This window comes from Lepisma saccharinum, chromosome 29 (genome assembly GCF_977018435.1).
Source record: "Lepisma saccharinum chromosome 29, izLepSacc3.1, whole genome shotgun sequence".
NCBI lineage: Eukaryota > Metazoa > Arthropoda > Insecta > Zygentoma > Lepismatidae > Lepisma > Lepisma saccharinum.
The window spans coordinates 43,677,454-43,749,542 of record NC_139257.1 but is presented as its reverse complement, the minus strand read 5'-3'; positions in this window follow the sequence as shown (position 1 = coordinate 43,749,542).

Genomic DNA, 72,089 nt, shown 5'->3' with positions numbered 1-72,089 from the left:
GAGAGAGAAACAGAAACAAAAGATGTATGCAGCATTCACACACAGGCAGACATCATTCTTTGTTATTCCTTCTTTGTATGTGTTTATGATGTTATTCTTAGTAAAGTGTCTTTGAGGTCCAAACTAATTGCTTATCTTTGTTGTTATAACACAAACTCTTACCCTCGGAAAATTTTAATAGAACAAGGGTGGGAAGATGGGAGATCCCCCCTTCCGCCATGGGAATTCATACCCGGAATGTGACCACCAACGCTATGGAATTAACTTTATAATGAAGAACATGTCTGAATGTAAATTAGCCACAAAGAGAGGATAATTTCCTCATCAAGACTGCAGTTCGAAAAAAGCCAAAACAGTGAGTAAATATGGTGAACTGTCCTGACCAAATTGGAAAATTTAGTAGGTTCGCATAAATGGTTATAAAACTAAAATTACTAAATATAGTAGACTGCAGACTTCTGTCTCTCTCAAAATTCTTGCAAAATCTTAAAAATTTATCCATGTTATACGACGCACGGTTTTAGAAGTGATATCTGGCGGAGTTACGGAGAGCGTGTCCTTGGCGACCAGCCAATAGAAACAGTGCAACGTTGTACAGTTAGGAAACTGAGGCGAGCAACTTAAGCGCCGTGTTCTGTAATTTGTTTTGCGCGCAAGAGGTTCTTTATAAAACTCGCCACTTTAAGGTTCATCATTGCATGGGACACGACATTATGAACCTGACTGTCCAAGTCCCATGCATTTCCGTCGCCTACAGCCGGAGATATCGTTTCTCGAAGAAACAAGGGAAACATCGCGTCTCTACACACACACACAATGACCCTTCGTTTTCCTTCAGTGTTCCGTCTGTTTTTGTTTTTTTTATTTGCCACCTTGTTAACCCCGCTGGGTTGTGTCTTGGTAAAGCTATGGGTGTCAAATTCGGCTGAATATGAAAAATGGCCCTTCATTGTCGTGGGCGTTTACGAAAATTGCGAGTCTGAGTTCAGTTCAGCGTTTTCGTAACAAGGGCGGTGTAAGATAATTGTACGAAGAACAGTTGTGAGACGATTCAATATGGCCCTTATTGATTGATTAAATGTTGGTTTATTTTACTTCGCTTTTCTGCTACCTTTGGCTAATCGCAAAGATGGGGATGGATGATGATATGATGAAATTGATGAAGGGACACTTACAAACACCTATTCCCGGGCTGGGATTCGAACCCGGGACCCCTGGCGTCGTAGCGCGCTGTGAAGTCCAGTCCTTATGTTCGATAGTTATGCAATAGTGTGTGTTCCGCGAGTGTTACTTAATAATTTCGCGCCGGCCCCCATGGTGGAGTGGTTAGCATATCGCGCTACGACGCCAGGGATCCCAGGTTCAAATCCCGGCCTGGACATGGATTTTGTGAATGTCCATCCATCAATTTCATCATATCATCGCTCATTCCCATCTTCGCAATTAGCCAAAAGTGACAGAAAAGTTAAATAAAATAAAGTAAATCAAATCAAATTAATAAAGTCGCTCTCGAAACCTGTTACAAGTAGTACAGGCACCAAGGGTAAAATATTACGTTCACAAGACAGAAATCTAGTGTATTCTTGCTTCAAGGAATTGGCGTCGGAAGAAGTGCGTGCTGAAACAGTGTTTTCTCCGAGTCGAGAACTTAGGCTAAAGCGTGTTGTGTCTGTGGGCATACTGTGTTGCGTATTATAAAACAGGGTAACGTATCTACCACAGAAATCGGTGAACCCCTATTCATATTTCCTGGGAAACATGCCAGAAAACAGAGACGAGAGTGATGATGATGGTCTAGAAGTTCCTCTATAATCATAGGCGCCGACTCCATGGGGTGGGGGGGGGCTTGAGCCCCCCCAATGTTAACGATGTGGGGGCAGAGCCCCCAATAATTTTGCTTAAGAGGATCTAATGTATTACTTTGCTTCTCTTGTGAAGTTTACTCTGAATTGTGCCACTTGAACTTAACTTTAAATACTCATTTGAAATGTTCTAGACCATCAACTTTGGGGGTCTGAGACCGCTAAACCATCAATTTTGGGGAGGCTATGACCAGTGACAGCAAAACACATGACCTATTACTGTAATTATGAGTATTGTTTACATTTTTACTAAAAAGAGTTTCAAAAGACGATGTGCATGAACTAGGGTAGTGGATGGGACGTCATGGCTCTCACATGACATTCAGAACGAGATCATTGATATATTAGGGAGATCTGTTTTGCAGATATTAAAAGTCGGGAATATTTTGCTATTATGTTTGACAAAACTTGTGACATATCCATCCGTGGACAATTAATATTCTGCATTAAAACTGTGAATAAAATTTTTGATACTTTTGAGGAATTCGTGGGCTTTTATGAGAGGGAGAGAATGAGTCATTCATTTATTTATTTCAGTGATCAGAGCCCCCCCCAATAATTTTGTCTATAATAAATACCTTCAAACTTCTTTCAGGTGCGAGTTTATCTTATATGCTGCAGTGATATGATATAATCCTGTGTAGAATTATTTACTATATATTTCATTGTACTCAAATATCACGTGCATGCATTATATATAATAAGCTGAATATTGGACACGGCGAATCTCTGCGTTTCCTTTCCGCTAGCAGTTGGTTTGGCAGCAGCGCGACAGCCCTGGCTGCGTATTGGCTAAACTCATGTTCCTTCTAAAAGCGTACGCCGTATAATTTTGTAGGTTTGCATTAAAATATTTCATGGCTCGAGAAGGGGGGGGGGGGCTAGGTACGGGCCTGGATTTCGGTAAGATTTCATCCACGAGGTTACAGCCGTACTGAGGCTCTTTAAACGTGCCTAACGTCAGTTTATAGAACGCTACAATTGCCTATTGTGCTCTTAATAAATAAATAAATATACTATCATGGTATGTTGCAATGTACGGGGAGAGGGGAGCTTTATCTTTACTGTTAAAGCTTGTGCATCTTCTATTTCGCCATCCGCTATTATCTCCTTCCAAAATGATCCGAGTTACTCAACAACTGTCTGCAATGTTTCCGCAGGGTGAAAAGGTATTACTCATAATATTGGACTTTTACGAACTCAATTGACCCTCGGGAGGTCAATTTGATTGACACGTCCTGCAATTTTTTTCTCTGCTCCTTGATCCGAATAATAAGGTCCTAATGGTCAATCGTTGGCTCTATGGAGGTCGCCTGGGCTAACGTGACCAGAATGGAACTAAGAATGCAGTCCCGACTGCACAGGAGAAAAATGACTCAATTGTTTTTTTTAGCTCTCACGTTATATTTTTTATTGCACTTGAACCTTTAATACGTAATAATAGGGAAAGGATTTTAAGTTGCAAAATTATAGTAGGGAAAGAGAAAAAAAAGGTTCCGTTAAATGTCTTTATTAAATGCTCTCTTTTTCTGTGCCTTCTATATATAATGCGCGCGGACCGCAGAGAGAACTGTGGTTCTGCCGAATAAGTTTTGTTGAAGTTTGTGTTTTCTCTCACGGGTTTTGCTACATTATCTTGGGAACTATTGGGGCTGCAATGAATATATTACACTATTTTATAGCTCTCGTTCTGCTCTACAAAATCAGACTATAGGATTTTATATAGCTGCTCAAGAAAAGTGAAAATGGTTCATTTTTCTGTCCAATCTTAGTTATTTATTGAGATAATTCCAGATACAGCACAAATAGCCATTTTACGCTAAAATTGTCGACAATGAGAAAAAATATAAATAACAAAATAACACAAGAATATTAATAAAAGTAAGTCAAGATGGCACTATTATACATTATACAGTACCTTTCACGGTCGAGTCGTCCGTACATTGACAGTTACAATGAAAATGAACACGTACGTTGTTACAAGAGGCAAATTTTCACTAACACGTATAAGTTTTTCTTCCGAAATTGCTTCAGTTTCTCTCCTGACATTCTCTTTGAATTCTTCCCATGTATGGCTTCAGGTTTAAGGCCGTACTAAAGGCAATTTTGTGGTAAATTTTCGATAACATATGGCAGCAACGTTTGCCATGGCAACCGAGGGCCATGTTGCCAGATCTCCGCGTAATCAAGGTAGATACATACAGGTTGGTCGATTAGGGTACTCCTTGATGGGATATGACGTCACGTTGGTTAGCAAATTATTATTGAAAAATCCAAGTAGATGTGGAGCAACGTAATTGTTTATCATGAGATTTTAGTTGTATGTTCTTATTGAAGAAAGAATACAACAATTTACCAGCAATGGAAGATAGTAATAGTCCTAATAGTAATATAAAATCCCTTGTATTGTATTATGGATTTCGCGCGGGGTATTTTTTAGGAGTATGTTCCAATCGTGCTCTAACGTCGTCTACTTTCTCCTCAGTAAGCACACGCCGTTTCACCATTCGCTTCTTATCAAGTTTTCGAACACTGTCTGTGTGTGGAACAGGAAAATCTGGGAATTATGCTGCGAAACTTCCTTCCCTACAAGATTTCGTAATAAAGTAAAGAGTCGTACATAGAAATTCGTTGTTTTAAATTGTACGGATAGCATGGCATTATTAGACTGCAGAAAATCACCCGCAATACTTAAATTAAAACAAAACAATCTAAAACACTTATCACCTAACACTTCAAAAACACGTGCAAAGTGGACACCAGTTATCTGGATACTGAAGCATTGACGCGTCCAGTGCCAAGGCAGACGTGCTCCCACCTACCCAGCGCGCTGCCGCCGCTCCGCGGACGGTGGAGTGGGTTAAATGGAGCGCGGCGTTGCCAGATCAACAAACGGAGTCGCATCGAGTGGCTGTTAATCGCTAATGATTGCGACAAATTTACTTCCTTAATATCGTATAGGAATTCTTCAAAATCTATGTATTTGATGCATTTTGGAAAAACAAAAACAAAGGATAGTTACCTCAAGATTTGCATGTAAATGTTTATATTTCGACGTAACTATTTACCATTTTACATTTGCATTATATGTGTAATACACGCAACTATTGTTACATCTCTCGCGCAGTAGTAGCGTCATTGCCTTGCAATCAAGGGGTCCCGGGTTCGATACCCGGTGGAGGCACAAGTGGTTCGGATCCCACTTTAAACTGTAGGTCCAGTCCCGATTAGCCTTACTGTGCATAAAGTGGACTTAAAACACCAACTCAAACAAACAAACATCTCTCATTGAATATTGTATCCTTTACATAAACAGAATGAAATAAATGCAAAAACAAACATTAAGATACATTTTTTACGGAAAACAAAGCACACTGCACTTCCTAATGAACCGGGGCACCTGCCTCCAACTGAATTGTAACATTGGTGGCGCGCAATGAATTTGATACGCGAGACAGCTCGCAAAAAGAAACTACGATTGCGGAATAAATAACGGTGCTGTGGAGTAACAATGCATTCTAAAAATAACTTCAAACAATGGTCAACACTTTTCTCGCTTGGTCTGCACGTGTAACGCGACAAACAGAAAAGTTTCTCGCTAACCAACTTTTTCGTGTTACGTTCTGATGATTTATACAAAATATCCAATGTATATATATATATATATATAACTCTTGTCGTAAGCAAATTATTTCACTCTGGCAAAGAATATCATATCTACAAACACGATAGATCCCATAGAAAAAAAACTGACGAAGTTGTTCAAGCGGTTTCATATTTATAGCTTTTGAAGTATTTACTAGAAAAAAATTAAGCGTTTTGCAAAATTGCATAATTATGAAAAATTCAGATCACATGAATTTATGACAGGTTATATAATGCCGTCATTAAATAGAGCATAAAAAACTCTACAGGATAATGATTTCACTGTTTGAAATTTTTGACTTTTACATTTTGTAAATTTTGTAACATCTGGCGACGCAGCGGTGGTAGAGAAGGACAGAGCTATTGGCAAAACTCATGTATTAGAGAGAGAGGGAAGTACTCCATTTACTTCCATACTGACTTTTAAGGTTGAGAGACACTTATAGAAACAAATCATGGAAGGAGAAAGGACCTGAAGCATCAAAGAGGGAGTAAAGAGGAGATAAATGCGCTAATCTCACGAAAAGTGCAACAAAGTGTGTTCATTTTACTTGATTTCATGTCCTAAAATACATATCTCAAACAATCGGTGTGAAAACAGCTATATTTTCGACAAGGTGCTGCACCTTCTCACGGAACTAGGCAACGCCGCACGTCTGTGATTCGCTGGTGCTGTTCAGCCGTTCAAGGCCATATGCAGGAGATTTGTCTCGCACTCTAGTGTCCTTTGTAGAACAGACAGAACATTATTGCAAGTTAAGATATCTTGCCATTGATTTCGTAAATTTTGAGTTTGAAATTCTTATACAGTTAAGGATTTTTCCTAGATTAGATTATCCCGTAACATTTGTGACCTGCGTTTTGCAGGTGTCTGAGTGTGTAAACGCCGCCCCTTGAATTAAATATTCCTTTGAATTGAATTGAATTAGCATTTTTGGATTCATTGGAATCACACAAACTTTTTATATTGTTAATATGTACGTGTGTGTGAGTGGTGAGAGACGTTAATCCGTAAGGTTGAAATAGAGAAAACATATTCTTGTATAGTCGACATTAACAACCGGCTGCCTTTGAAGTCCACGGAGCGCGCCCACCAGCTGCAACAATCACATCCAACGCACAGTGTTGCCACACATCTACTCTACGCCACCTTGTCCCTCCGCGCACAAGCACCTTCCCACGGTCTCCACATTGAAGCTGATACGTCCTTTCCCATTGCACTAATATTTATTGTTATTAATTATCTTTTCTCTTGTACAAATGTTTATTGTTCTTTAATCTTAGTGAGAATTCACACCGAAGAAACACGCAACACGCGACATGCAACACGAAATACGTGTCGCTTGGAAGCCAACACTCAGTAATCAATGCAACCTTTCGAACCGAAGAGACACGGCAAGATTCACGTGTCGCGTGTCGCTTAAGAGCCCGTATCACCGCTGGTGACGATACCTAAAAAATAGGTTCTTGCGTCGACGTTCTGTGCTCGAACAGTCAAGTGTGTGGCATTTAAATTTTACTGAGTTAAAGATCAAATATGAAGTTAGTTATGTCGCGCAGTCTTTTTTTAAATATATTATTTATTACGTAGTTTTCCTGATCTCAATTTCGTAAAATTCACTTGCTCGCCAATTGTATGTAATAACTTAAATCAACATTTTAAAGCGCAAGAAAGCTTCAACTGTTCTTCTACAGCAAAGAAATGAAACTGATCTTACATAATATTCTTTAGAATGTCTGTAGTTTGTCGACGTACAGAGCAATGTATGTAAATTTTAACTTTGACGTTTCTAAGCTGGTCGCGCTAGCCGTTTCCCCCTCTGTACCGCTCGCGCTCAACCCCCCCCCCCCCACCCACCCACAATCCTCCACGGCCCTTTTTTCTTTCACAATCGGCCGTCTTCCAAGAAAACCGCATGCTGAGAGCTAGGAAAAGAAAAAAGAATGCAGGGAAAGGTTTTGGGGGAGAATCAATGGTTTGGGCGATGCTTGTAAACAGTTCTTCACTACGCTATATCCTAATACTAAATCACGATGGGGTTGTAGTGCAATGACAACAGTGAAGAACGGGGGATTTCTCCAGTATATTGTTCACAAATGGGAAGGGCTGGTTGCACAGACTCAAGTACACCTTTACAAAAGGTTTGCCTGCAAAAGAAAAATTGTGCCAAATTATAACTTTTTTTTTTGTGAGAACACGAAAGTCCATTACCAAGGGATTTTTTTTAGGGGGAAGGTGACTTTACTCAAAGTTTTTAGGCAAATATTGTGTAAATTCTATCTGGTGGTGGATTATCAACCAGCCACGCAAATGAATGACTTTTTAGGTGTCGATCATAAATAAGTTCAATGAACGTTCATTGTCAGTTTGAGATATTTCTGAGGGTCAATGGTAAAAAATACTTGATGATCTGTTATGGAAATAGTGCTATTTTTAAACATTTTGAACGTCCGTTCAACTTAATTTCGAATTTGGCTCCTTTCATGATTTGTAAGTAGGGGGATAAAATATATTTACTTAATATTTTACTGCGTTATTTTATCACCAATTACATATATATATATATTACAGTCAGACCCAAAGAAGTCACAACATAAGATAGTTCTGTGTCATCATATACAAAAATACTTTTAGGCATAGGTCTTATGTAAAATAAAATACATTAATTATATGTTGTTTTTTCTTTTCCAAAGACATTATTTAGTTGAATAATATGACAGACTTACTATTGATAATGACCATACAAAACACACCATAGAAATTTCATTCACTTTCAACTTTCTGGGGCCGGCCACCGTGGGGGAGTGGTTAGCACATCGCGCTACGACGCCAGGGGTCCCGGGTTCGAATTACGGCTTGGCCGCGGATGTTTGTGAGTGTCCATTCATCAATTTCATCATATCATCACTTATTCCCTTCTTCGCAAATTGGTCAAAAGTGGCACAAAAAGCGAAGTAAAATAAAGCAAATCAATCAACTTTCTGGATATACGACAAATAACACTATTTCTGTATAAGGAATTTTAGGCGTGCTCAGATCCTCCGATTATGGGGAACAAGGGCCTTGATAAGAGTTCAGCTGACGAAATAAAGCCTTCATTCCATCTCACTGTTTTTATTACATTGATGGGAACAAAACAGGGTCGTGTGTGTCCCGACGCATCTAAAATCACTTTATTAGATGAATTTCAACTTCAGTGGCGCCATTGTTCTCTGCTGGCGCTTTATTTTCCATCTCTGCCGTTCAAAGACTATTGTACGTATAAACGTGGTTTAGTACCGCAAATTCAAAAGAACTACACATAATTTATTCATGTGCAATATATGGGCAATTTATTCTGCACACATACAGATAATACAACTAAAGAATAAAATATGTGGAGGTGTTAATAAGAAATTTGCTAGTGGGAGAGTCCAATTATATAGGAAGTAATACACTACCCTTTCCTTACGTAGTTACTTGGAACTTTCGTAGGTTTGAAAATAGTATTTACTTTTATTTCTATAAAAGCATAATGTTGTTTAAGAACTGTTATTAGATTCTTCTGCACTAAATTTCTAAGTGAGGCTATTAAGGGGCAACTTCTCCCTCCCCCCCCCCCCCCATTTACTCACCGTATGCAAAGAGTGTGAATACTTTTTTGCTGAAATGGGAAAATGAACCACAGCAAGAAACTAATAATATACGTCTGTTTTTATGAACAGCTGCAGAATTACCTACAAACTTGTTGAAATTCACAGTTTTGCTAGCTTGTACTCATTGGACAAAATACATACAGCCAGGGACTGCGCTACAAAGAGGTTAGGGGGGATGAAACCCCAACAACATATCTAAGCTCCCTGTAGCCCCCAGATTTTTATAGTACGGTAGACGCCTTTCGATCGAAAATTAAAGAAGTAGAAGCTATCTTACGTAATATTTTCCATTATAAAACTTCCCTTAGGGCAAGGCCATTGCAATGTTCAAGTATATTTCCATTTTCTGCTTTTATAAGATCGCAAGATTAATACAACGTGTTGTACGTAAAATCGTGGTTGGAGGTGGCAGCTGCAGATTTGCATGGATCAACAACGGACATTGATTATTTAATACGTACTAAGTAATTGTTAAATCACAAGTCTCCAAACTTGCCAAAAAAATTTACAGATACTCTGCTGCCTATCTGGTAGGTGGATGTGTTCAGAGGCTGTGGGATTGCTGTTTGGTTGTTGGAGGGTCAAACGATGATAATACGATGCCTACGAAGTTAAATGATAACAATTATTATCCTATGTAAATCATGTCACTATTTTTGGAACGAGTGTTAAAAATTAATTTTTATAAGTTGGAGGATGTTACCAATTGTATTGTGAAGGTAACACTGAGAGAACAAACATATTTTCAGTGCAAATTCACCTACACTAGGAGACAAAAGCATTGACTATCAATATCATTGACATAAATCAATGGATACAGTTGCAGCTCTCGCACTGAGCAGTTGTGATTAGTAGTGAAAATAACTACCAATAGTTTTATATATGTTTCACATCTGATTCTTCTCCATGGAATAGAAATTGGCCACTCGGCATAAATTATTTTCCAACGTCATAAATAATAATTTATTAACATGAAGACCTAGGCTTACAAGGAATAAAACTGCCCAAGCTTGCTGATTTTTGCACTAAATTGCAATGTTTAGTTGCACAAAGGCTAATCGGGACAAAACCTACAGCCTATAGTGAAATCCGAGCCACTTAATTAAATGTCCCTAACCGTGGATCGAACTCGTGACCCGTCGATTACAAAGCATCATTATTACCGCTAACCGAGGCGGGAAGGTTCACTTATAATCTTTCTAATTATTAACATTTAAGAGTTAGTTAGTTTCTTTAGTCTTTTAATTCCTTAATGTCGTATTTTTGCCTCTCGGATGTTTTCAAGAACGATGTAACGTTGAAAGAATTGAGAAAACATCGCTGACAATTATGTTCATTGCAAATACTCGAATGAGAAACTACAATCAGAAAAGCTGCACCCCGTGGCGGAGTGATTCAGTTCTTTTTCACATGCTTGCTCGGATCCGGAGAGATAGTTCGCAACTATGAATAAGAGGAGTGTACAGTTAACAGAATCAAGCATATCTGGAAACTAGTAAGCTGCGTGAAAACTGACATACGTGTATTTCAGGATAACTATGATAGATATGAACAAGAAACTGTATTAGCCTTATCTGCGGATGTTTGAAAAGTCCTGTAGTAAATTCACAAATTCGTCGTTCCGGTTCTATACGAGTAATATGCATTGGCTGTAAATAGTTTTAATTGTATCAAAAATGCTAAAAGTACACATTTTACTAACTACACGACTTTCCCAATGATTCCAAATGGCTAACTTGGATTGATATTCATGTGCATTAGCACTGGTCTCCGTGATGAAGTGGTTAGCACATCCGGGAGTTCGAATCCAGGCATGGATGCTCTTTGTGAGTGTCCGTTCATCAGTTTCATCATACAATTCATCCTCAGGCGGAGCACAAAGCACGACGCCTTAGGTTGCAAGACACGTTTTTATTACGTTAAGAAAAGAAAGAACATGAAAATCATCTCACTTAGGATAATCCACCAACTGCAGAAAACACAAAAGAATGTCTTCCGCCTGTTCTGCACATGTGTCGCAAAAGGGTGAATAGCTATGCACTACTACAAAACATCGTCATTATTTCCCTAGTTTACAGCACCATACAGGAGAGATATCCTGCTACTCGATGTTATAAACTATTTCATATACATATGTTGGTCAGAGGCGTGCGCACGGGCGGGGGGGGGGGGGGGATTGCCACAAAATCACGGACGTTCGCAGATTTTTCCACAAAGGGACAAGAAAGGTATTTTTTTCATGGGGCATATTACCCCGATACTAGTGCTGTCCCCTCAAAAAACACCACTTGAATTTGAAATTATCGCATTCCTGCGTCCCCATTACATAATAATTAATGTAAATTACTATGACTGAAATCTAATTATACTTGTGAAATATATACTTTTAGGTTGACCTTCGTTTTCAAGGTGTGGTCATCCTTGCCCCCCTTCCAGACGTTCCATGCCCCTATATTATTATACTTTCACCTAGAAATTTAGTGGAGAGCAATATTGTCGCTGTTATTAAACAATATTATACTCTAAAAGGAAATGGCACAACCAAAATGGGACAGGGGGGCATTGCTTATGCCTTTTTCCAACCTTGGATGGAAATCATTGAAGTAAAAGAAAGTAAGACTAGCATAATCTACTAGTAGCAGGACAAAAGGATACTCAAGACGGAATTAGTTTTCACGTCCATCTTGCATTATTTCTTCCAGACGGTCAGAATCACTTGCAGGGGGTTACAGAGGGACAATTGTCCCCTCGACTTTAAATTTTATACAAATAAAAATACATTTCTTAAAATTTTCTTTCTCGCTTCGCTCGGGGTACCTGCTTTTCTTGCAGTCTTGTCAACTTCCGAGCCGTAGCTAGGAAGTAGCGGGAGTTAGCCCTGGGCGCCAAACAATCTGATTGAGAAAAATTGTAAAAGAGAATGCCATGCCGTCCCATGATTTTTTTTGCGCCCTATTAAATCAATACTGTTTTCAACTTTCAAAAATTTGGATCGAAAAATTTTCTTGCTCGCTTCGCTCGCAGTTTCTTTTCTCCAATACATTGTAAATTACCAGAAAGAAAGTAAGAACGAATAAGTAATTCAGACAGTTGATGCTATAACAGTTTGGTTTGGAGGAAAACGAGCGCTCACATTTCAGAGACAATCTATATAATTTTTGCTGTTGGTTTGTTAAGGGGCGGATGAATAGATTACGTAATGTATTTAAATAATATGTTAATACCTAGGTATATATATATATATATATATATATATATATATATATATATATATATATAATATACACACTCGCGCGCGCGAACACACACATATATATATCACATCAATGCAAAAAAACTAAAACAGTGAGATAAAATGAGGTTTTTCTTTGCCGATCTGACTTAATTTTCAAGGTTTTTGCCCCCCCCCCCCTTATCAGAGGGTCTGCGCACGCCTATGATGTTGGTACCTTCTTGTAATAATAAAAACAAGTTAAAATAACAGTAATATTAAATTAATAATATTAAAATATTAATTAATATTGTTATCACATGAATGGGAAAAGATGGCATAAGAATAGGAATATAACAGCACGTATTCATTATCTAGCTCATGAATAGTTAAGATCGCTTCAATTTGTATAAAAACAACTGACCTGGCAAGGTGATTAGTAGAGTAATCAACCCGGTTCAACGCCCGAAAATGGCGCTCGGTGGCGCTCGCCTTAATGGATTTCTCTCGTAAGGCATGAGCGCCATTTTCTTGCAGTGTTGCCAGCTCACCCCAAGAATATTTCACCATGTGATATTTTACAGGCGAAGCTAACCTACAAATGGGAGTTGGCAACACTGGCAACATCAATTGCGGTTCAGTGTTGCCAACTTACCTCAAGAATATTTTACCATGTGATATTTTACAGGCGAAGCTAACCTACAGAGTAGAGTAATCAAGCCGGTTCTGCAACCGAAAATGGCGCTCGGTGGCGCTCGCAGTGTTGCTAACTCCTCACTTGAAAAAATCACCAAGGTTTTTGTTTTTGGGTCTAACCTAACCTCAAGCAAGGAGCTGGCAACGCTTGAGGCTTTCTCGCAGTGTTGCCAACTCACCCCAAGAATATTTCACCATGTGATATTTTACAAGCGAAGCTAACCTACGAATGGGAGTTGGCAATACTGATTAGTGTAATCAGCTCAGTTGAGCGCCATCAATTGGCGATCAGTGTTGCCAACTCACCCCAAGAATATTTCACCATGTGATATTTTACAAGCAAAGATAACCTACGAATGGGAATTGGCAACACTGACTAGTGGAGGTGCACGGGTTGAGTGCCATCAATTGCGGTTCAGTGTTGCCAACTCACCTCAAGAATATTTCACCACATGTTATTTTTACAGGCGAAGCTAACCTACAAATGGGAGTTGGCAACACTGACTAGTGGAGGTGCACGGGTTGAGTGCCATCAATTGATGTTGCCAGTGTTGCCAACTCACCTCAAGAATATTTCACCATGTGATATTTTACAGGCGAAGCTAACCTACAAATAGAAGTTGACAACACTGGTAACGTCAATTGCGATTCAATGTTGCCAACTCACCTGAAGAATATTTCACCATGTGATATTTTACAGGCGAAGCTAACCTACAAATAGAAGTTGACAACACTGGTAACATCAATTGCGGTTCAATGTTGCCAACTTACCTGAAGAATATTTCATCATGTGATATTTTACAGGCGAAGCTAACCTACAAATGGGAGTTGGCAACACTGACTAATAGAAGTGGCCAGGGCTGCGTCCGAATCAGCAGCAGATGTCACCTACACTGTTCCATCCGGGACTCAGCCAATCTCTGTTGTCCGAATTTGCGGTAGACGTGGAGTCGGAGGGAGGCGCGACAGATGCACGCTTGGCAGCCATATTCTAACTTTCACTTTGTACAGACAACATTTACTGATTAGAGGATGTAAAACTCTATATTTTAATATTTTTTCGATAATACTGAATGCAGAAAACTTGTAAATGATGAAATAGCGTGTTATATTTTTAATGTGAGTAGTTAGGTGGAAATTATTGTCATGTTTGTTTGCGCCCCAGAGCGCGGTGGCGGGCTGACACCTGGCGGGAAAAGTGACAGCCGTACTACAAGGGGACATGCAGATTCGGACGACTTGGACGCGACTTCGAGTGCACGCGAGAGCAACGGGGGAGAACGGGATGGAGCGCTTGCCAATCCGGACACGGCTTTTGTAAACCTCTCTCGGGAACGATGTGCCACACACGCGCGCGCGCGCCTATCGGTAGATTATGTTTCGCGTATTTATTTGTTGCGCTGACACAGCGTGATGAGTAAATAATGCATTTTCTCATTTTTGAAGTACGAATGCACTTTATCGTAATCTTCCAAGTCCCGGGGACACTAATGTTTGTATATCGTGACTTTTGTAAACCTCTCTCGGGAACGATGTGCCACACACACACGCGCGCGCTGGCGCCTCTTATTATTTGTGCAAGAAAAAGATGTTAAACCTGTTAAAACTGCTCTGTGACCCTCTCGTTCTTCACGTCGTACGCGAAAAACTTCTCTGCAATCAGGATGACGCTGCACACGGTGTCATCGGGCAAGGCTTCGTGGAACTCGCAGACGATTTTGATGTTGGTGCGATCGTTGACCACCACCTGCTTCCTCTTCGTCGTGTTGATGACGAACATCGGCCTGCGGATTTTGAATTCGCTAGGCGTGTAGTACATGTCCACGTTTCCCTCGGTCACGCGCTTGTAAGCCGTGTAAGCTTCGTAAAGTTTGAGGTAATCGTCTTTGGTCATGTCGAGGTTGTAATTCTCGCGCGGGAACACTTCGTTCCTACCATTCTTCAGATAAATGTTCTTGATCTTGCAGTCGTCGAACTTGCTGGAATCTTTTTCCTGGTTGTTATCGCGCCCGGTCTGAAAGAGTACCACGACGAAATCTGGCATGTCGAACTGTATGTTGTTGAACTGTGTCGTCACGTCGAATTCCATGTGACTTCCCGACGCCATCTTCTGCACACACTGGTAACCGTGAAAGTGAATCGGTACCTGCGAACTCTTCAAGATCTCTGCTTTGTACTTGAGGGCGTAGTTCGTCTCGTATTCCACGATCGGCATTCTCAATTCCATGCTTCGGATGACGCACTTGGCTGCTTCGGGTAATGTGTTGGCTATCGGCGTGCCGTCGGCGTTCAAGTTGGTGTATCGCATCAGTGCGCCGTTGTCGTTGGTCGCTCTTCGAAACGTGACGCGCAATCCTCCCTTCCACATGATCTCTTTGTAGTCGGAGAAGAATCCCGGCAGCAGACGCATGGGAAAGAGCACCGTGTGACTTCTCGTCGATATTTTTGTTCCCGCTTCGAATCCTCCCGCTTGATAGTATGCCGCGTCTGTTTTGGATAATTTCAATGTTCCCACTGCCGTCGACGTGATACCTGGATAATCGATTCTGTCGATGACGGTGTTGTGTTTCCTCACCTCCACCTGCGAGAACAGGTGAGGCACGAAGTTGTCCACGAGTTTCAAATTTGCATTGGGCGGAAACGCTTCTCCGCTTTCTTTCTTCACCACGTCGAATTGAAGGTAGAGGTCCGCTCTGTGAGGAAGAACAAACCCGTCCCCTACGTCCACGTCGTATTCGATCTCCCTGTTAGCTTCGTTGAGATTAGCGAACGTGCGACGGTTCGGAGGGAAAGATTGCAATTCGTAACTTTCGATTTGTTCCATTTTCACTATGCGTGTTATTTACTATACGTTGATCTCCACGATGGCCGTCGTAGTGGCACCTGCGAAATCCACCACCTCTTCTTTCTCGTTCGTCACTACCAACTCTATGTCGTCTATGCGGTTGCGACATACTGGAAAATAGATCGGCGAAGAGGGCGTGTAGATGATCGGTTCCATGAATTCGGAATTGGGTTTGAATGTGGCGATGATCCCCGTCTGCTTGTGACTTCCTAACAATCCGTCCGAGGATTTCGTGATCATGCCTTTCGCCACGTTGCAGTGAACGTTCAGAGTCTCTATGGCCAGAAATTTAGGAATATTGACTGCCGTGTGCTTGATGCCAGCTTCGAGTTTTGTGTTGTTCTCGAAACCTAAAAGTTCTCCCATGGTGCCCAGGTCCACGGTCTCCGTCGCGGATAGGATTTCCACTCTGTGCGTGACCGAATTTTGAGAAAGGTACGTGCCTTTGGGTAACTGAGCTTGCAAAGTGGAAAGATTGTATTGACCTGGCGTGACGACAATGTGTTCGCTTCCGACGCTAATTTTGTTGTTGTGCTGCGTGACGTTAGGTATGAGGTACATGCTGTAGAATGCACGCAGAGCTACGGATTTAGGATAGACGATGTCATCGTGCAGCGTGAGTTTCAAGATCGAAGATTCGCTCGTAAGATGGAACACGCCCATTGTGTTTCAGGTTCCACAATGCTTTCTGAAAATGTTCCACCGACGGGTTATTTATTTTAGACATGTATGCGAGAACAGAAAGGCATAGGTGGCCGCAGTTAACATCGGTGAAACCCTGGATGCGTTTGTCATTGTAGTAGAGGTTGGCAACACTGAGATACTTCACCAACCTGGCAGGTGGTGTGCCACCAAACGAATCGAAAACAAATGCATTGTTATCGTCAATTTTGAGGTAGCATATCCAATGTGTACCAGGATTTTTGTAACTGTCCAGGTTGACCACGCCATACTCTTTTTTTTTCACAGCAGAGGGTAGAGAATCGGACATGAAAACACCCCTGAAGTTTTTTATTCCCAACAGTTCGATCAGAGATTCAATATCGAAGTTGGACAGGGCTTCTTCTTTTTTTTATATTTCTTCAAAGCATCGAGGTTGCTTTTTTGTTTTTTGGTTATACCTTTCCCCTTCTTCTCCATAGCCAGGTTGTGACGTTTCTGTTCTTCCAATTCCGCCTTGTTCTTCTTCGAGTCGATGACGGTTTTCGCGATGGCGGCGCTACCACCGGCCAAACTTCCAACGGCCCCCAATGCTGCCAGGATGGCTGGGATGCTGAATATGAAACCTCCGATTTTTTGCTGTTTCCGCGAACGCTGCAAGCGTCTCAATTGAGGTGTGCTGAGAAGTAATTTCATTCCGTGTCCTTTCGTCAAGCAAGAACGTTTCTTCTCGCGTTGTTTCTTGGTGAGTAACCCATCGAGGGCACCTAGATTTTTCAGATTGGAGTATGGTATCTGGTACACAACACCCTTGGGCTTCATGTTGATGCTCTATATGTTATCTTCACGGTATGTTATTTATATATATGTTCTAGGATTTTTTTGTGTAATTTTTTTGGTATGTTATTTATATATAAATGTTCTGAGATTTTTTTTTGTTCCGTGTAATTTTTTTCAAGGATATACTTCGCGCAGAGTCGTTACACAAATTCTATTACGTGCTTTGTTTTTTTACCAAGAAGTTCTTTTGTACCCTTGTACACGATTCGAGTTTTGTTCTCGATTAAAATAGCTAGCTTCTCGTCGGATAACATGTCAGCGTATCGATCTGGTAAAAATAGACTGTATTGTGCGTTGAGCAACAGACGCGCCTTGGGGCCATACTGGGTAGAAACAATTGAACCGGAAGTTATCGTGTAAGGTTTGTCCACTTCTAATTCCTGAATTTTTACATATTCGACTGATGAATTTAGCATTTGTTTTAATGCTTGGGCGTCTAGTGATTGTTTACTCATTTTATAAATGGCAAACACAATTGGAGTTTTTTTTTTTTTACGTAGTGTTATTTATATACCGAAGAAATTTTTTTCACGGGTTGAGAAACTTTTTTATTTCTACACACCCCATCCAAGTTTTTGTTTCGTGTTCATGGCGATGGTGGTGCCCAGTGCTGCAACTCTTTCTCCCAGCGAAGCGTCTCTGCTAACGAATCTTTCGAAAGCTGCGTGCTCTAACTTTCTGTCTGCTTCGTGACGTGCATCCAGATCGGTGCGAGTGGTGTTGTAAGCGATGTCGTGATCTTTGCATGCGGCGTCCAACAGATTCACACCCTTGTCTCCTCTCTCCAATCTTTTCTCGAGTTTGGTACCTGGTCCGCAGTACTGGTAGCCAGGTAAATGCATCTCGAAAGGTAACTTGTTGATGATGTCGTTCACGAGACCCTTTCCTTCGGCCACGTTCCAGAATCTCGGAGGCAGCGTGTTGATGATTTTAATGAGGTACCCTATGCCCTTGTCGTCGTTTACGATGAAGTTGGAAAGTTTTGTGCTGATCATGTCCACGATGCCAACCTTCTCGTTGTAGAAATTACGATTGCCTGCATTCTCCTCTCCTGCAATAACCAACAATCGGTCTATGAGCTTGCGCACGTCGTCCACCCACACAAACTCTTTGGGCAGGGTGTTGTAGAGTTTGACGCCGCTGCCTGTTTTCACCTGGTTCCATATCGGCTTGATGAGATTCCTGTATTTTTCGCCGCTGCTCGATTTCACCCTATTCTGCGTAGCGTCGTTGTTCTGGTACAAGGCGTCCGTCATGATCAGAATTTCCTTGTAACTCTGGTAATCTTCGTCGGTGTAATCCTTCGGCTGCTTTTTGGCAACGAGTTCCCACAGTCCCACCGTACCCGGATACCTGTTCCAGCTATTCTTATCGCCTAAATTAACTTTAATGTCGTTGCCTTCGAAGGTCACCTTCGATTTCCCAATCTTCCATACCACACCGCCGCCTTCATTGGTTTCCATGGTGGGATACAATCCGAACACTTCATCCTTGTCGAACTTACCCGTACTCAGGTAGTCTCGTGCCAAAGGTCCCAACTCGATCTTATCCAAAGACGACGACGTGCTGCTTATGGCTCGACGTCCTGGCGGTACGTCCTTCAGTTCGAACGGCGTTGAAGGAATGCTCGAAATAGGCGTGGGTACGGTGTAACTTTTAGCTGCAAGTGGTACGAGTTCGTTGATCAAATTTTTATTTTGTTCTGTGACGCCTTTAATTTCTTTACCTAGATCGCTGATGGCATCGATCACAGGTTGATCTTGACGTTTCTTCTCTTCGTAGAATTCGCGATTCTCGGATTTCCAACCTTTGAAGCGTTTCGCGAGGTAGTTTCGCAACTTGAGATTTTCGTCTTCGATTTTTCGTTTCGTCATAGCGTTATTTATACACGTCGTTTCTCACAACGTTGCAACGTTTAGAAAGTCGTTGATTTTGTTTCTGTATTTTCCGTCGTTGGGTTTCCTCGTCATGTCGATCGTCGCGAATCCGAAATCGTCACTGTTCCAACAGTGGGAGCAGCAGCGTTCCGAAAATTGATTGTAGTTCATGTCTCCGCCTACGTAGTCATCGTACACGTGCTTGAGGTTGGTGTGATCTTGACGAAACAAACATATGAAATTAGCGTTGTCACGTACTAACTGTTTTGGAATTTTGGAAAACGTTTGAGCTAGGAAGAAGCAATCCATTCCTTTGTGACGACCTTGCGTGAAAAAATTGCGAATTTCATTTTGATTTTCCAGAATGACATCGTCGAACACAACGACTGAATTTTCACGACAATCGTCGAGTGGTTTTATTTCCGAAGCGAACGTTGCAATGTCCAGACCATCGTACAGTTTCATCAGTTGCTGGTATTTCGCTTGTTCGAGACTTTTCGAAAATACGTAGAGGTGCCTGTTCTTCCAATCTAACCAATTCGGTGCGAGGAGAAAATTGTCCACGAGCAGTGTTGTTTTCCCACACCCTGAAGGGCCTACGATTAGACAACGGATGCTGTCGGGAAGCAACTCGCCGTTTCTTTTCTTCTTTCGATTTTCCAAATCAGGTAGACGTTTCACGACATTCCACGTACTTACAAGATCACTTCGTTCGCGTCGATCCAACTCTTTTCCGGAAGCCCCAGCCATTTCACCAATAGTTTGTCACCTTTTCTACGCAATACTTTCTCGATGAGGTACGTGTTAGGATGTTTTGTTTTAGAGAGTTCCTCTTCGTAAAATCTTCCTTTCAAAATTTCGTTGCTACTATCTTTTATTATATACGTGTGCCGGTTTCCGGGTAAAACTCGAACCACCGTAAAAAGTTCTGTACTCCAATTTTTTGTGAATCCCTTCTCGAAGGTGCGTTTGAATTTGCTGATCCTCACCTGGTCTCCAATTTTGAATTTTGATTTCTTGGTAGTGGTGGGAGTGTACTTTGGACAGTAAACTGTAGAAATTAAACGCTGCTCGTCGGATTTCGTAACGTCAGCTGGCTTCATGCCTATGGTTCTGTGTACCGTATTATTATAGGTGTCGACGAGTTCCGGCAGTATGTCGACCCATTTGTAATTTCCTCGAAGCGTGAATTGTTTCCACATGTGTGTTTTCAAGGTTCGATTAAATCTTTCCACGATGCTGGCTTTGATGTGACTGAAGGTTGAATAATGTCGAATGTCGTGTTTCCGAATAAACTTTTGGAATACGGCATTGTAAAATTCTTTACCGTTGTCTGTTTGCAAAAACCGAGGTCGTCTGTCGCTTTCGCGAAAAATTGTCTTGAATGCTTCCGTGACGCACGTTCCTGTTTTGGCTTTCAAAGGTAGAGCCCATGCGAATTTCGAAAACGTGTCTATGACGGTGAGGAGGTACTTGTTGCCCTTGTTCAATTTATGCACATTTTTTAGATTGCCGCTACTCATCTCCACGAGGTCACTTTGCCAGAGGTCATCGATTCCCTTGGTTACCACAGCTAAACGTTTGTAGTTGCGGCGTGCAGGTTTATGCAATTCTTCGACGATGGCTTGCCTAGACATTTTTTTAGAGATTACGTTTGAAGAGAAGCACCAGCGTGATGGGATTCAAAGAGGGTGGCACTTCGCTCGTGTTTTGAATGATCAGCTTATCGCCGGCACTCACGTCGAAAACGGTGAGATCTTCGTCTTCGTGTATTTCATATATGTTGCGCATTTCGTTCCAACGTGCCAGAGGAATGTTTCCTGCTTTCTGAACACCACGATTCGATATCAAGGTCATGGTGGGGACGCTAGCTTTTCTGCCGTGAGACCAGTACGAAAATTCGTTTATCTGAATTGTACCATCGAGGAGAAACTTGTAGTACGGATGATAAGGATGTAACATGTACAGTTTGTTACCTTCGACGAACGTGGAGATTCTCTGTTGATTGGGTACGCTGTTGATTTCGATGGCTTGCAGAGAATGTAGTTTAGCGAATTTAGTATCGACGCTAACAAGGTTGCTGTGAAGCTGTCCCAGTGTATTTTGTACGGGCAACAAATGTTCGACGATGGTATCCGTTACTGTAGAAAATGACGGTTTGATTTTCACTTCCACGTTCAACTGCTTGTAGTTTTCGTTGAGTTCTTGTAACTTGGCACCGAAAGAGGCCAGCGTCGATTCCTGCGTGGATTCCAACACTCCAACTTGATCTCTGATGTTGACGACGATACTCTGAAGGTTCTCGACTTGATTCAATTTCGAACTTTTCTCGGTAAGATCGTTCACGATGCTTCGCATCTCGGTAAACTGCGTGTGAAGGTCGGCGACGCTCTGCGAAGTGGGCAGCGTCGACACCAGCGAAGCAAGTTCGTCTCGAATCTGTTCCACGTTCGCCGTTTCCGTTTCCAGTCGTTTCAGCATACGTGATATGCTTCTTTTCAAAGCGTGCAATTCTTTGGAGGTGGGGAGATTGGCAACCCTACTCTCGAGATCGCTCAACGAACTTTTGATGTCGCTCGAATCGGATAGTGCCGTCACCGCCGTTTTCAATTTTTCCAAATCTTCGCTCGAAGGTACGCTCGTCCGTAACGATTCCAAGTCACCCTGTATGTTGTCCAGTACGTGATGAAAATGAGCAAGGTTCGATTCGACGTTCAAATTTTCTAAATATTCGATCTTCTGCTGAACCGTGCTCAACGTGTCTTGTATGCTCGTCAACGCACTTGCTTCAGCGTGAATATTTTTAATTTCTTCGTTGATCAACTCCAGAGACGCCTGAAGCGTAGCAATGGTGGTTTGAATGTGTTCGAAATCTTGATAAGCCTCCAATTGAATTTTTATGTTCGCGACGCTTTTGCCGATGACCTGCAGTTCGTCTGACGATGGTAGGTTCGTCATGGTATCTTCCAAAGTCTGTAACTTGGATTTAATTTCTTCCAACGTGCTGGCGAATTCTTCTTGTAATTTGGAAACAACAACGTGCAAGCGTTCTACATCAATATCCTTCACGACGGTTTGAAGTTCAGAGAAATTCTTTTCGATTGCGGAAGTTCGTTCTTCGATTTCGAGTTTCAATTTTTCCAAATCTTCATTTTTCGATTGAAATTGTTGTAATTTGGCCAAATCATTTTGAAGCTTATCCACGCTCAACTGTATATTTTGAACGTTGTCGTAAGAAGGTACGTCGACATAATTTTTTATGAGCGTTTTCAGTTCGGAATCGATTTTCAGAATGGGGTCGAGACATTGCGTTTGGAGCGTAGCAATCTCCGACTCTAAACTTTTGTTTAAGGTCTCCTGCAAAGCGATCAAATCGCTCCTCAACTTTTTAATTCTGACGTCCAACATGAGAATCTCTTCTGCGTGGTCTACACGCTTGGTGTTGCCGAAAATATCGTTAGGCATTTTGGTTAACGGTTATTTATAATAGGATAGACGATTCGTAATTCTACGAAGAGAGGAATAAGTTTGTCGTAATCTCCTAGGAGTTCAACGTATAAACAATCTCCTGCAGAAACATCGTACGTAATGTTAGAAAGCATCTTGTCGTGCTTGATTCGAAAAATGTTCTTGCCGGTAGATATTTTGATTTCGCCTACGTTTTCCGGATTTATGGTGATTTGAAGTTTTCCATCGATCGGAATTTTGTAAAAATGTAAATTGTTGTTGAAGACGTAAAACATCTTGCCCACATCGTCATCCAATTTCGTCCAAATGCTGTTAAGGTGAACAATCAGTAGACCGTTGAGTTTAGTTAACATGGAAGGTAGAAATTCATGATCTGTCGTCGCGCGGTGTACAGTCTCCATGTTGGTTTGTTTTCGGAAACCAAAAAGATTCATATTATGCTGGTTATTTAAAATACGGTCAAAGTTTTTTGTAATAACAGTCAGTGTTGTTTTTTTTTTTTTTTTTTTTTTTTCTTTTTTTTTTTGTTTTGTTTTTATGAATCTTCTGTTGAAGATGGGCACATGTTGCAGGTTTTGCTTTCTGCTAAGCGATAGTGCCCCCACGGCAGTGTGTGGATTCCACATTGGAGAACGCACCTCTTGTCGTCGTTGGGATCCAGGGCAATCTTCCTCACTTTGTTGGTGGTTAACACATGGTCGACGCTCTGGATGCGCTGTTCTGCTCTTAGAACCGACGACCCGGTCTTGAGGCAATCCACGAAGTCCTCGAATGTGAGATGCTCCCGAACCACCTGTCTGCCGACACCCTTGGCCTTCTTGGTAACGCTGCCCTCGGCTTTGATGGTATAGGCCTTGGCACGAAGACCTGCAAACTCGAGAATCACGTCTCCGTCCTTCTCGTCTTTGAGTTTGCCGGGCACCTTCTTGTTGCGAGTCGGGATTCCGTACTGGTTCGGCTGGGGATAGCCCGAGGTGTCGAAGAGGTTAACCAAAGATGGAGCTGTGGCTATATCCCCGTATGCGTCGGCTGTGCGAACGTGGTACACCAAGCTGTCCGTGTCCGTGTAGAGAAGCGAGATGTTGTGGTCGTAGTGTGGACGTAATATGTCGTAGTACGTCTCGAACATGTGGAGCTTGCTCAGATCCAGAACAGTGGCTCCAACGTAGATGGGCTTGTTGAGCTTCACCACGCCTTGCTTCATGTGAATCAGAGCCAGCTGCTCGTTATAGATTGTTCGAGACTTGAACAATGGGCTCGCGACAAGCTGACGACATCGCTTTTTCCTCGTCACCAATTTTATGTCCACGCGATTCCGTACATTCTCCATGGTCTTGCCAAACACCGCATTATTCATGAGCTTGAAGAAATCCTTATCAAGCTCGGACGTGGCTGCGGTGCGGCGTTCGGTGTTGAGCTCGATATATGGACGCAACCATGAAGAATGCTCGAACTTGAGGATGCGGTGAACTGCATGGACGGTGACCCCTCGCTGCATCAACCACCGGAGATTCCGGTAGTGAAGAACGTAATTCTTCTTGGGTTCGAAATCCATGACGAGCTTCTTCTGGTTGGAATCGGGTGGACACTTGAACTCGGGTGCAGGGGGGAGATCGCAGAACGAATCCTGCAGCTTCTCGGAGAACTCGAGGTCCACCTCGGCGAAGAACCCATGTTTCGAATCGTCGAAACCTTCAACGTCGAAGTTGGAGGGATCGGCCCACTCGAACCCTCTAAAGGGGAGTGGCTGCATCATAGAGTGCCCGTACAAGTTATTCACGTCCGTGTACATGATGTAGCTCGACGGTTGGGTGGAGTCGTAGCCAGTAGCCATGTGATGGTTGTTGGCGCGCGCGTGCCGTTGCGACACCTGGACCATTCCACCCCGCTTGGCACGTTCCACAAACAGCATCATGTCCACGTCCGAAAGAAGCTCCAGCTTGATTTTCGTCACCAGAAACATGGCTGACCATGCCAGTCCGGGGAGACTATAGAAGTAGGCGGGATCCAGGTGGTAGATGTTCATTGCGGTCGCCCGGAACGTCTGGAACACGTCGGCGAGGAGCGTCACATCAAGTCTGAGGTACGCATCGTGGTAGTCCCCGAGATTTTGGCAATCCAGCTCGCGCCACATGGACTGAGCATGGTTATAGTCATCCTCAGAGATGCCCGAGCCTCGCAGCTTGCTATAGAAGTTTGCTCGAAGAGGAAGCGACGTCTCCGCAAACTTGGTAGAGTCGGTGACGTATTCGTAGGGGTAGACCCCCTTACGCCTGAAGAGACTGGCGTCCAAGTTTGGAAAATTCGCAGAGGTAATGAGCATTTGTTCGTTGCTCAGCTTCCCTGCAAGAGCATCGAGGCTAGCCGAGAGGAACCTCAGGGAGTCGAGGAAGCGAAGTTCGATGCTCCTGCTTTTTGAGTTGGGGATCGGCACCCACTTGCTGACGCTAATATAACGCTCCTCGTTTTGTGCCAGGACATTGATTCTTGCATTGTCGTATCCAAGATGCTTGATCAGGTGGTGAAAGTCGTACCCCGAGCCATTGTGAAAAAACACAGGGATGAAGCGCGGGTCCCGGGCCAAGCGATTGCAGTCGTTGCACCAAGGACCAACGTACCTACCGTTAAAGTGATCGTGGTGATGGACTTTACGGTTGTTGATGCTAAACTCACAGGTGCACACAGGACAGGTAGTAGCCTCCTCGTGTCTATGTTGATCGTCGGGGGACAGTAGGAGCATAGACTTGGGGGTCAACAGCACCTTCCCTATCTCGATGGCCTCGACAACCATCCTCTCAAGAAAATGTTTGGCTGCGTCGGGGCCACGGTACACATAGGGCACGGGGTCGATGTGTTGATCTCGTCGCACCACAACATATGCGAAACTGGATGCCTCGTGGAGTTGGTAAGGGGTGGTGGAAGAAACTTCTGGATCAGGATTGCAAGTGGACAGAGGTTTGAGAAAGGCCTCGAAATCCGCGATGATAATAGCGGGGTGCTCCACCATGGCACCGTGCATGCGGAAACACTCTACGGCGCCAGGTTCGGGCAAGTCTGCCACCCCCAGTTCGTTAGCATTGCAGTAGAGCTTGTGGTTAGCGAGCTTCTCGGCAGCGATGTTGGGACCTCTGATGTGTTGGTAACTGCGTTGATCTTGTCCGTCGAACATTGACAAACACCTGCAACAAACTTCTTTGTGGTGTTCGTGTTTGCTCCGTTGGCTCGAAACAAGCCGAGAGAGCGAGCGAATGAGGGTGTAATGGTGGTGGGTCTCGTTCTTGATGAGCAGAAGATGAATTTCCTGCGCACCGTCGTCGTCCACGTCGCTCACCCGGATAGGGTACACCACATTTTCGTCGGTGAGGCTATAAACGTTGATGGCTAACCGCGGGTTGTGTGTACGGGCCTCGAACTTACGAATATCCGAAAGCGCCACCGGGTAGTCGATCCCAACCATCGCATCTTCCAGCTCTGGCTCGTAGGGTAGGTAGTGGTTAACTCGGTGTGGATGGTTTTTCCAGTGAACAGGGTGTAATGCTGCAAGCACTGACCAGAGAAAGCACTTGGCGTCACTGTTTTGAATGTTCAGGACGGCCTTTTTATCCTCAATCGCTTCTGGTAAGCGAACGTAGCTGGAGGCGGAGAGAGGTACAAACTTGCAAAGTTTGACGCGCAGTTCGTGAGGCTCGCCACACAGCGAACCCCCCGAGCCCTTGGCTTGATGTTCCTCCTGCTTTGCCACCAGCTCCTCGACAAACTTGTTGTAAATATCCTCGAGGTTGTCGACATTCGCCAGATGCAGCGTCTTCGCCTTGGTGTTGTGGCAGAAGCTGTAAATTTCATCAGACGGCTTCTTGTACCGACAACGTAGCGATGCGTAGAATTTAGTGGAGTGTGTTGCAAGCGCATCGCCGAGGACGGAAATAATTTGCGCTTGCACGTTCTCTAAAAAGCTACGCACGTCGCATGAGCCCTCTGAAATAAAAGGAAAGTCCTCTAACGAACGCTGGAAAGCAGACTGGTCTGCTTTTATCGCAGGCTTGACGCGTTTGGCGAGTGGTGCATTGATGGAGGCTGCTTCCGCCTTCCTCTTGGTGGAGGTCGAAGGCTGGGCCCCAGATGTATTTTTGCTTAGGCAAGTAAGCTTATGCTTTTTGGCATACGCAATTGTAATATGTTTATTACATCCGGAACACAGTTCGGTGGCAGCCAAATGCTTGCCTGGCACGCAGGTGCGACAATGTCTTGCAAAATGTTCGCTTGATATAGTTTTTTCGCACACAGGGCAACTTTTCATGGAGCGCATTTTTTTTTGGGTATGTTTATTTATATGTGATCGGTTGGTGGTAGAGTGTTGTCTTCCTCAAATATGTGTTTTAATCAACCCTATAAAAAAATTGAAAAAATATATAAGAAAAATATGATTGTAGATAGAAAAAAAATAAATATTGTATGCATGTGTAATTCTATTTAGCTTATTTTTGCTAGACACAAATCTTCTTCAGATTTTATTGCCCACTAATATATTTTTCTACCAATCTAATAGAGGTGTGAAACTATGAAAATGTTCTGAGACAATCTTCTCTAGAACATTCTTCCCCAAAGCTAATGTTAACAACCTGTTGTAACCTAAGCATCGTGTGTATTGCATCCGGCGAAGCCACGCTAACGCCCAAGCAGCTCGCTATTATGTACCTGCACGCTCCGGATATGCTGACGATCTTCCATCCCAGCTCGCTGTTGTGTGCCTGCATGCTCCGGTTATCTCGCTCGCTCTGAAACAAAATATAAACAAAACAAATTGTATACACCCAAGCGACCCGCTATTATGTACTTGCACGCTCCAGATGTTGCGGGGTAGGTGTACTGACGAGGCTCACCGTTGTGTAACTTTCGTCGTCCCAAGGCCTACGTATTGTTGATAGCACACGCAGAGAGGAGAGGGAGCAAAATTGTAGTTTTTTTTTTAGATGTGTTTGCGCCATAATACAGAAATAATAAGAGGCGCCAGCGCGTGCACGTGTGTGTGTGTGGCACATCGTTCCCGAGAGAGGTTTACAAAAGTCACGATATAGTGTCCCCGGGACTTGGAAGATTACGATAAAGTGCATTCGTACTTCAAGAATGTGAGAAAATGCATTATTTACTCATCACGCTGTGTCAGCGCAACGAATAAATACGCGAAACATAATCTACCGATAGGCGCGCGCGCGCGTGTGTGGCACATCGTTCCCGAGAGAGGTTTACAAAAGCCGTGTCCGGATTGGCAAGCGCTCCATCCCGTTCTCCCCCGTTGCTCTCGCGTGCACTCGAAGTCGCGTCCAAGTCGTCCGAATCTGCATGTCCCCTTGTAGTACGGCTGTCACTTTTCCCGCCAGGTGTCACCCACCGCGCTCTGGGGCGCAAACAAACATGACAATAATTTCCACCTAACTACTCACATTAAAAAATATAACACGCTATTTCATCATTTACAAGTTTTCTGCATTCAGTATTATCGATAAAATATTAAAATATAACTGAGTTTTACATCCTCTAATCAGTAAATGTTGTCTGTACAAAGTGAAAGTTAGAATATGGCTGCCAAGCATGCATCTGTCGCGCCTCCCTCCGACTCCACGTCTACCGCAAATTCGGACAACAGAGATTGGCTGAGTCCCAGATGGAACAGCACTCTAGGTGACATCTGCTGTTGATTCGGACGCAACCCTGGCCACTTCTATTAGTCAGTGTTGCCAACTTCTATTTGTAGGTTAGCTTCGCCTGTAAAATATCACATGGTGAAATATTCTTCAGGTGAGTTGGCAACATTGAATCGCAATTGATGTTACCAGTGTTGTCAACTTCTATTTGTAGGTTAGCTTCGCCTGTAAAATATCACATGGTGAAATATTCTTGAGGTGAGTTGGCAACACTGACAACATCAATTGATGGCACTTAACCCGTGCACCTCCACTAGTCAGTGTTGCCAATTCCCATTTGTAGGTTAGCTTCGCCTGTAAAATAACATGTGGTGAAATATTCTTGGGGTGAGTTGGCAACACTGAACCGCAATTGATGGCACTCAACCCGTGCACTTCCACTAGTCAGTGTTGCCAATTCCCATTCGTAGGTTATTTTTGCTTGTAAAATATCACATGGTGAAATATTCTTGGGGTGAGTTGGCAATACTGATCGCCAATTGATGGCGCTCAACTGAGCTGATTACACTAATCAGTATTGCTAACTCCCATTCGTAGGTTAGCTTCGCTTGTAAAATATCACATGGTGAAATATTCTTGAGGTGAGTTGGCAACACTGATCGCCAATTGATGTTGCAGAACCCGTGCACCTCCACTAATCAGTGTTGCCAACTCCCATTCGTAGGTTAGCTTCGCTTGTAAAATATCACATGGTGAAATATTCTTGGGGTGAGTTGGCCACACTGCGAGAAAAGCCTCAAGCAGTGTTGCCAGCTCCTTGCTTGAGGTTAGGTTATACCCAAAAACAAAAACCTTGGTGATTTTTTCAAGTGAGGAGTTAGCAACACTGCGAGCGCCACCGAGCGCCATTTTCGGTTGCAGAACCGGCTTGATTACTCTACTCTGTAGGTTAGCTTCGCCTGTAAAATATCACATGGTAAAATATTCTTGAGGTAAGTTGGCAACACTGAACCGCAATTGATGTTGCCAGTGTTGCCAACTCCCATTTGTAGGTTAGCTTCGCCTGTAAAATATCACATGGTGAAATATTCTTGGGGTGAGCTGGCAACACTGCAAGAAAATGGCGCTCATGCCTTACGAGAGAAATCCATTAAGGCGAGCGCCACCGAGCGCCATTTTCGGGCGTTGAACCGGGTTGATTACTCTACTGTGATTGTGAAACAGATAAGGAATTGAATATTTATTGAATAACGAAAAAGGATGTTAGATCCATTTGACGAAAAGTAAAGCTCTTAATTTAATATTTAAGCATATTACTTAGGTAGTGGTGTGTATAAATCTTCTTTCATACAGTCATCCAAAGTTGTATGACCCCAATGTAATCCTTCCTTTACAATAAGTTTGACGGAAATACAGCTCTCTCGATTATACGACAGATGCTAAACAAAACAAGCATATTTACATAATTTAATTTTAGTACTTCGTAAGTCTCTCGCGGAAGATTCGGACTCCCTGGACACCCCGCCTCCCCTAAATATTCCTTGGCTCTATTACATGTAAGTTGTATTGCGAAGTTCGTCAATGTGTGTTTTTCTTCTTTCAGACACTCGGAAAAAGTGTTGTCCTCTCACACAAACCCTCTCGGCTCGGAGTTATAAACGTGCGGGCTCAAAAGAAAGTTCTGTTATGGTCACAGTCTGATCTTCCAGGCGGGGTGGGGGGGGGGGGGTGAGTAGCGGACAGGCAACCTTGTCTTCTGTTTCTTTCGACAAAGCAAGCCTCCAACCAGTAAAGTCTCAAACGGTCTACCATGCAACAGTGGCGGCTGGCCAAGTGCAACAAGTGCAGATGTTTTCACCTAATTTTCAAATTAATATTGACATTTTTCATTTGCTTGTTAAATTAAACTATTTCCCAGCAGAACGCACACGATAATACTCAAATAACACGCCGCTCGGCGCTACGCACGTGAAGAGTTCGTCCCAACCCAAGAGCAAACACCGCCAGGTTGCGGAAAACTTAGCCGGTTGTCATGACAACGGTGACGTCACCTAGCGTTGGCCTTGAACAGGTGTCGCCTTCTAAATGAAGCAGTTCTCTCGTCGGAGAAAACATTGCATCCAGTGGTTGTGGCAAAATCTTTGCGTTCTCGCGAGATCTTGTTCCGCGTGTGTGTTTCGCGTTTCCTATCGTGTGTTGTGTTCATGTGTTGAGCTGTGGTTTCTACAATGAACCCAGTAAATGACTTAGTGTGTAATTTGTTGCAGACACCATTTTCCAGATGGACGGATGAAGACAAAAAAGACGTTTTAAATTGGGGGGGGGGGGGCACTGGCACTTACTATTTGTTTTTCATTGCCTATAAATATACTTCTTCACCTGTTATTTTAGGCACGAGCCGCTACTGCCATGCAATGGATTTGCGTTCGAAGGGGGAAATAGAATCAATATTGGTAAGACTAGGAAGAAAATTTGACATCTGTCCTGTGCTTTTTTCGAGTGACGCTGATACTGGCTCTTAAGTGCCTCTCGGACTGTGCCGTTTTCTCAATACCGTGCATCGCGTTGCTTCAGTTTGTTGTTCGCGCATGCGCAGCGAATGCTTCATTCCAACGAGCTGTATTTAGACTCTAGAAGAGAGCCCAACCTGCATTATGTTTGATCCTCTAATTTGTTGATATAATAAAGTATCGATATGCACAATGTTTTAACAATGTTTTAAGATTTAAACACAACGTTCATTTCGCTTTATCAAGTTTTTTGATGCAGTTATCTATCGGCTGTAATTTGCCTTCAACATCGTGAATAGAGGCTGTGTTTTGGCCATTTACCTGACTGCTTTTATTTGAAAAAGTCAGCTTATGGAGGCACTATAGTCCAAACTAAACTGCTCACAAAAAGTTTTGCATCACCAACAAAAACTGTATTCCTGGGAAGAAAATAAACATACAATTGCTCAATCAGTACAAGAAAGAAGAAAACGTGGAAAACATGGGAATGGCATGAAAAAGAACGTTCACACTAATCCAAAAAAAAGAAAAAATGACACAGTGCTGAAGTAGCAAAGGGAAACAAATGGCACAAGAATGATATCTGCCTATTTGTTATGTCAGACAGGATGTTTACCACCTGGTATGTCCCTCTCGAGCTGCAATGAGGTCTTCAACACGCCGGGGCATGCTCGCAATGAGATGATCAAGGTCATCCTGTGGTAAGCGATCCCATTCCTCCTGTGCTGCCAAAAGAAGCTCACGTGGAGAGTCTGGGAGCACAGGACGGTGTGCCATTGCATTCCTCAACATGGCCCAAGCATGCTCGATACAATTCATGTCTTGGCTTCCTGGCGGCCAGGGCATTCTGTTAATTTGGGCCTGCTGCAGATAATCTTGCACCACCCCTGCACGATGTGGCCGGGCATTATCATCCATGAACACAAGAGTTGGACCAATGTTCCGACGGTATGGTTCCACAGTTGTTTGTAGGATGTCCCTGATGTGACGCGGTCCTGTCAGTGGCCCTTGAATTGCAATTAGGGGCGTTCGGCGGCCGTGCGATATCCCTGCCCAAACCAAAATGCCACCTCCTTGGAATGGATGAACAGGTTGCACATGACGAAGTCTCTCCCGCGGTCCTACGCCTCTCCACACTCTCACACGTCTCGAATCAGGCCTCAGACAAATCCTACATTCATCTGTAAAGAATACATACGACCAATCTGCAGGTCCCCAATGCACATGTTCGAGTGCCCACACCAAACGATCACGCTGTTGGTTTGCACTTAGAGGTTGCCGACGCATGGGTCTTCGGCAACGTAAGCCTCTTGCTCGCAGTCTATTGCTAACAGTCTGGGTCGAAACACGTACGCCTGAGGCTTGTTGGAGGTCATTTCGCAACTCATTTGCGGTCCTGGTATTGTGCCGCAGGGCTGTGATTCCTAGCAAACGGTCCTGGGCTGGTGTTGTTACCCGTGGTCGACCTGAACGGTGGCGATCTGCTACTGTCCCACTGTCTGTGTACCTTCTCCATGTTCTGCTGACATCGCTCTGTGCGATTCCCATCGTCGCGGCTACCGCCCGTTGTGACATCCCACTCTGCACGAAGGCGATAACCCTTGCCCGATCGAACTGCGATATTGTACGCCTGGGCATGTCTACAACACACCTTCACTACTTGAGTCTCTCTACGTAAGTGGGAGATATAGCCTTGACCATTACCACCCACAATACTGAGATGTTCGAACACACAAATATGCTCAGTTGGTCGTGGCTGTCGTCTGAAGAGCGAGTTATGCGGGGTTGAATGGGTATCTTGCACAGCACAGTGTGCTTTCTCACAGCTGGCCCAGTGGGACATGTTGCGATTGTTCTTTCTATCATTTCTTGGGTGATGCAAAACTTTTTGTGAGCAGTTTATATTAGTCAACATAGTAAAGTACTCTAGTGCATTGTTTTACAACCACCGGGCCGCGACCCGATACCGTGCCCTCGTATCAACTATACTGAGCACCGAAATGTTCTGCTGAAACTGGTTGACAACTATCATAATCCCAATATCATATTTGAGTTGTGAGCTCTCGTTTTTTAAGTCCATTTTATGCACAAATAGACTAATCAGAACTGGATCTGCCCGGTGCCTCCCCGGTTATCGAACCCGGGATCACTTAATTACAAGGAGACGACGTTATCACTTTGTCTTCCATATGCCTACGGCATACGTAGGCTAACAGTTTATTTCTGATGAAGACATCGTCCTATGCTTTGCAGGAAGCATTGCAACATGACAAGGAGGACGAATGACGTAAACACTTGAAGGGGTCAGAATCGTTATTGTTGAACCGCTAATTTGTGGAGAGGCATGTGATGCTCAATCAATTTCTATCCACTTTCTTGACAGTGCCATTTTCCTGGTTTCTTGAGACGGTTTGAGAGACAAGAGCAAATGGTACTGTCTGGCTATTTTGAACCAAAACCGTTAATACCTCAGCAACATAGGTTTTCTACCAGTTCCTACGCTGTGCAAGATCAGTCAATTATTGACCATTCTATTTAATTTCTTTGAGGGCAATTATGTTGTCATCATTCCGTCTTCCTCATGACTTTCTTACAGGTTTTCCAGGAGTTAGAGTGAGATTACTTTCGTAACATCTTTGGCTGTTTTGCATTGGCAGCTTTGGAGCGAGTCATAAGTCCCGGAGCAACAAACGGGCCGCTGGCGTCATCTCTACCCAGCACCTATCGCTATCCCTGTTGCTCGCGTTCTGGACTGTTGGTAGGCTCACTAACTGGGCTCGCGCGATCAGCTGGAGTTGTTATAAAAATAATCTGACTATACGTAGTACTGGACATATAATATTTAGTGAAGCCATTGGCGTGCCCAAGAGGGGGTTGGTGGGGGGTTATAACCCCCCCCCTTTGGCCCAGGATTCCTAAAAAAAAGAACATCAATGGCATAGAAAAATGGCAAAATGGGGCTGACAACTAAAAAAGGACACGTAAACCCCTTCCTTTCGAAAATCCTGGGCACGCCACTGAGTGAAGCCCTGTTTCATGGAGAGTATGGAAATAAAATCATTATATCTCTCATGGAATTATGCCTGTCTTGGATAGGAGCTGCGCCTACGTTGTATAATAATCAGGTCAGGGGGGATTCATTTTTTGAGGGGACAAAAATTTTAGTTTATATACCAATTCTATATATCTTCACACAAAAAGGGTGGGGGGGGGGGGATCGTTTAGTCTGATTGACTTCTTATTGATTTTTAGTTATGGTTATTATGTACAGTTTTTCTACTACCTGTGGGTGATCGCGGACAATGAGTGTCACAAGAATCATTAAAAACAGATTACGTTCTTGTGTGGCTGATGAGTGGTTAATGTCTACCTTAATTCCATCCTGTGAATCCGATATTTCAAAAGTAGAGCAAATTGAGGAAATTATCAATAAGTTTACTGCAACAACTTTGCAACGTCAGAGATTATTACCATTTATGTAAAATGTTCTTTCAATCGATGTCAAAGTAATATACAATATGCATGTAAATATCTATATTGTAATCAATACCTGTGACCAAAATAATTTGAGTAAATAATTCGGCATAAAGGGGAGGAATGTTCTACCTTTTCGGGGGGGGGGGGAAGTGCGTCATAGGCCTTGGGGGGGGGATGGGCACCCCTGATAATAATGATGCACTTAAATCACAGAAAGTTCACTTGACGCAATGATAACGCCGCCCCCTTGTAATGTAGGGGTTATTTATTTATTTCGTCCGTGAACCTCCTCCTTTATCACCTGCTTCGACGACAGGGTGTGCAATGACGATGGCCGTTTTTAGAGGGGCGGTTTCTAGGGTTCAAACCCCCCTCCCCCCCGAAAATCTCACATGATTAATTAATGGAAGTTCAGAAACAAAAATCTATAACTCATTTTCAAAAAATGTATTCGAAGTTTCAAAGAAATACAACAAGGAGACGATTTTGAAACTATCCATCTACAATTTTCATACATTTGGAATTCTGAAACTTGAGTGAAACAGTATTTGTTCTCGGAATTCCAACCCACCCATGCGACCCCTCCAATTTCACTTGTGCTCTTCTCTTTCCAGTATTATTCCTGGCTGGGTCAGAGTGAAAATTCCCTAAGTTTTTAAAAATAATAACTGGTTACATAGTTTTCAAAATTCCAAAAAAAAATAAGTTTCAAGGTCAAACACTAAAATTTCCATCTAACTTTTAAAGCTTTTTCTTGAAGGTGTTTAAATTTAATAACAAAGTATAATAATTGTGCATTACAGTACACACTGTATGCTGTGTAAAACGTTAAAAAAAACTAAAAAAAAATTGTGCTGGATATTCACTCATCTGCTGAACTATGCCTCCTCATGGAAATAACGACAGCAATAATAATATAATAATAATAATAACAACAATAACAATAACAATAATAATAATTATTATTACTTTGTAATAAAATTGGTTTATAATTATGATATTTTAATTATTATTATTATAAAGTTATTGTCATTATTTCTATTATTCACATTTCTGGCGACACCCATGTGAACAATTATGAATGAACCCCCCGATTTTTTTTCCTGCCTACGGCCATGACAATGACAAGTGAAATGTACGTCTAAGGTTGTTGCATAATTTCTGGCTCCCTCAAATATCGTAGAGTCCGCGCACATTCGGAACATCTCCAGCTGACTACGCGAGTCTAGCCAGCGAGCCAACGAGCAGTGTACAGCGCGAGCAATAGAGTTAGCTATAGGCGCGGAGTAGAGATGACGTCATCGGTTCACTTCTTGATTGGAGGTTTCGGTAGTTATGACTCGCTCCCAAGGTGCAAGCGCAGAACGGCCAGAGCTGTTACGGAAATAATCTCACTCTACGCAAAATTACTGGCGTGCATACGTTTCGTCATTCTTCGCGGAGATAAATTAGCTGACGACAGACGTCAAACTCTCGAAGACGAGAAAGGGCCATGCGCTTGGCGACTGCCGACTCCAGAAACGGCGACGTCGGTTTGTGACCCAGGAGACAAAGGACTGCCAAACAGTTGCCTACGTGACTTGGAACTACAGCTCCAGAGGGAAGGGGAGAGGGACGCTGTATAGAAGACGGGCGTCAGCATGAAGCAAGAGAGTTGGCTCAAATGTCGAAGCGGGGTTTGGAATTCTTAATCACGTGCAGGATGAAGGCTTATGCACGATGTTGCATTCGAAGGTGACTAAGGGTCAGAGCGCTGATTCCTGCACTCCCTTCCTGTTAGTTTTTTTAATGCACGGTTCAAGGACATCCGCAGTGTCTCAAGCAGTGGTGTGCCGTAGACTATACGTTTACGTCTACATGCGTTGTCTACACGTAATCTACACGTAGATTACATTGGCTTGTAGTTTACATAGACTACGTAGAAAATCTAAAGTGCATTAAAATTAATTTTCGAGGGTTTCATGAAAGGAAAGCGACATTTTCAACTATATTGGTTCCTAAAGAAATGAAAAGAACCCTATTTACAACAAAATTTCTCGTCTCTTCTATTATCAACTATGGAAGAAGATACATAGTATGCAAAAAACAACAACAGATGGCAGTCGTGAGCCAAGAGTGGTCTTTTCCCCATAAAACACTAGAATATTTCCTATATTAGGTTTCTTCCTAGGTGAGAAATTGTTCGAATTTGGAAGAAAGAGTATGGAAAGTTATCCTTACACATCAGCAACTGATACGCAGTATAATTTTTTTTTAATTCCACGGTGCCCTTTGCTAAGTTATCACCTTTCGCCATGTTGTTTACATAGATTACGTAATCTACGTGTATAAAATTGTCTACGTGTAGAATGTAGACTATCGTTGTTTACGCGTAGATGCACATCACTGGTCTCAAGTAACAAACAGCCAGCCATAGGCCTGCGCACGGGTGGCAAGGGTGGCAGTTGCCCCCCTAATCACAGACGTTTGCAGATCAGTGTTGCCACAATATCCCTTTCCAAGGGGCAAAATTTCCCTTTTTGGACCAATTTTTAAGCAAATTATATAATAATAATAATAATAATAATTTGTAGTAGTAGTAATAGCGGCATTATTAGTGGTGCTGGTGGTGGAAGCAGTAGTAGTACGTAGTAAAGTATTCCGTTGAATTCGTTATCCTTTTGAATAAAAAATATTTTTTTAAATTTTCACATTTCAGTTTCATCACTTCCTGACTAGATGTGCAAGGTTTGAATCCTGGTCAGGAGTCCATTTAATCGTTAATCCTCATCGTTACTATTTATCCAAAGATGCATAAAAGCAACGTACAATAAACTTAAAAGGAGCAGAAACAATTAAGAATAGCAAAATAAATAAATAACATAAAAATGTGGATATGAAAATCGAAATTAACGTAAACTGTATTAATGTAGTCAGATGACCTTAAAATTTCCCTGCAATTGTGGTAATTTTCATCGAAATTCCCTTTTCCCTTTTGGCTCAAATTTCGGTCCGAATTTCCCTGCAAAAGGGAAATTTCCCTTCATGTGGCAACACTGTCGCAGATTAATTTTCACGAAGGGACAAGCAAGGTATTTTTCCATGGGGCATATTACCAGGATAATAGTGTTTCCCCGTCCAAAAAACACCACTTGAATTTGAATTATCGCATAATAATTAATGTAAATTGCTATGACTGAAATCAGATTATACGTGTAAAAATACATCCTTTTTGGTTGACATTCGTTTTCGAAGGGGGAGGTATGACCATCCTTGCCCTCCCCTTCCAGACGTTCCATGCCCCTATATCATTATACTTTCACTTAGAAATTTAGTGTAGAGGAATCTTATTGCTGTTATTAAACGATATTATTCTCTTAAAGAAAATGAAGTATTTTCAAGCCGATGAAAGTTCGAAGCAACTACGGGGGAAGGGGGTTCAGTGGCGGAACCATAAGAGGGGCAAGGGTGCATTGCCTTTCTCCCAACCTTGGGCGGAAATGAATTCTAAGGGGGCAAACATTGAATTGAAAAAATGCAAGTCTAGCAGAATTTAAGACTAGCAGGACAAAATAATACTGAAGATGGAATTGGTTTTCACGTCTTTCTTGCATTATTTCTTCCAGACGGCCAGGAGCACATGCAGAGCACAGAGGGGCAATTACCCCTCGACTTCAAATTTTATACAAATAAAAATTCATTTTGTAAAATTTTCTTACTCGCTGCGCTCGCAATTTCTGCTTTTCTTACAGTCTTGTCAAGTTCAGAGCAGTAGTAGCTAGGGGCTGCGAGAGTTGTCCCTCTATGCCTAACGATCTGAATGAGAAAAATTGTAAAAGAGAATGCCATGGCGTCCCATGAAATTTATTGCGGACTATTAAATCAATACTGTTTTCAATTTATATATATAAATTTGGATCGACAATTTTATTTTCCTCGCTTCGCTCGCATTTTACTTCTTTTCTAAAATGCATTGTGAATTGCCAGAAGGACAAGTAAAAATAACTAAGTACTTCACACAGTTGCTGCAAGTGCACACATTTCAAAGACAATTTATATCATTTTTGAATTTGGTTTGTTATGGGCGGATGAATTGATTATGTAATGTATTTAAATAATGTTATATAGCTATATATATTCGCTATATGACATTCGATACGAGACTCGGCGGCAAGTGGCCCGGCATAAGCGGTTGTCTTTCCCGGTGAACGGGTCAGCGACAGTCGCTAGAGTCGGCTATTAAAATTACAGTTTTCATATTGTGTACTAACCTTGACTACAGAAGGTGTTGAAAATGATGTCCCTGGCTTCTCCGAAGGAAATTGGCATTTACACGTGCAAGTTCGTCTACTGTAATTCTCCAGTATACAATACTCTCTTTTAACTCACGGAAGGTGTACGGATTGTCTTTGTTACTTTATTTTTTTAGGTTTAAGAATTTTAGCGGCTGTAAATGCTGTGGTTTTTGAAACACCCGTTTCTTGTGAGAGGCGGCGGATAGATTTCCGAGGAGACTGTTCTAACCTTTGTCCTATCTCATCGAGTTTTTCCTCAGTAAGTACACGTGGGTTTTTCTTTCCACTTTTATTCAGAACTGACCCTGTTACTTTAAACCTTTTTACGAGGTTTAATATAAGCGACTGTCGTGGACCCGTTCACTGGGAAAGACAAGCCCTGATGCCGGGCCACTTGCCGCCGAGTCTCGTAGCGAATGTGAGGGAATGCTCTGTATATATACATACAACCCCCCCCCCACATACATACATATATATATATATATATATATATATATATATATATATATATATATATATATGAATACCCATCAATGCAATAAAACTAAAATAGTGAGATAAAATGAGATTTTTAGTTCCCGACTGAACTTTCATCAAGGCTTTTGTCCCCCCCCCCCTAATCGGAGGTTCTGCGCACGCCTATGCAGCCAGCATGTATTTTATGGATGGGACATCACCGAAAAAGTGTGTAGAAAATATTAAGGCAAAATAACATTAATATAATAACTTGCAATGTGCTTGCTACGTAGAATGACACGGTAAACTCACAGAATAAGAATTGAATGACCTTTTCAATCAATTAAGCCTGGTGCAAAGCTAGCGGCTTCCGTGGCGGAGTGGTTAGAACATCGCGCTACGACGCCAGGGGTACCGGGTTCGAATCCCGACCTGGGTATGGATGTTTGCGAGTGTCCATTCATCAATTTCATCATGTCATCACTCATTCCCATCTTCGCAAATTATCCAAAAGTGGCACAAAAAGCGAATCAATAAACAATGGTGCAGGGTTAAATTGTGTTCGAGTATAGTCGTAATCGAGGGTCCCGGGTTCGATACCTGGTGGAGGCATTGTGGTTTGGATCCAATTTTAAACTGTAGGTCCAGTTCCGATTAGACTTACTGTGTATAAAATGTACTTAAAACACGAAATAAATAAAAATAACTTGGAGCACAGTGAGAGCTGCAACATTTTGTGTGTATGTGTGTGTGTGTGTGTTCCATGTAGAGAAAAAATGTTCCCGACATCGTATGACAACTAGCAAGTCTTTGAACCGAGATAAACGTGAGCCGATTCTTGCTCTGAGGGATTCAACAGTCGCAGATGATATAATATTAGCGATGAAAGACGCACTTTGATCCGCATCACGTGCTTTTTCACGAGGCGAGCCCCTCCGTGGAACTTTGCCAACGATCACAGACGCATTCTCTAATATGGCAACTGCACTGCCGTTCCGATCCCAGCTTCTTCCTCAGAAAAGACTAGAATAAAGGACATCTGTTACTCCTAATTCTCGGTCGAGTCTTGTGACTATAACTGCGTCTTCTTTACAAATTTAGATTTTTTGGAATTTGGATTAATTTTTTTTTTGGGTGCATCAGCACTGAGGCTATTTTGCACCCGTCACACTATATGGGGTCAAGCCCCTTACCATAACAAAAATAAAAGCGTGTCTGAAAACTAAAATTTCCTTACTTTGGTTAAAAGCTGGGGCTAAAAAAAAGCGCTCAGCACAAATAAGGACAAAACACAGGACGACATAGAATTATACTGGGCATGAGGCCAGTCGTCAGAGCCTCGTTAGTCTGCAGTGGAAGTGAGGTTGACTGTTGGGTGCACAACGTGGAACGAGAATCCCTTACACCCCACAAATTTAAACTTGTCTCATTTGCTTATGTGTTTTAGCATACGTAGGGTTGGCAAAGTAATATACTCGTTACGTTTTTTACTTAAATTTCACGTAATTTACTAATAATTTACATCGTGTAGAAAGCCAGTTTTTTACGCAGATGTAGAAAAACCTAATTTTCTTTCGTAAGTTAGTAATATAAAAACTAATTACTTTACATTTTGAACTTTAATTTTCATACATATTTCAGCACAAATCATCACTTTCTGAAGATTGTTTATGCAGCCACCTCACGCTCTCACCCTCACTAACAGATTTTTAAAAATAGAACTGTTCTTTCAGATAATTTTCAAAATTGAGAAACCTGTTGATACATACGTCTTGCACTAGTACTTGTATTGACAACATAACATAACGATTAACGACAATTTAATTGGATTGGATTTCAAAGTTTTGGTAACAGCTTCAAATTCTTTTTCCATGCATATTATACATTTGATTGATTGATTGATTGATTGATTTAGTTTATTTTACTTCGCGTTTTGTGCCTCTAGGCTAATTTGCGAAGATGGGGATGAGTGATGAAATGATGAAATTGATGAATGGACATTCACAAACAACCAAGCCCGACCGGGATTCGAACCCGGGACCCTTGGCGTCGCAGCGCGATGTGCTAACCACTCGGCCACAGGGTCGGGCATTATACATTTGCATAGGGTAATTATGATGTGAATGTGAATATGGCGGTTTGTAAAATTCCAATATAAGAGCACATACAAATTCCGAAGGAATGTTTTTTAAAGCCTTTTTTTCTTTTCTACCATTGCCAACTGTCGTTTACGGCCCGTTTCGCCTTGTTGCGTTTTCACCTCCCCCAATTCAATTTCGCGTGATTTATGTGACACTAACTTTCTAAGGCGAAACGGGACATCCAATTTCGCCTTATCCTGTTTCGCCTTACACACAAAAAAATTCCCACCAGGGAATATTATCGATATGAAGGGTAATTATTGGGTCATTCCAATTTTAAAAAATTGGTTGCATGACCATTTTAGATAAAAATCATTTTTAGTACATACGTTTGTACATGTTTCTAGATATCAAATTTCAGAATTTTTGAAGAGGACCCATCTGAGATATTTAATTCCGAAAACTGTCAAAATCCACTGAACGGCCATGTTTGAGCCCATGCTGTAAAAAAGGGTTGCATTTCTAAGCACTGATATTTTATTTACAGACACCCTGCAGGCAGGTTTACACATGAAAAAAAAATCAAGCCTTAGACTAAACCCCTTCATTGAAAAAATCGGGCTTAAAAATCCACTTTTGTAACTATTGTTACCCCATTTTCCACCATAATTTTCGTACTTACGGTGCAATTTTAAGCAAGACATACTTAAATATCATAGAAAGTATACTTCATTAGCTAGAAAATGAATTTTCTTTCAGGTCTCTAGCTCTAATGGTTTTTGAGATATTAAGGTTTATGAAAAGTGCTACATGAGCAAAAAAGCCATGCGCCATGTTGAAAAAATGGCTGCCCCAGGAGAACTAAAGACAATAAATTTTTTTGAACATTGGTTTTGATATCTAGAAACATGTACGAACGTACGTACTAAAAATGATTTTTTTCTAAAATGGTCATGCAACCACCATTGGATGGTTTGGCATGGAATGACCCTATTATTAACCTAACCTAACCTAACCGACAAACAATGGGAGCCAGGGTAGGCAACATCACAAGCTCTGCGCTCCCATTATGATTACCCTTCAAGTTGATAATATTCCCAGGTGGGAAATTTTTTGTGTGTAAGGCGAAATGGGATGTCCCGTTTCGCCTTGGAAAGTTCGTGTCACATAAATCATTTGAAATTCTATTGGGGGAGGTGAAAACGCGATAAGGCGAAACGGGAGGACACCCAACTGTCATACATAACAATAACCATTGCAAAAACAATTTTTTTAAATACGTAATTTACGATTTATACGTTTTTTACGCGTAATTTAGGGGTCATGTAGAAAGCTTTTTTTTTTTACGCGTAATTGCACAACCCTGAGCATAGGCAAGAAGCTTACGGAATAGCAAAAGCGTAATTGAGAATTGGTTTTCTTTCCATATTGTCGAACATTGATTAATGAAAAATGGGCTGTGAACAAAGTTGTGCTAAGAATTGCTCTGTGTGGGATTTTCTGCCAGGAAGGAATCTTATATAAAAAAAATAGTTATATCCTGAGTTCGATACCCGTTGGGTATCTGTAGGTCCAGTCTCGACAAAACTCTTACAATCAGATATCAATAGTAACAGTATTTGATCTTGTATATCAACGATCTAAGCCCCTCATTTACAAAATTCCTTCCTACCCCATGGTTACTGCAAGTTGTGTGTATTGCGTAAAAGCTTTATCCTAACCTTATCAGTCATTGAACAAGGTTGTTTCTTGAGAAGTTATAAGTGTTAGTTGCTATGGAAACTGTAATGTGCGGAAAGATGAGCAATCGTGCGTTCATATTCACGCGCCGCTTCTGTCTGAAATTTCTTACAGTTGGGGATGGGACACTAGCGTACGCACAATTCTTTTTTCTGGAGGAGCTGGAATTGTAAAGGTGGATAGTACAGTGGGGTCCATGAGTATTACCGTGCAAATTGCCCATGATTATTTTCATTAATTTTTCTCTGACATCTTATGTGTTTTTAAGCAAAGAATTTTTATGTATGCTGGTGCAGAAGTTGTCAGCATCTTGTTTTGAGTTTTCTTTTAATTCATGAAGCTCTTATTGGGTCAAATTAAGTGCACGAACATGGTGATGGACAGTTTGCACGGTAATACTCATGGATCCCACTGTACATACACTGTTTTAGGAAATCGGAAAACACAATAAGATAGTTCGTATACTCCACTCTCAAAAGTGGCAAGGGAGGTTTGAATTTACCACTGGCTTTTCTCAAGTCTTTCACCATTTTCATTTGAACTTGTTCATTTTCTGAAGATTTCGGAGGGGGCTGTGGCGTCATCAGGTCTCCACGCCAGTGGTTGGGGTTGTGTCCATTAAAAGTTAATGAGATTTCTGTAACCCAGAAGTGAGCGTTACTGTATAGGGAAGTGGAAGAATGAATAAAGTAAAACCCAGTTACTTGTGACATCGTAGAGGTTTGAAAACATGGTTGAAAGTTTGTTGGGAAGGTGTGGAAACCAGGGTGCGAAATCCTGGGGGACGGGGGAATTTCCCCCACCAACAATCTTGGCCTCAAAAATCCCCCCACCAAAAAAATCCTGGGGGGAGTTTTTGTTATAACAAAGAAAAGGAAAGCAATTACTTTTAATTTCAAATATACTTTACTAAGAATAATATCGAAAACACACAAATTAGTGTATAGTGCGCGTCAAATCTCCTGCATATGGCGATAGCCAATAGCAGCGCACTGCAGCGGTGCCATGTCGAAATCTCACACGGAAAAGAGACAGCGTGGTTGAGCGAAACGCCTTGTCACGGAGAGCACGGAACATTAGATAATATAACATATAATAAACTTAATGGAAGAAAAGAACATACCTGATTATGCCAGAGGGACTGCATAATTGTTTCAATATTCTCAAGGTGGAAGTTGTACAGCCTTTGTAAGATATTTTGTCCCGTAAAGAGTACGTTATCCTTTTGGCAGTAGAAAATTCGCCACAATCGTAAATTTCAAAGACGGTTCTACGAACTACGTCTTTTTCAAAGTTATCTAAGTTTGTCGTTCTTTTCGGTACGTTGGAGCAGGCCCCGATCCACATTGTTTTGCCCCCGAACATATCCGAGAAACGGTAGCTTGATTCACACCACACGCTTGAGCTGTTAGAGCCTGGCACTTCTTAAAGTCAATCTTACTGCTCTCTTCTTCACTCGAACATTTTTTTTAAAAAAAATTGTACACCTGAAAAATCACCCGTCGTGCCTGGCTTCGTACAACACTGTATTGTTCTCTCTTCTCTCGCTATCACTACCACTTGGTTTACTCAACGACATGCTGCACACACACACACACACACTAAAAACGTGGGAAAAACGAACAGTGACGGTATCCTCTTCGTCAATTTCTCCTTCTACCATCACTGGGAACGAACCTGCCCTGTTCCCTTCGCTAATCGGAAAGTTTCGGAATGCAACAGGAACGAAGGGAGAACAAAAACGATACAATGCAAATACGTTTATAATGACATTGCTTCTACAGAGGGAACGGTATAAGCTACAATCACGCTTGTTTTTCGTACATACTCGCAAATTCATTATCTTTCCATCTGTTGAACTACTGACACTTGAAATAATATATTTATATCCGAGCGCCAGGTACACGATTTAGTAGCGAGGTGAAACAGGTTCTGAACTAGGCAACGCCGCACGTCTATGATTCGCTGGTGCTGTTCAGCAGTTCAAGGCCATATGCAGGAGATTTGACGCGCACTCTAGTTGTGAGTATTGAATGCATCAAGAGATCGTTAACAAATCTACATCAATACGCACAATTAAAGTAAAACAAGAATGCAAGAAAATATTAACTATAGAATCTGATTTATCATAAAGCACAAACTAAACAAAAACTTACACATAATAAAACCACTTGAACTATTTCATAATTTATTAACATCTTTACCAGTTAGTAAAGGAATTAATTATCTGCTTTGCAATATCTGATATGTATAAAAGTAACAAATTAATTTCCTTTATGTAATTAATAATAATAATAATATTTTTAATTGAGTAATTTCTTTTTACTTTTAATAACATTACAAATATGCATCGTATAATTTACACATATGTTTGTGGGGGAGGGGGTTTGTAGATGAAGAACTTTCTGCCCCCCCCCCCACCAGTTTTCAATGATTTCGCACCCTGGTGAAAACATGCAGGTAAATGAACTATCATCTGCAGTTACATAATGCCACTTGTTAGTCTTTGACCTGTGGCTCCTACGTCACTGTTTTCGCTTACGTCACAGGCAACGTGTGGTTCACAACTTTATGAATGAACGCGTTCTGTCTTGTTATATTGTCTCCCGGAATAACCATCAAAAGACCAGCTGCCGCGTCTGCAGACTGCCGTCAGTCTTTCAAGTATATCTTCAAGTAGTGTGTGTATCCAAGTGAAGGCGTAGGACGTTCAAGACTTCTTCATAACTCACGTGTACTGGAATTCCCATGTGATCCATTGTGACTAGTACAATCTGAAATAATTAGACTAAAGTCCGCGTCAAATCTCCTGCATATGGCGAAAGCGAATAGCAGCGTACCGCGGCGGTGCCATGTCGAAATCTCACACGGAAAAGAGACAGCGTGGTTGAGCGAAACGCCTTGTCACGGAACTAGGCAACGCCGCACGTCTGTGATTCGCTCGTGCTGTTCAGCCATATGCAGGAGATTTGACGCGCACTCTGTTGATTATTGGAAATCATTAGCGGCGATTGGGTATGAAAACTGGGGGGCAAGAAAAGTTTACTCTCTCTTGGTAGACAAGGCTTAGCATTAAGATGTCACAGTGCGGGGGCAAAATGTGGCAAAAACTTTAGGGGGCATTGTCCCCCACGCCTCCCCTAATCACTGTTGCAAGGGAATACTTAACGAGCTTATCATCAAGAATCATTGATTGATTTGATTTATTTTACTTCTAAAATATTTTTGCTAAAATTTTCCTCTGATATTGTGTTTCACCATTGAAAAACGTATTGTGTTAATGCTGTGATAACTAAAGTTTACAATATTTACGGTTCATCAATTTCAATTAACCATCCCTCACCCCTACAGTTGGGATTACCCAAAAAGTGCAAGAGAAGCGTCAGAAATACCCATTTGGAATTCCAGTCATATCGTTTAATATGCTTCACAAAAGTCCTTCAGGTTTGAAAAAGGGACTTGCAAAATTATCTTCCATTTGCAACACTCATTGTATCTCCTTGCTTACCACTACCCAGCTATTATTAGGGGTCATGGCCGTATTTAGAGGGGGGTTTTTAGGGTTCAAACCCCCCCGAAACTTCTGGCATGTTGGATTAATGGGAGTTCAGAAACTAAAATGTGCAACACATTTTCAAAAAAGTATTCGCAGTTTCACAAAAATACAAAAGAGAGACAATTATGAAATGATCTAGCTAAAATTTTGAAACAATTTGCATTCTGAAATTTGATCCAATTCTCAGAATTGCAGCCCACCTGCGACCCCTTCATTTTCACTTCTGCTGCACTGTTTCCAGTGCTGTTCTGTCACGTACCAGTTCCGACGACACAATGAGAAATGCAAGTAAGAAATGTTTCCCGAGAGCGACGACAGATGGCAGCACGCCACATAAAGAAGAGCAGAGTTCATTGTAGAAAATAGGAGTGGAGAAGAGCGATTATATATATTATAGTAAATGCAAAATACATAAAGGAAGAGTATAAAAATTATAGAAGGAGTAAATAAAATTTGTAAATGGCCAATTAAGATAAATAAGAATATGCTCGTATATGAAACAATTAGGAAAGTTAATAAGTGAGCAAATTAATTCAGAAATGTATCTCTCTCCTTTCTGATCCTAGTGATCAAAATTTGATTTAATACCTCTGACGAGGAGAACATCGTCAGCTTTTGTATTTGTCCGTCCCTCGGTGGCGCTGTGTTCAATTAGACGCCCCGAAGCACTTACGGTTGCGCTTCTTATTAGACGCACTGGGCCATAGGCAGCGCTTGCTGTTAGCGATCCTGGGCTATTTCCCTTTTGGTCGTTATATAGGAGGTGCCGCTATTGTCAGTTTAGACGCCCCTAATCTTTCGATAAATATAGCTTGTGTTGTTTACATAATGCCAAAGAAAGCGAGCGCATATATGTAATAAATAAGATTACGCTTTAAAAGGAAAGACAATAAATTAGAAGAAGAAAAGAAGAAGAAGCCTTTTCCTAAATAGGAAGAAGAAAAGAAGAATAAGTATTTTCCAAAAATAGAAAGAAGAAAAGAAGAAGAAGTCTTTTCAAAAAATAGAAGAAAGAAAAAAAGAATAAGCCTTCTCCAAAATTAGAAAGAAGAAAACAAGAAGAAGTCTTTTCCTAAATAGAAAGAAGAAAAGAAGAAGAAGTCTTTTCCAAAAATAGAAAGAAGAAAAGAAGAACTAAGCCTTTTCCCAGATCAAAAATAGGAAGGAAGAAGAAGCCTTCTCCCAGAAATTACGAGAAGAAAGAAGAAGAAGATTTCCTTTCAATTATTCATATATGTATAAGAAGAATATAACCGACGTAAATTTGGAATCAGCATATATATATATATTTCAATGTATATACAAGCTTCGCTATATATTTTCTCTGTATTGTGTATAGTTTCCAGAATATAGATCCGCATTTAACTATATCCCTTGGCTATAAAACGCTTTCTTATTTGGAATTCTCGAATAAAGAACCTATCCCCTGAGATTAAGATATTTCTATAGCCGTGGTAAATAACATTTAAGTACGTACCCCCAAAGGGCGTAGCAGTTCCTGGATCAGATTGAAAATTCCCTTGTGATTGTCCCAAAATTCCCATTCCAACTTTTAAATTCCCTATTCGCTAAGGGTTTAAATCTCCCTTTATAAGAGTTCAAACCTAGGATATCCAGCTTGGTAGCGCATTACCTTCACTAATCTTCACCCAGCGGTCGATAAAGTACATACATTTAATCTAGAGGGTGGCTAAATAAGTCACTTAACACCCCCGGTACAAGGCCACTGCAGCGCGCAGTGTTCCTTCTGAACATCAATATTAGCCTTGTCACTGTGAAGGACTTTTAATTCAATGGAAGCGTCACACTGTAAATTGTTCGCGACAACCATTCATAATGAGCAGCTCTTCATGGATGTATCCGATTAAAATAATGTGCAATGGCATGCTAACCTCTCTCCCTAGACATGACTTTGATCTCGATGCATTACCGATGCGCTAAACAAATTTTAAGGCATTTTTCTAACACCTCGAAAAGGAGCTAATAGGTACAAGAATTCAGTCATAACTTTTTACTGGTTAAAGATACGTCGAAAAAACCTTCACCATTGCATTTCTCGTGAAATTCTAGCCCATTTTGATATGTCGCACGACCCCCTTCCCATTTACAATTCTGAAGTTGAATTCAAGATGGCGGACATCAAGATGGCCGCCGACCGTGTGGGTGGCGTTAATGTGGTTCCCCCTTGGCCAGGCAATGATTAGTCATCGCCAATTTCAAATTCCATACCACAGTGGCCTTGTACTGAGGGTGTTAAGTGACTTATTGAGCCACCCTGTATATGCGGTCCTATAAAGCACATACTTGTATAGGGCATAGTGGTTGTATATAATGATGTCTGATATGATAAGCATAGGAATAATATGAGCGTCGGAAAGTGGGATCGAACTGATCTCTAGAACCTCCCGAATTGACATCGTTTATTGCAAGTTACAAAATAGCAGAACGTTTGTTAGTTTTATTGTTAATAACGGAAATAAAGTCCAGTTAGTTAGTATTCGAACAGAATAACCAAAGAAAAACGGCGTTAGATCAAGGCGTTAGATTACCAGGTTATGTTTCACCATTTAATCCAAAGAATAACTGTTTTCCACAGTTTTCAAAATTCCAAAAATTAAGTTTTATGTGAATGGCCAAACAACATAATCTTTATGACTAAAATTTCTCTCTCTTACTATTAAAGCTTTTTCTTGAGGCATCTAAAAGTTAATAACAAAATATAATAGCTGTACATTTCAGTACACACTGCATGAAACATAATAAAAAAAAACCATTCTGCTGCATATTCACACTTCTGATAGAAAAGTCTCCTCAAGGATATAAGGACAGTAATAATAATAATAATAATAATACGTTTGGAATCAATTAGTTATTTATTATGAATTTTCATTATTATTATTATTATTTACTAATCATTATTGTTATTATTTCTATTATTCAAATTTCTTGCGACACCCATGGGAACAATTATGAGTGAAAATTTTTCCTGTTAGGGGCGAATCAAGACACAAATAAACGTATTAAACTCAGATACTGAACTTAGGGAGGAAATCATTGTTGAGCACCTGGTCTTAATTACACTCCACGAGAAGTTCGAGTATCGTCCGTTGAGAGACGCCACTAGCACTTCTGCTTTCACTTCTAGACGAATATTCAACAAGAGATGGAGGTGCGGGACGGGAGCGCATTTCCTTTTTCCAGTCAACTTGTGAATGCGGTTTCATTTCTTGCTCTCTGATTGGCTGTTGGAAAGTTACGGTGCTGTGATTGTGAGAATATCTTGTTTGCGCTGTACGTTAGGTTAGGTAAGGTTAGATTAGAAAGCAGCAAATTTGCGCTAAAAATAGGAAATAAGACATTCTCACAATCACAGCACCGTAACATTCCAACAGCCAATCAGAGAGCAAGAAATGAAACCGCATTCACAAGTTGACTGGAAAAAGCAAATTCGCTGCCGAGGATAGTATCCACCCAGATAGCAATATTTTCGCAAAACATACCCCCAGCTTTCTCATTACGACCACGAGGAGAGAATTTTACGACATCCGGTTCTAAACTAGTGGCACAACGAATACGTCAGAGAGCAATGTTATATCTAGTTTACATGGCCTAAGAGTTATCATCGTGCGAAGTGTAGCTAGCGAATCCAAAATAGAATTCTATCGGACGTCACGATGGCCTTCGTTTGCGTCACGCTTCTACGTCTCCCATCAACTGATTGATCAGAAGACATGACACGACATTCAACGAGTGTCGTCGTGGTCCATGGCAAATAATAGATGGAATTAGAAAGATCGCACGGAATGGAATCAGGTCACAGTACGGTTAGAACTAGGGTTTTGCATTTACGCGTAAAAAGGTTTTCTACGTGACACGTAAATTACGCGTAAAATACGTAAAAAACTAGAATCAAACAAAAATGAAAGTAAAATATGTTTTTTTGCGATGAGATTATTGTTATGTGTGACAGTTGGCAATGGCAGGAAACAAAAAAAGATTATAAAAAAACTTCCCTTCCGAATTTGCATGTACTCTGTTCATTACATTATTATACTAGTAAACGTTCATTGCTAATTGCCCTATGAACAACATATTGTCTAACCTTTCCCAGTTTCGAATCAGCAGTTTCTTTTTCAGTATAACGTAACAATTAACAATCAATGAGTTTTTTCAGTTATATACATGTATGAAAAACTAATTTGAAGCTGTTACTAAACTTTGAAATCCAATGCAAATAATTGTCGTCAATCGCTATAAATAGAAGTACTGGTGCAAGATGTATATATCAACAGGTTTATCAATTTTGAAAAATATGTGAAAGAGCAGTATCTATTTTTTAAAAAATCTGTTAATGAAGGCGAGGACGTGGGGTGTGTATAAAAGATCTTCAGAAAATAATGATTTTGTGCTGAAATATGTAAGGAAATTAAAGTTTATAATGTAACTAGTTTTTATATTAAATGAGTTTTTTACATCTGCGTAAAGAAACTGGTTTTCTACGCGAAGTAAATTACTAGTAAATTACACGTAATTTAAGTAAAAAACCTAAGGATTAGATTACCTTGACAACCCTGGCTAGAACAAATTACACTGTATTTGGAGTCTGTAATCCAAATAAATGATTTTCCATGGTTTGCACTCGCATTGCCTATGAATTATAATGTTTTGCATTCCCAATGGTAGACTGAGATTACGTTCGTAACATCTCTGGCTGTTTTGCATTGGCAGCTTTGGAGCGAGTCATAAGTCCCGGAGCAGCCAATCAACAAACGAGCCGCTGGCGTCATCTCTACCCAGCACCTATCGGTATCCCTGTTGCTCGCGCTCTGGACTGTTGGTAGGCTCACTAACTGGACTCGCGCGGCCAGCTGGAGTTGTTATGAAAATAATCAGACTATATCTATGGATTTAATTTTAATACAGGGTCTGTCCTTAAAGTAGTAGGACTGATTTTTTTCTTTTCTTTTTACAGACTGACGGCGGTTACTCCACCAGTTGTTGGTTGAGGTGGGTCCATGGTGGGTCTAAGGAAAGGCAGGAAGCAGCGCCAGTCGGCTGTCAGCCATAGCAGAGTGAAGATCGCTCGTCATCGTAACCTCTGCGAGTGCCCCTCGTCACGCTGGGTCATGGCCAAACTTTTGGAACAGCGTTACGCCATCAAATTTTGCGTGAAGCTCGGTAAAACTGGTAAAGAGACCCATGAAATTATCAAGACGGCTTACGGTGATAACGCCATTGGAAGATCGAGTGTTTTTGAGTGGCACAAGCTGTTTCGGGAGGGGAGAGAGGAAGTTGAAGACGCCGCACGGTCAGGACGACCTTCGAGCTCCAAAACTGAGGAAAATGTTGCAAGAGTGAAGAATTTGCTGGACAGTGACCGAAGATTAACTGTTCGCATGATTGCCGATGAACTTGCCATTGCTAAAACCCAAGTTCATGAAATTGTGCACGAAAATTTGCAAATGAGGAAAATTTGCGCAAAGTTGGTGCCGCGAGTGCTGACAGGCGAGCAAAAGGACGTTCGCAAACGGATCTGCCAGGACCTTCTCGAAGAATTGAGTGAAAATCCAAACTTTTTACACAATGTAGTAACTGGTGACGAGACGTGGACGTTTGAGTATGACCCTGCGACCAAACGTCAAAGCGCGGAATGGCACACCCGAAATTCCCCACGCCCCAAAAAGGCGCGCATGACGAAGTCAAAAGTGAAAAGCATGCTCATTTGCTTTTTTGATTCACAAGGAGTGATCCACTGGGAATTTGTTCCCCACGGACAGACTGTCAATGCTGATTTTTATCTCGAGGTCCTGGAACGGCTGAGGAAACGCATCGTCCGCGTCCGCCCAGCCATCGCCAACTCCTGGCGACTGCATCATGACAATGCGCCGAGCCACACAGCCTTCCGAGAGGCGGCGTATCTGGTCCAACACAACGTTGCAACCTTGCCTCAGCCACCCTACAGTCGCGACATTGCCCCACCAGACTTTTTCCTCTTCCCCCGTCTCAAAACCACCCTGAAAGGACATCATCACGGCTCGGTGGAAGCATTACAACAGGCCGTGACGAGGGAGCTGAACAGCATTCCAGTTTTCGCCTTCCAGGAAGCGTATACAAACTGGAAATCCCGCTGGCAGCGGTGTGTTGATGCAGAAGGGTCATATTTCGAAGAATATTAAGCGTATGTATTATTTCTGTCAATATATATATATATTTTTAAATTCACTCAGTCCTACTACTTTAAGGACAGACCCTGTATTCTTCTCCATGGCTACGTTTCATAAACCCCCTGGGTTTCTTTATCCATTTTTCTCACCTGCAAAGAAGTTTGTTTCACATACCATAACCTTCATTCCTAATTCTTGGAATAGGAGTTGAATGGAATCCTGGTCCCGAACCTTTTCATAATCACCTGAGTGCAACGTCACAGGGCTGTGCGTGTGAATTGTTTATTTATAGATGTTCACGAGTTCATACGCAATCTCTTGGGGTGCTAACTTCGGAACAGTAGTTCTATTTATAACCATTATGGGCACGGCCTGCAAAGCGGTTAAGGTAATAATTGGAACAAACGACGAAGTGAAAAATTGTCATTCAGAATTGAAAATTTAAAATCATTCAGATGTGATTTGTTTAACACTTTTGTATATTGGGAACAGAGGGCATCTAAAAACATCACATAAATATTTCGAACCACACGGTGGTGTAGTCGGTGGAGCGTCTGACTGCCACGCGGGTTGGGTGATCAAAAATTCCGAACTTGCCCCCGCATAAAGCGACTCCGAGGCCCACCCAGCCTCAAATGAATGGGTACCTGGGAGAAACCCTGGTGGGTAAAGGCAGCCGGAGCGTGATGCTCCTCCAGAAGTGGCCGAGATCGAGAATGTGTGGGGGCCCTAATCCCACATCCCCCAAATGTGTGTTCGTGGAATGGTGCTACATGCACGGGGGACTTTACGTTACTTTTACTTCAAGAGGAAACTTCTTCGCTATCTTGCACTATTTGTTTTTTCGTGTTTTGTCATTTTCTTTACTTATTTCACTAGCTATGCTCGAACTGAAGGATTCGAACTTTTCTTCATTTATTCCATTAACGCCGGACCATAGACCATTAGGGGCATTCCACGAAAAGTGGCCCTACTCCATGCAAATAACAAAATGAATTAATCTGAAAATTATTATTGTTTTTAATTGTTTAGATGTTTGTGAATGCACATATTTTACACATTTTACCAATAAACATTACTAGCATCCGGAGCGTATATGCTTCACAGACAATGAAGTCAAAATTTGCTACATTTGTAAACCGTCACACGCGTAACGCACTTTTGTTAATGCTTTTGATGCATTTAGACAATGCCATCATACTCAAGTTTCTTTAATTTTTTAGCAGACACCACAAAGTACTTCATAATTCTATGAAATCAGTTCATTTTGAATATTTTAATCCAATCTCATGTCTAGAACCTTATATTTTACGTGTGAAATGTCACGCACGTAATGCTGGAATAGCCTACTAGTCCTATAGTAAGGCTACAAGCTGGCAAATTCTGTTTACAAGAGTTGATGCCAACAATATTACTCGTAAATACCTTTTTCATTGTTTAAACAATACACATTAAATAATATGTACCCTTAAAATTTAATATTAATAAATAAATTATGTTGTAATCGTAACTTGAAATACTTCGATTATGTCTAGGTTTATTGACAAATAAAGAATTAGGTTTAAATTAATTGCCAACTACAGGATCTAATGAATTCTCGTAGTTTGTTCAGGCCAACATTATAAAATTAATTTAAGAAGTGCTGATTTCCATTGGCCTGTTGCATTTTGAACAATGAGAATTTCCAATCAATATTAATTGGGATATTGATGACGGTTATTAATCTCGCGAGACTGATAAAGACAGTTATATTATTAATTTGATTGCCATGATATTAGAAGACAGTAATGAGAAAATATTTGTGCATTGTAACTCACCAATTATGTCAGCTGAACATGGGAAGGGCAGAAGGACGTCAACTTGTCGACGAAACCCTCATCACATTATTTTTATAAATATGCAAAATATAGTATGTATTTTTGTATCTTAATGAAAATTGGTGCTGAAACTAAAATGACAAATTTTAGGAGAACATATCGGCGTTTGAGAAACACTGAACTATGCTAATACAAAACGTCTCAAGACAAGAATAAAAATATAAGAAACGAAGTTAAGTGTTTAAAGCATTTAGCCCTGTCTTCAAAAATAATCATTTCAGAACGAGTTGTGAATTAACTCTAATCAGTATTTTCTTCTCCTTATACTTCTAACATATTAGCGCATCGCTGGGGAAATGAACTATGGGAACGGGTTTCTATTCGCATTAGACAGAGTATCTCAATTGCTTTAGTTCATGTTAACTTGACAATGACGTTCACCAACATTAGATTTTAACAACATTTCTAATGGCTTCTTTTTGTCAAGCAAGATTGGTGAACAAGAAGAGAAATGAGACATTGGTTGAACTACAGTTCACAAAATTGCAGGAATTGAATAGAAATTCTCCTGATTGTCATTAAGATATAACAGATACATGAGCATATTTAGGGCCTACACATGCAACTGAATTAGCCTATTATTTATTTATTTATTGCAATTTCCAGTACCGCAGAAGCCATTTTAAACCGGAAAGACAGTAAAACAGTACCCTAGTGTAAAGATAAAATAAAATAAACAAAATATAAACATAAATATAAACATAAGCAAGCCAAGACAGTACCAACGTAAACAGATTACTTTCACAATGCATTACTCAAGTACAATTTTTTCTAAGTTGGTGATAAAAGACGAATATGAACTGAAAATATCTACTTGGTTTGAGATGATATTGAATTGTTTCGGTAGCCTATGGAATAATGAACGTTGTATGAGTAATAGTCTGGGAGTTGCAGTGTGCCAGATCTTACCCTTTTCTCTGAAAGCGTTCATTTCTCATCGTACACACACGTTGCTTGTCGTATTTGCAGTATAGAAAGAATATGTAAGTTTTTGTGCGAGATATTCCCACCTCAGAGATAAGTCTTGTATAGTCTATCCGTACACATTTTGTACATCCTGACAGAAATAATAAATGGCGGTGGCAATCGGAATTTGTTTCACGTAGTTGTATACATATGGCATACAGAATGCATTTCTTCGAGGATTCATTGCATCGAAACGAGCAAGATGCCATTAAGAAAGGTTGTTAGATGTATTGTCCTCCACGTGCTGTGTCGGGCCTCCCGATGGCGTAGTCGTGCTGGCGTCGTTGCCTTGTAATCAAAGGATCCCGGGTTCGATACCCGGTTGAGTCACATTGCACAGTGGTTCGTATCTCACTTTAAACTGTAGGTCTACTCCCGATTAGCCATATTGTCCATAAAGTGGACTTAAAACACCAACTCAACTCCACGTGCTGTGAAAGTTGTACGGCACTGCAAACCGCCAACACATATAAGGTGCAAGCCTGTGTATTTTATATACAGGGTTATTCAAAAAGAATGGTACAAAAGTAAAGTTAATTTATTTTTAAGTGAAAAGAGATACAAAAGCAATTCTGGTGGGAAAGAAGAAAGGAAGGTTGTAAAATTTACCTGGGCAATTACAAATGTTGGATATGAGCACCCTGGCAGATGTCAAAACGATAATCCATTTCTTTCCAGACGCGTTCCAACATATCCTCGGTTATCAGCTCCATTGCATGAAAGATGCGCTGCTTTAAATTATCCAGGTCCTATGGTAAAGGAAAAACGTACACAGTGTCTTTCACAAACCCCCATAAAAAGAAGTCGGATGGAGTAAGATCTGGGGATCGTGGAGGCGAGGTCAGCATTTGCCAAATCTTGATTCCCGGTACGGCCAATCCAACGACAAGTAGCGCCTCTAGCGAATTTTACGTCAACTACAACCACAGGCTACAAATTTACAACCTTCCTTTCTTCTTTCCCACCAGAATTGCTTTTGTATTTCTTTTCACTTAAAAATAAATTAACCTTACTTTTGTACCATTCTTTTTTAATAACGCTGTATATAAAATAAGTATCAAAAATAAATTAATTTTAGTACAAACAGTAAAAATAAGCAAAGTTTTTCTTTAGATGGTTTGTGGGTAGGCTACTGCAGGTTGAGTATTTGTAATTCTGGAAGGACTTGCCGATACATCATGTCGGAGATTTAAAAGAAAAAATCTGAATATTTCTTTCAAAAGGATGTTACACCCAGACATCCACAGGTGAATAGGATAATTGTTGTTGGCCAACACTATAAGTGCCGCAGAGTGTAAATACACTAATTCATGTTAGAAATCTCTTCTATCGATTATTCTCTGACTGCCCTTAGAAAGGCAGAAACATCAATGGTCGTATGCCAGTAGCTGTTTCTAGAACTTCGTGCGAAGCACCCCGATTTTAATGTGCTCTATACGGATGGGTCCAAGACAGTCGAATCAGTGGGTTGCGCCTTCGTCCTAGACTCTCAAAGTACCAGTTACTCGCTACATCCTGCCTGTTCCATCTATACGGCAGAGTTGTACGCCATTCTAAAGGCACTGGACTTTGCAGACGTCAATGGTCTGAAGAAAGTCCTTGTGTGCAGTGATTCGTTTTCGACCAGCGTGTTGCAGACCCTGGATAAGCCGTATTCCCGGCATCCGGTAGTGCAACGCATTTTGTCTCTATCTGCCAGTGCCGATGTACGCTTCTGTTGGGTTCCTAGCCACTTGGGCATCCAGGGGAACGAAGCAGCTGATGCTGCCGCAAAGTCTGCTGATGCAGATGGCGACGTTCTCGTCCACCTTTTGCCAGAATAGCGACCTGCAGAATTTGCTTCGTTCTTTCCTTCTTGACACTTGGACACTGCCGTTTAACCGATGGTCATTTGTTGCAAGGGCTGGACCCTCCGTTGTGTCGTGTTTGCAATATTGTTTTAAGTATTCGGCATATTCTCGTTGAATGTGCTGATCTTGCTTACCTCCGGCAGACTTTTAACCTTTCCGGCTGTTTGTCATCCCTGTTGGGCGATGACAACAGGATTTTATCAAATGTTTTTAGTTTCTTGCGAAGAGCTGAACTCTCCCACTGTCTGTAAAGAGGCGCTTAGTTTTTTCTGACTTTTTAATGTGTCGTGTTTGTTTTGTGGGTCTTTTTACAACCTTGCACCTTTGAATCATGCCAAGGGGCTTTTTACACCACTTCTTTTAACAACTTAAGACAGAATTTTAGGTAAGGGGATATTTCCGCGAATATATTGAAGGGTGCAGAATGGCCTTAAATGCCGACGCATCCAAAAAAGTTTTAACTCAACCTTCAGTACAACCATGATATATTTGAAATATTATTTTATGTAAGCCATCAGTATAATTGCATAAAGTACCTTCAATCCCAAGTCCAACTTGAATCTACTTATCGGACACTTCACTATCTTCATGGCCAAACGCAAAATCTTTGAGAGGTTTATATCAAACTTGAAAGTATACACGTATTGATTAAACATGCTAAGATAATCGAAATGTGATTGATAACATCTTTCTTAAGTAACTGCTTCATTTTGTTTACCTTTGAATCAACCTAACATATTTATGAGCCTGCAATTATCTGGAAAACTACTAATTAACTAGTATATTGATTGCATCATAAGTTGCAAGTTCTTTACGGAACTGTGGCAAATGGTTGTAACTTAAATTCTAACAAGGATAGTAACAGTGATTTAGTAGTGTGTTCCCCCGCCCCCACAAATATACACACCTTTCGAACTTTGAAACATCGTTCACGACATTTAATCTACTTCCAATGAAGTTTAACACACCAAGGTCAGATATAAGTGCATGAGTAATGTAAGGAACTAGCGATACTGTATGGTGACGTTTTGATTATATTTGCTGAACATTAATTTTGGACTGGGTGCAAAGTTGAAATTAATTTAAATTTAAAGTGTTAGAGAGCATTAGAATATTGCCAAAAGGCAGAATTTTGGGCAAACCTGCAAGTTATAATGCTCTGTTTTCATCTGTGCGTTCCATTCATGTAAATTACAGTGGTTGCCAACCAATCAGTTTTGGTGAGAAGGGGAATCTAAATATGACGTCATCAATATGGCTTCCGCGTGAAACCACAATTTTAACTTTAAGTATATACAACTTCGCAATGAGCTATGACCAGAGCTAGAAAACTATGATGCATTTAGTTAGTTCTCTGAGTGTACAATATAACTGAGAAATAGTTCGTGCCCAGCACATCGCCCTACTGCGCCAGTGGTCCAAGTGGCAGAAAAGAGAAGTAAAGTAAACCAAACCAATCAACCATTCGTGTCCATTTATGGTCCAATCATCAAAGATTTCCATACAGAAAAGTACGCAGCCTTGTGGATTACAGAAGACACCATTCTGCAACTGACCAACCTTATATGTATTAAAGTGTTCATAAGAAAGTTGCATAGCTCATAGCTTAAATTGGCATAAGTTTGAACATTCTTTATAGTAGATTCGAGTCTGAATTTGTATACAACGTGAAACAGGCGCGGATCCTCGGGGAGGGCGATAGGAGCGATCGCCCCTCCCAACTTTCAGGTTATTGGACATTTTCTCAAATGCGTAATATATTTGAAGACTTAAATGTTCTGCCTTTTATCACCAAGTTTAACAGGCACGAAAATATATATTAAGCCATTTTATGAATAGAATATGGGTTTATTTCAGTATGAGCCTTTGCGGCTGTACACACATTTCCATACATCGATTAAGAGCCCGTATCACCGCTGGTGACGATACCTAAAAAATAGGTTCTTGCGTCGACCTTCTGTGCTCGAACAGTCAAGTGTGTGGCATTTAAATTTTACTGAGTTAAAGATCAAATATGAAGTTAGTTATGTCGCGCAGCCTTTTTTTAAATACATTATCTATTACGTAGTTTTCCTGATCTCAGTTTCGTAAAATTCACTTGCTCGCCAATTGTATGTAATAACTTAAATCAACATTTTAAAGCGCAAGAAAGCTTCAACTGTTCTTCTACAGCAAAGAAATGAAACTGATCTTACATAATTTTCTTTAGAATGTCTGTAGTTTGTCGACGTACAGAGCAATGTATGTAAATTTTAACATCGACTTTTCTAAGCTGGTCTCGCTAGCCGTTTCCCCCTCTGTACAGCTGGCGCTCAAACCCCCCCCCCCCCCCACTTTTTCGCCGTCCCTTTTGTTTTTCACAATCGGCCGTCTTCCAAGAAAACGGCATGCTGAGAGCTAGGAAAAGAAAAAAGAAGGCAGGGAAAGGTTTTGGGGGAGAATCAATGGTTTGGGCGATGCTTGTAAACAGTTCTTCACTACGCTATATCCTAATACTAAATCACAATGGGGTTGTAGTGCAATGACAACAGTGAAGGACGGGGGATTTTCCCCAGCATATTGTTCACAAATGGGAAGGGCTGGTTGCACAGACTGAAGTACACCTTTACAAAGGGGTTGCCTGCAAAAGAAAAATTGTGCCAAATTATAACTTTTTTTTGCGAGAACACGAAAGGGATTTTTTTTAGGGGGAAGGTGACTTTACCCAAAGTTTTTAGGTAAATATTGTGTAAATTCTATCTGGTGGTGGATTATCAACCAGCCACGCGAATGAACGACTTTTTAGCTGTCGATCATAAATAAGTTCAATGAACGTTCGTCGTCAGTTTGAGATATTTCTGAGGGTCAATGGTAAAAAATACTTGATGATCTGTTATGGAAATAGTGCTATTTTTAAACATTTTGAACGTCCGTTCAATTTAATTTCGAATTTGAGTCTTTGAATACTTTACTGCGTTATGTTATCACCAATTACATATATATATATATATATATATATTTTACAGTCAGACCCAAAGAAATCACAACATAAGATAGTTCTGTGTCATCATATATACAAAAATACTTTTAGGCATAGGTCTTATGTAAAATAAAATACATTAATTATATGTTGTTTTTTCTTTTCCAAATACATTATTTAGTGGAATAATATGACAGACTTACTATTGATAATGACCATACAAAACACACGATAAAAATTTCATTCACTTTCAACTTTCTGGGGCCGGCCACCGTGGGGTAGTGGTTAGCACATCGCGCTACGACGCCAGGGGGCCCGGGTTCGAATTCCGGCTTGGCCGCGTATGTTTCTGAGTGTCCGTTCATCAATTTCATCATATCATCACTCAGTCCCATCTTCGCAAATTGGCCAAAAGTGGCACAAAAAGCGAAGTAAAATAAAGCAAATCAATCAACTTTCTGGATATACGACAAATAACACTATTTCTGTATAAGGAATTTTAGGCGTGCTCAGATCCTCCGATTATGGGGAGCAAGGGCCTTGATAAAAGTTTAGCTGACGAAATAAAGCCCTCATTCCATCTCACTGTTTTTATTACATTGATGGGAACAAAACAGGGTCGTGTGTGTCCCGACCCAATTAAAATCACTTTATTAGATGAATTTCAACTTCAGTGGTACCATTGTTCTCTGCTGGCGCTTTATTTTCCATCTCTGTCGTTCAAAGACTAATTTACGTATAAACGTGGTTTAGTACCGCAAATTCAAAAGAACTACACATAATTTATTCATGTGCAATATATGGGCAATTTATTCTGCAGACACATACAGATAATACAACTACAGAATAAAATATGTGGAGGTGTTAATAAGAAATTTGCTAGTGGGAGAGTCCAATTACATAGGAAGTAATACACTACCCTTTCCTTACGTAGTTACTTGGAACTTTTGTAGGTTTGAAAATAGTATTAACTTTTATTTCTATTAAAGCATAATGTTGTTTAAGAACGGTTATTAGATTCCTCTGCACTAAATTTCTAAGTGAAACTATTAAGGGGCAACTTCTCCCTTCCCCCCCATTTACTCACCGTATGCAAAGAGTGTGAATACTTTTTTGCTGAAATGGGAAAATGAACCACAGCAAGAAACTAATAAAATACGTCTGTTTTTATGAACAGCTGCAGAATTATCAACAAACTTGTTGAAATTCACAGTTTTGCTAGCTTGTACTCATTCGACGAAATACATACAGCCAGGGACGGCCAGGGGGGATGAAACCCCAACAACAGATCAAAGCTCCCTTTAGCCCCAGATTTTTGTAGCACGGTAGACGCCTTGCGATCGAAAATTAAAGAGGTAGAAGCTATCTTACGTAATATTTTCCATTATAAAACTTCCCTTAGGGCAAGGCCATTGCAATGTTCAAGTATATTTCCATTTTCTGCTTTTATAAGATCGCAAGATTAATACAACGTGTTGTACGTAAAATCGTGGTTGGAGGTGACAGCTGCAGATCTGCATGGATCAACAACGGACATTGATTATTTAATACGTACTAAGTAATTGTTAAATCACAAGTCTCCAAACTTGCCAAAAAAAATTACAGATACTCTGCTGCCTATCTGGTAGGTGGATGTGTTCAGTGGCTTTGGGATTGCTGTTTGGTTGTTGGAGGGTCAAACGATGATGATAATACGATGCCTACGAAGCTAAATGTTAACAATTATTATCCTATGTGACTTATATCACTATTTTTGAAACGAGTGTTAAAAATTAATTTTTATAAGTTGGAGGATGTTACCAATTGTATTCTGAAGGTAACACTGAGAGAACAAACATATTTTCACTGCAAATTCACCTACACTAGGAGACAAAAGCATTGACTATCAATATCATTGACATAAATCAACGGATACAGTTGCAGCTCTCGCACTGGGCACTTGTGATTAGTAGTGAAAATAACTACCAATAGTTTTATGTGTGTTTCACATGTGATTCATCTCCATGGAATAGAAATTGGCCTCCGTGATGGAGTGGTTAGCACATCCGGGAGTTCGAATCCCGGCATGGATGCTCTTTGTGAGTGTCCGTTCATCAGTTTCATCATAGAATTCATCCTCAGGCGGAGCACAAAGCATGACGCCTTAGGTTGTAAGACACGTTTTTATTACGTTAAGAAAAGAAAGAACATCAAAATCATCTCATCTAGGATAATCCACCAACTGCAGAAAACACAAAAGAATGTCTTCCGCCTGTTCTGCACATGTGTCGCAACAGGCTGAATAGCTATGCACTACTACAAAACATCGTCATTATTTCCCTAGTTTACAGCACCATACAGGATAGATATCCTGCTACTCGATGTTATAAACTATTCCATATATGTTGGTCATAGGCGTGCGCACGTGCGGGGGAGGGGGGAATTGCCCCCTAATCATGGACGTTCGCAGATTTTTCCACAAAGGGACAAGAAAGATATTTTTTTTTCATGGGGCATATTACCCCGATACTAGTGCTGTTCCCTCAAAAAACACCACTTGAATTTGAAATTATCGCATTCCTGTGTAACCATTACATAATAATTAATGTAAATTACTATGACTGAAATCTAATTATACTTGTGAAATATATCCTTTTAGGTTGACCTTCGTTTTCGAGGTGTGGTCATCCTTGCCCCCTTGCAGACGTTCCATGCCCCTTTATTATTATACTTTCACCTAGAAATTTAGTGGAGAGCAATATTGTCGCTGTTATTAAACAATATTATACTCTAAAAGGAAATGGCGCAACCACAAGGGGACAGGGGGGCATTGCCTTATGCCTTTTTCAACCTTGGACGCAAATCAATTATGGGGGGGCATACATTGAAGTAAAAGAAAGCAAGACTAGCAAAATCTACTAGTAGTAGGACAAAAGGATACCAAGACGGAATTAGTTTTCACGTCATTCTTGCATTATTTCTTCCAGAAGGTCAGGATAACTTGCAAGGGGTTACAGAGGGGCAATTGTCCCCTCGACTTTCAATGTTATACAAATAAAAATACATTTCGTAAAATTTTCTTTCTCGCTTCGCTCGCGGTACCTGCTTTTCTTGCAGTCTTGTCAACTTCCGAGCCGTAGCTAGGAAGTAGCGGGAGTTGGCCCTGGGCGCCGAACAATCTGATTGAGAAAAATTGTAAAAGGGAATGCTATGCCGTCCTATGAAATTTTTTGCGCCCTATTAAATCAATACTGTTTTCAACTTTCAAAAATTTGGATCGAAAAATTTTCTTGCTCTCTTCGCTCGCAATTTATTTTCTCCAATACATTGTAAATTACCAGAGAGAAAGTAAGAACAGATAAGTAATTCAGACAGTTGCTGCTATAACAGTTTGGTTTGGAGGAAAACGAGCGCTCACATTTCAGAGACAATCTATATAATTTTTGCTGTTGGTTTGTTAAGGGGCGGATGAATAGATTACGTAATGTATTTAAATAATATGTTAATACCTATATATATATATATATATATATATATATATATATATATATATATATATATATATATATATATATATATATATATATATATATATATATATATATATATATATATATATATATAATATACACACGTTCGCGCGCGCACACACACATATATATATCACATCAATGCAAAAAACTAAAACAGTGAGATAAAATGAGGTTTTTCTTTCCCGATCTGACTGAATTTTCAAGGCTTTTGCCCCCCCCCCCCCCATCAGATGGTCTGCGCACGCCTATGATGTTGGTACCTTCTTCTAATAATAAAAACAAATTAAAATAACTGTAATATTAAATTAATAATTAAAATATTAATTAATATTGTTATTACATGAATGGGAAAAAGACGGCATAAGAATATTCATTATCTAGCACAAGAATAGTTCAGATCGCTTCAATTTGTATAAAAACAACTGCCCTGGCAAGGTGATTGTGAAACAGATAAGGAATTGAATATTTGTTGAATAACGAAAAAGGATGTTAGATCCATTTGACGAAAAGAAAAGCACTTAATTTAATATTTAAGAATATTACTTAAGTAGTGGTGTGCATAAATCTTATTTGATACAGTCATCCAAAGTTGTTTGACCCCAATGTAATCCTTCACTTAGAATATGTTTGACGGAAATACACCTCTCTCGATTATACGACAGATGCTAAACAAAACAAGCATATTTACATTATTTAATTTTAGTACTAAGTCTCTCGTGGAAGATTCGGACTCCCTGGATAGTCCTTGGCTCTATTACATGCAAGTTGTATTGCGATGTTCATCAATGTGTGTTTTTCTTCTTTCAGACACTCGGAAAAAGTTTTGTCTTGTCACAGGAAACATGTCGGGGTAATAAACGGTGGGGGCTGGAAAGAAAGGTCCGTTATGGTCAGACTCTGACCTGCATGAATGGGGGAGAGTAGCGGACAGGGAACCTTGTGGTCTGCTTCTTTCGACAATGCAACCCTCCTTCCAGCAAAGTCTCGCATGCAATGGATTTGTGTTCGAAGGGGGAAATGGAATCAATATTGGCAACACTAGGAAGAATAAATGACATCTGTTCGCTGCTTTTATCGAGCGACGCTGATACGGGCTCTTAAGTTGTTTTCCCCCCTTCTTCTTCCCCCTCCCCCATAACCCCTCTCTTTATGCCCTCACATGTTAAACTTTACCTTTCATACTAATTGTGGTTTCTTCTCTCACTACAATCTATCAACCTGTTTCATTTTTCTCATAATTTTACACTTATAGCACTAGTTATTATATTGTCAAAAAGAAGCTTTCTGCACACCGCTCTCGGACACTTTCACTCCCGTCCCTCAACTTATTCGCTCTCTTTGACCAGACGTAATGTAGGAAGTTTCCCAGGTCCCTTTCTTGAGTTTCGTCCCTCCCAGCCATTCCCCTCCCCGTAATGGCCTTCATTAGCCTCTCCATTTTTGATTCGTTCATATCCCTCATGTATTTCCGTCTAGCCTCTGCAAGTCATTTTATGCTCATGATGGGCTGCAATCGGAACTGAACCTACATTTTACATTTGGATTCGACCCACTGTGCAGTATGTCTCAAAAAGGGGGATGGAACGTGAGACCGTAGCAACGAGAGAAATTACAACGACATGTATACAATCTATTTCAGCACTGAACTCAAATTTTGACAAAAGAATAATACTATAATCTCTAGAACACAGAAGTCAGCATGGCTCCTGGCTCAAATAAAACGGGGCAAGTGAAGGTTAGAATTGATTCGTGGTGAAATTCGCCCATCCCAACTGTAACTTTTGGATCCGTCACTGACGTGAATTGTAACACCATTAAGCCTTGTTTCCATGACATGAAAAACTCAATATGCTGACCAAGGCAGAAATTTATTTTATTATAAAACATAAACTAAACGTAACTTTTCAACATTCTAGCAAGGTCTTCTTCAGACTCTGTACCAAGTACAAATGTAACAAGGTACAACACAGGACGATATATATACACAAACATTACTCCCCTCCAGACTATTAGAAAGTTGTTTTGGAACATTCTAGCAGGTGGCTTTCCCTTGTCAACTGTACTTTCACCTGAAAGGCTAAATATTTTCTTCCATCTGGAATGTGGTTGGACTCTTATCTCACGCTCTTATTCCTTCCTTCTTCTCTCCTCTTTCTCTCTTGTCCTTTCCACTCTTTCTAACACCTTCTTCCATTATTTGTTTAACTTCAGTCCCCCCATTCCAGTTCATTGTGTCTTCTTCACCTTTCTTCTCTATTTCCTTGGCCTCCTTCCATTTTCTCACTAGCATTCTCTTCTCCCTTCCTATCTGCTTAGCCTCATCCTGCACTCTATGTCATGTCCTCTTTCTCTCGTGTGTTTAAATATCGCATGAATGTATTTTCAATTCAATTCGAATTTTATGATTTGTAAAGCAGTAATACTAATAGGCCTAATAATAATAAAGCAATAATATTATTATAATAGCAATAATAATAGTGATAAAATTCTACAGGCGGCCTTGGAGTGACAACCCCCCAAAGTGATTGAGCCATCCCCTTATAATCGCCAATGGTGTTGCGGATTATATCTGACGAATGCAGCTTACTTGCTAAAATGCATATTATACACTCACCATCAATGCAAATGAGACAACTAGAACCTTCTCTCCAAGGCGTTGTGTGTGTTGCCTAACTCTACGGCGATAACTGGAATATAATAACAAATTTTAGGTGACAATAAGCCATAGATCATTGAATATCTAATCATATTTCTCTTTTTGTATCTGATGCACTTAATACTTATTATAATACTAGCTGATTGGCCGGCGTTGCCCGGGTATTTATTTACCCCAATCTTCTATTAGACAGGAATGTAATGAATTCTAACTATAGTGTAAAATGAACTTGGAGTTGAGCGGCATTGGGAGTGTCACTATTCATCTTAGCGACCCCGAAAACTATGGATTCCACACTAATATCGGTCATTTTACATGTCACCCCCTTCCCACCCCCACCCCTAGGGGTGCCAGGATGTCTTGGAGTTGAAAGGCATTGGGAGTGCCACTATTCATCTTAGCGACCCCGACAACTATGGAGTCTACACTAATATCGGTCGTTTTAGATTATTTTTACATGTCACTCCCTTCCCACCCCCACCCCTACGGGTGGAGGTGTCTTACCCGCACAGTAGAGTAATCAACCCGGTTCACCAACCGAAAATGGCGCTCGGTGGCGCTCGCCTTAATGGATTTCTCTCGTAAGGCATGAGCGCCATTTTCTTGCAGTGTTGCCAGCTCACCCCAAGAATATTTCACCATGTGATATTTTACAGGCGAAGCTAACCTACAAATGGGAGTTGGCAACACTGGCAACATCAATTGCGGTTCAGTGTTGCCAACTTACCTCAAGAATATTTTACCATGTGATATTTTACAGGCGAAGCTAACCTACAGAGTAGAGTAATCAGCCCGGTTGACCAACCGAAAATGGCGCTCGGTGGCGCTCGCAGTGTTGCTAACTCCTCACTTGAAAAAATCACCAAGGTTTGTTTTTGGGTCTAACCTAACCTCAAGCAAGGAGCTGGCAACACTGCTTGAGGCTTTCTCGCAGTGTTGCCAACTCACCCCAAGAATATTTCACCATGTGATATTTTACAAGCGAAGCTAACCTACGAATGGGAGTTGGCAATACTGATTAGTGTAATCAGCTCAGTTGAGCGCCATCAATTGGCGATCAGTGTTGCCAACTCACCCCAAGAATATTTCACCATGTGATATTTTACAAGCAAAGATAACCTACGAATGGGAATTGGCAACACTGACTAGTGGAGGTGCACGGGTTGAGTGCCATCAATTGCGGTTCAGTGTTGCCAACTCACCTCAAGAATATTTCACCACATGTTATTTTTACAGGCGAAGCTAACCTACAAATGGGAGTTGGCAACACTGACTAGTGAAGGTGCACGGGTTGAGTGCCATCAATTGATGTTGCCAGTGTTGCCAACTCACCTCAAGAATATTTCACCATGTGATATTTTACAGGCGAAGCTAACCTACAAATAGAAGTTGACAACACTGGTAACATCAATTGCGATTCAATGTTGCCAACTCACCTGAAGAATATTTCACCATGTGATATTTTACAGGCGAAGCTAACCTACAAATAGAAGTTGACAACACTGGTAACATCAATTGCGGTTCAATGTTGCCAACTTACCTGAAGAATATTTCATCATGTGATATTTTACAGGCGAAGCTAACCTACGAATGGGCAACACTGACTAATAGAAGTGGCCGTCCGAATCAGCAGCAGATGTCACCTAGAGCGCTGTTCCATCCGGGACTCAGTCAATCTCTGTTGTCCGAATTTGCGGTAGACGTGGAGTCGGAGGGACGCTTGAACTCGCTGTGACGCTGCGCTTGGCAGCCATATTCTAACTTTCACTTTGTACAGACAACATTTACTGATTAGAGGATGTAAAACTCTATATTTTAATATTTTATCGATAATACTGAATGCAGAAAACTTGTAAATGATGAAATAGCGTGTTATATTTTTAATGTGAGTAGTTAGGTGGAAATCATTGTCATGTTTGTTTGCGCCCCAGAGCGCGGTGGCGGGCTGACACCTGGCGGGAAAAGTGACAGCCGTACTACAAGGGGACATGCAGATTCGGACGACTTGGACGCGACTTCGAGTGCACGCGAGAGCAACGGGGGAGAACGGGATGGAGCGCTTGCCAATCCGGACACGGCTTTTGTAAACCTCTCTCGGGAACGATGTGCCACACACGCGCGCGCGCGCCTATCGGTAGATTATGTTTCGCGTATTTATTTGTTGCGCTGACACAGCGTGATGAGTAAATAATGCATTTTCTTATTTTTGAAGTACGAATGCACTTTATCGTAATCTTCCAAGTCCCGGGGACACTATATCGTGACTTTTGTAAACCTCTCTCGGGAACGATGTGCCACACACACACACGTGCACGCGCTGGCGCCTCTTATTATTTGTGCAAGAAAAAGATGTTAAACCTGTTAAAACTGCTCTGTAACCCTCTCGTTCTTCACGTCGTACGCGAAAGACTTCTCTGCAATCAGGATAACGCTGCACACGGTATCATCGGGCAGCGCGTCGTGGAACTCGCAGACGATTTTGATGTTGGTGCGATCGTTGACCACCACCTGCTTCCTCTTCGTCGTATTGATGACGAACATCGGCCTGCGGATTTTGAATTCGCTGGGCGTGTAGTACATGTCCATGCTTCCCTCGGTCACGCGTTTGAAAGAGGTGTAAGCTTCGTAAAGTTTGAGGTAATCGTCTTTGGTCATGTCGAGGTTGTAATTCTCGCGCGGGAACACTTCGTTGCGTCCATTTTTGAGATAAATATTTTTGATCTTGCAGTCGTCGAACTTGCTGGAATCTTTTTCCTGGTTGTTATCGCGCCCGGTCTGAAAGAGCACCACGACGAAATCTGGCATGTCGAACTGTATGTTGTTGAACTGAGTTGTCACGTCGAATTCCATGTGACTTCCCGATGCCATCTTCTGCACGCACTGGTAACCGTGAAAGTGAATCGGCACCTGCGGATTCTTCAAGATCTCTGCTTTGTACTTGAGGGCGTAGTTCGTCTCGTATTCCACGATCGGCATTCTCAATTCCATGCTCCGTATGACGCACTTGGCCGCTTCGGGTAATGTGTTGGCTATCGGCGTGCCGTCAGCGTTCAAGTTGGTGTATCGCATTAGTGCGTTGTTGTCGTTGGCCGCTCTTCGAAACGTGACGCGCAATCCCCCCTTCCACATGATCTCTTTGTAGTCCGAGAAGAATCCCGGCAGCAGACGCATGGGAAAGAGCACCGTGTGACTTCTAGTCGATATTTTGGTCCCCGCTTCGAATCCTCCCGCCTGGTAGTATGCTGCGTCAGTTTTGGATAATTTCAATGTTCCCACTGCCGTCGACGTGATGCCTGGATAATCGATTCTGTCAATGACGGTGTTGTGTTTCCTCACCTCCACCTGCGAGAACAGGTGAGGCACGAAGTTGTCCACGAGTATCAAATTTGCATTGGGCGGAAACGCGTCTCCGCTTTCTTTCTTCACCACGTCGAATTGAAGGTAGAGGTCCGCTCTGTGAGGATGAACGAACCCATCCCCTACGTCCACGTCGTATTCGATCTCCCTGTTTGCTTCGTTGAGATTGGCGAACGTGCGACGGTTCGGAGGAAAAGATTGCAATTCGTAACTTTCGATTTGTTCCATTTTCACTATGTGTGTTATTTATTATATGTTGATCTCCACGATGGCAGTGGTCGTTGCACCTGCGAAATCCACCACCTCTCCTTTCTCGTTCGTCACCACCAACTCTATGTCGTCTATGCGGTTGCGACATACTGGAAAATAGATCGGCGAAGAGGGTGTGTAGATGATCGGTTCCATGAACTCGGAACTGGGTTTGAAAGTGGCTATGATTCCCGTCTGCTTGTGACTTCCTAACAATCCGTCCGAGGATTTTGTGATCATGCCTTCCGCCACGTTGCAGTGAACGTTTAGAGTTTCTATGGCCAGAAATTTAGGAATGTTGGTTGCCGTATGTTTGATGCCAGCTTCGAGTTTGGTGTCGTTCTCGAAACCTAAAAGTTCTCCCATGGTGCCCAGGTTTATGGTCTCCGTCGCCGACAGGATTTCCACTCTGTGCGTGACCGAATTTTGAGAAAGGTACGTGCCTTTGGGTAACTGAGCTTGCAAAGTGGAAAGATTGTATTGACCTGGCGTGACGACGATGTGTTCGCTTCCGACGCTAATTTTGTTGTTGTGCTGCGTGACGTTAGGTATGAGGTACATGCTGTAGAATGCACGCAGAGCTACGGATTTAGGATAGACGATGTCATCGTGCAGCGTGAGTTTCAAGATCGAAGATTCGCTTGTGAGATGGAACACGCCCATTGTGTTTCAGGTTCCACAATGCTTTCTGAAAATGTTCCACCGACGGGTTATTTATTTTAGACATGTATGCGAGAACGGAAAGGCATAGGTGGCCGCAGTTAACATCGGTGAAACCCTGGATGCGTTTGTCATTGTAGTAGAGGTTGGCAACACTGAGATACTTCACCAACCTGGCAGGCGGTGTGCCACCGAACGAATCGAAAACAAATGCTTTGTCATCGTTAATTTTGAGGTAGCATATCCAATGTGTACCAGGATTTTTGTAACTGTCCAGGTTGACCACGCCATACTCTTTTTTCTTCACAGCAGAGGGTAGAGAATCGGACATGAAAACACCCCTGAAGTTTCTTATTCCCAACAGTTCGATCAGAGATTCAATATCGAAGTTGGACAGGGCTTCTTCTTTTTTTTATATTTTTTCAAAGCATCGAGGTTGCTTTTTTGCTTTTTGGTTATACCTTTCCCCTTCTTCTCCATAGCCAAATTATGACGTTTTTGTTCTTCCAGTTCCGCCTTGTTCTTCTTCGAGTCGATGACGGTTTTCGCGATGGCGGCGCTTCCGCCGGCCAAACTTCCAACGGCCCCCAATGCTGCCAGGATGGCCGGGATGCTGAATATGAAACCTCCGATTTTTTGCTGTTTTCGCGAACGCTGCAAGCGTCTCAATTGAGGTGTGCTGAGAAGTAATTTCATTCCGTGTCCTTTCGTCAAGCAAGAACGTTTCTTCTCGCGTTGTTTCTTGGTGAGTAACCCATCGAGGGCACCTAGATTTTTCAGATTGGAGTATGGTATCTGGTACACAACACCCTTGGGCTTCATGTTGATGCTCTATATGTTATCTTCACGGTATGTTATTTATATATATGTTCTAGGATTTTTTTTTGTGTAATTTTTTTGGTATGTTATTTATATATAAATGTTCCGTGTAATTTTTTTCAAGGATATACTTCGCGCAGAGTCGTTACACAAATTCTATTACGTGCTTTGTTTTTTTACCAAGAAGTTCTTTTGTACCCTTGTACACGATTCGAGTTTTGTTCTCGATTAAAATAGCTAGCTTCTCGTCGGATAACATGTCAGCGTATCGATCTGGTAAAAATAGACTGTATTGTGCGTTGAGCAACAGACGCGCCTTGGGGCCATACTGGGTAGAAACAATTGAACCGGAAGTTATCGTGTAAGGTTTGTCCACTTCTAATTCCTGAATTTTTACATATTCGACTGATGAATTTAGCATTTGTTTTAATGCTTGGGCGTCTAGTGATTGTTTACTCATTTTATAAATGGCAAACACAATTGGAGTTTTTTTTTTTTTTTTTACGTAGTGTTATTTATATACCGAAGAAATTTTTTTCACGGG